The 72,089-nt window shown below is 38.8% G+C and overlaps 2 long non-coding RNA genes across 2 annotated transcripts; both read left to right on the forward strand.

Annotated features, from left to right (window-relative positions):
• The first annotated feature begins 801 nt into the window (after window positions 1–801).
• On the forward strand, window positions 802–21,397 carry LOC119870639. The gene is made up of 5 exons (XR_005353036.1): window positions 802–927; window positions 3,645–3,758; window positions 16,967–17,086; window positions 17,882–18,106; window positions 20,116–21,397. It is a non-coding gene; the product is annotated as an uncharacterized LOC119870639 (long non-coding RNA).
• Window positions 21,398–33,278: 11,881 nt separating this feature from the next.
• Window positions 33,279–42,411, forward strand: LOC111090615. Its single transcript, XR_005353037.1, has 5 exons — window positions 33,279–33,340; window positions 34,680–34,833; window positions 39,009–39,198; window positions 39,279–39,392; window positions 42,020–42,411. It is a non-coding gene; the product is annotated as an uncharacterized LOC111090615 (long non-coding RNA).
• Window positions 42,412–72,089: the final 29,678 nt, after the last annotated feature.

Consider the following 72,089-nt stretch of genomic DNA (forward strand, 5'->3'; position numbering starts at 1 on the left):
CTCCAATCTCTGAGATGCTTGATGGGGACTTAAAAGTCTTGTTATTCCAAGACCAGCAACACCTTATCACTCTGGAAGAATATTGCTGCAAAGCCTTGTTTTGAATGGTTGTGTTCCGTCAGATTGATTGGAAGTTTCTGGCTGGAATGTTTAATTATCACCTAATGAAGACAGACTTGCGTTAGACTCTTTTTTGCATGCCATGAGGTTTGCCAGCAGCGGGGTAAGTATGGCTTGATTGACAGCTGTCAGTGGCCCAGATGGAAATGACAAATAATATGACAGGAAGCGATCAAAGTTTTCACCTCAATGCTGACCTATGCCAGTATTCCTCTCTCTACTCCAGCATTTTAGGGCACATGCCATGGCCACGGGGTGCACTGACATGGTCATTAGAAGGCTGTGTTCTGGGCAACCCCTGTAGAGACCTGTCAAGCTATTCATCCTAATTTACGTGTTGCACCGTCTGGGTTGCATGGACCACTCCACTGAATGATCCACTGGTTGGAAACTGCAGATTCTACTCAGAAGGCCTGCGTCGCTGCCCACGTAAGCCACACCTAGTGTACTGAAAATAATGTTGCATCTTTATGAGATCAACACAGAAGAAGTTAGAAGTAATAGCTCTGTAGGCTTTTATTTTAAAATCTGGTGTGCAAGGTTTGCTGGTGTTTTCACAGGCCCTGGGAGGGACAAGGAGTTGCTAATTCTGATTTTTGTTCTATTCCATTCATCCTGATTGGTACCCTAAACAAAATTTTTTTTTTGAAACATCACAGCTTTTGTCACATTAATCACCTACTCAGAGGACCCTGGAAGACTGCCCATTGCTGACCATGGTAGTCCAAACTCAACTTGGATTCAAGGCTGTGTAGGCAACATTATCAATCTGCCTGTCCGGTCACATCACCTCCTGTTCCCTGAAAGGTATTCCACTTTGACAAACTGTCTCCTCCCTATCCTCCGGAAGGCATCTTTCTTCACTTTATTTCCAACCTTGACTTGGCCTTTCTTCCATTTCCTGCCTTGGTGAGTGGAAGTCTTCTAAGTATACTCACTAGACTTCTTGCGTTAATTGGAGTTTGGCATTCTCTGGGGCTACAGATTTTTCTGGAACTCAAAAGAACAAAGGTTTATTCCCTGTACCTCAAGCAACCCAGATGAGGAGAGAGGAAGGATGTAGCATGCTTCTTGATCCCCATGGCCGCTCTCACTCTTCTACCCTTGCAGAAAATTTCCATCTGTTTGGATACTTACAGCATCCATCCAGACTACCTTCTACACCATAGCCTATTGTCTCTCTCATCTGTTCAGTCCTCACTTCCCTGTCCCCTAAACCACAATTGTGTTCTCTGATCTGTGATTTTAATTTCTGCTATGATTAATGTCATAAGAGACATCGTCAATGTATGTTCAGGGAATCCATGTAATCTCCCTTCTACTCTCTTTATTTCCCTTGGAATTGTTAGCTCCAATGACCTTTATAGCATTTCTGGTGCAGTATCATATGTTTCTGTCCACCCTCAGCATTATTGCATCTTTGAAACCTCTGATTATCTCTGTCCTCCCAACTGCCTTCTACCACCATTAGATTTGTTCATTGGCCTCAGTGAGTCCTCCAGACTTGAGACCCTTTAATTTTTACTTGTGTATCCAGCTCCGATCTCAATGATACATCATTTTGATTGTTCACTGGCTGATCACCCCTACTCCCTTTGCTCTTCCATCTTTCAGTACATCTACCCTCTAAGACACAGCTTCCTGACAGTCCAACCATGTGTTTCCTCTGTTTTTAGAGATGAACTTCTGAGCTGCTGAAGGAAAAGAAAATGTGGTCAAATAATGCTTCATAACTTGAAACAGGAACATTGTGGTCATGTCCTAAGAATGTTTCCTTCTAGAATCTTTAACAGGAAGTTCCAATGTGGTGTAAAAAAATGAACACAACTAAGAACCTGGAGGTTCTGTCTTTAATATTAAAGTAACCTTACTCGATATTTCAGAGACCTTCCTTCCTCTTTTCTCCCTTTCCTCCTTCCTTATTTCTTTCCTTCCTTCCTTTTTTCATCCATACTCCCCTTTTCCCTTTGTCTTTTCTTTTTCTTTCATGAACATTGATAAGGCATCTACATTATTTGTGTTTCTGGGGACACAAACAAGTGGGACATAGGTCCTTCCTCAGGGAGTTCATAGGACAGCAGTCAAGGAAATCATCTACTCTGGTGTGATGCAGTAGGTACAGCTGTAGTGCTCTCAACAGTGGAGTGGTAAAAGAGAGGAAGATGAGAGAGGGAAGAAGATGATTCTGATCCACATCCAATTCATCTTCTCAGATTTAGGGAATTGATCTGTACAGATAGACTAACCACATCTCAAGGTCAAGCCACCAAATGAATTTTCATATTCTGAGTTATTTATAGTAAAAAAAAAGTATAAACTTACATCTTTTCTTTGTGTCGTGCAGGCCTCACTGAAGGATCCCACCTCTGACTCTTCATTCAGTCACCCTCCCTAGAGCTAGGCCCTCACAGCAGTTCATCAATGTACAGATCCCTCTGGAACATGCTGTCTGGTATGGTAGCCACCCGGCACATGTAGCTATTTAATTTTGAATCTAAATTAATTAAACAATATTAAGATTTAATTCCATGACTGCACAAGCCACATGCCAAGTGCTCAATAGCCCCATGAGCCTAGAGGCTACCATATTGGACATAGTTATACAGATCACTGTCATCATTGCAGAAAGTTCTATTGGACTACACTAATCTGAAGGATGCTTCTTTCATGATTCTTTTTTCTTTCCATCAGATCTAACTGTGCAAGCCAGGCTAGACTCAGCCCATGAGTCAGGGCCTGCCCTGCCTTATGCTTAGCCTTTTGCCCACCTCCATGTCAGAGAGCAATATGGATGGAGGAGAATGTCCTGGAGATACCTTATGTCATTCAGTTTCATAACTGTGGCATTAGGCAGGTCCATCTTACGGGAAATAATGCCAATAGCAGTTATTTACTGTATTTTTATTCTATGCCAGACACTGTACTATTTTTTATATATTATCTCATTTAATCCTCATAACAATTGTTGAAGTCAGGCACAATCGGTCCTTCATATAGACGAGGAAACCAAAGTCTAGAAGAGTTAATTAACTTGCCAAAGATCACACAGCTAATAAGTGGCAGAACTTAACTCACTTACATCTAACTCCAAAGCTCCTGTATCTGTGGTGCTAACACACAGTACCTGCAAGCAGGTTATAACAGAACTGGCTGAGGAGATCCCAAACTGGCAGTTCCTGGGCTTTATCACAGACTCACAGACAACCTGGGAAAGTCTAATGAGTGCTTTGTATAGAGAGTATAGACAACCCCAGGCATGCCCCCTCCTCTCCAGAAAGACCCTGCATTTGGTCCGTTTTTCTGTTCTTTGCTGTCCATACCACTTGCAAATGCCCAGAGCCAGGCAGAGTCATCACCTACTGCCTGAGGCACTGGGATGAGACTGAAATACTACCCTCAACTCTCCATCACTGGAGTAACTGCTTTGGTTTTCTCAGGTGATACTTAGCACTGGACTACCTCTTTTCCTTGTTCTTTCTACTCATTTATTATTTGGGTGGCATATCTTTCTGTTCTATCACCAGGTCCTGAGCTTCTAGTGAGGACAGACACCATGACTCAGTCCTCTTGGCACCAGCCCTCCCTGACCCTCTCCCATCTACATACTTATTAATGTCCAGTGTAGTCTTCTGCATAAGGTGAGAGCTCAAAATAATTTTGTTAAATGGAGATAAAGGGGAACAACTAAGCATTGTTTTAGGTGCTATTGATCCAAAGTAAGGGCAATAGCATCTAAGAGAAGAAAAAGAGCAATATGATTAATAAGCCATGAAAGTTTCTGAGGAGGAAGAGAAAATTTGGTACCAAGTAGTGCAGTTTTAGAACCCATTGCATGGAAACAATAACTTCAATGGATGTGTTCTTTATTGTTGTATGAACTAAAAGGACTTTACTACACTATTATTTAACATTTAGCATTTTTTTCCTGTTGTAATTTGAATTAACAGTGGCAGATTTTGAGACTCTTCTATTTCATCCTATTTATATAATAGATTCATGTCACAAAATGTACTGCATCCCATTTCCACTTTAATCTGTGAGAGGTAATTTAAGACCATATAGTCCAATGGCTACAAATATAATTGCAGTTTCAAAATCTGCTGAGGTCATTAGTGGAGGACATATTCCATATTAAAATGATGCTTTAAACTTATTTTGCTATTCATTACTAGCATGGTAGCTAGTTCATTTCTATGAACCTATGTAATAAAAAGAAAGTCTGCAGTTTGAGCTGGTACTTAAAGGTGAAAGTGAATCAGCTTTTTAACTCAAATCTTAACTGGACTTTTAATTTATAAAATGAAAGGCAAAGTGGATACATCAAGCATTATAGTTAGAAACTCCATTAAATGTCTCTCAAAACTAAGTTCAAGGAAGGGGAAAAGCATAAGGAAATAAATAATAAAATGAATAAACTTGATTACATATAGATTTATATATGTATATCAATATATCTCCAAGAAATTGAGAAAGTATATATTTTTTCTGAGTACACATGGAACATTTACAAAAACAGGCTATAATTCAGGCCTCCAAAGAAGTCTAAATTTAGGATTGGTGACATTAGCAACATGGTGGCATAAGATATTTCTCCCTTTAATCCCCTTTTAAGTCAATGAATTAGACACCTCTATGTGAACAAAGTGCCTTGGTGGGTCTTTGGGGTCTTAGAACTTCACTCCAGCAGACACAAGAGAAGTCTCATTCACCAGTGTAGCTGGTAAAGAGGTCTTGGTTTGAAACATTATGTGGGGGATACCTGGGTATCTCAGTGGTTGAGCATCTACCTTTGGCTCAGTTCATGATCCCAGAGTCCAGGGATCGAGTCCTGCTTTGGGCTCCCTGCAGGAAGCCTGCTTCTCCCTCTGCCAATGTCTCTGCCTCTCTCTGTGTGTCTCTCATGAATAAATAAATAAAAATCTTAAAAAAAAAACATGTAGAGGGAAATTTTTATGTATATAAATTTATATCTTTAAATCAATAGCACCCAGTGTAAAAATTCAGGTCTGCGCACAGCATTGATCTCCATGATCCTGCCCCCCATTTTCCACCATAAGCCTACTATCTCCTAACATACTGATAATTCACCTATTTATTATGTCTATTAATTATGATATGTCTTCCCCAATTAGGATATAAGTTGCAGAAGGGCAGTGCTTTCTGTTTTTTTATTCATTGATGTACTGCCAACTATTAAAATGGTACCTGGCACATAGGAAGCACTCATTAAAATATGTTGAATGAATGGATGAATGAAGAAAGGTTTTTTTTTTTTAAATATAAAAAATATAAGTAAGGGTGATTGCATTGATATTAAAGACATCTGTTCAACCCTATGGAAAAGTCAACAGACTGATGATAAGTTGGGAAATTATATGTGTAACATTTAAACCAGACAAAGAACAAATATTTAGATTATACAGAGAGTTGCTGAAAAACAATGAGAATAAGCCAGGAATCCAAATAGAATAATGTGTAGTCTGAAAAATGCAACTAACACAAAAAAATAAAATGGAAAAAAAATGGATAACACTAAGTGTCAGTGGGATACAAACACCTTTATTCAGTGCTGATGGAATATAGACTAATCTGCTATTCTGGACAGCAAAGTAGTAGTATTTTTCATTATGAATTCATTATGAATGCACATATCAATTTCACTCCTGGCTCTCAATCTCAAAGAAATTCCTATATAAGGGCCCATGAATGAAAGTGTTCATCAAAACATTCTTTGTCATGCTGAGGCCCCTGAGTGGTGCATCGTTAAGACTTTGACTCTTAGTTTGGGCTCAGGTCCTGATCTCATGGTAGTAAGATTGAGCCCTGAGACTGGATCAGCACTCAGCATGAAGTCTGCTTAGGACTCTTTCTCCCTCCCATGCTGAACCTGCCCCTTGTGCATGCTGTCTCTTTCTCTCACTCTAATAAAAAATCTTGTGAAAAAAAAAGAAAGAAACATCCTTAGTCATGCCATGATAGGGAAAATGTCTGATGACCACCACACAGGGAGTGACTGGGGAATATATGGCACATGCATACCAAGAGCTAGATATATACGTGGCAACATGGATAGATTTTTAAAATGTAGTGCTGAGTGTGGGGGAAAAAAGTAAGAAAGAGAATAAGATCTAGAACAATATAACTTTTTTTGTAAGTTCAAAATACAAGGACAAAATAATAATATATGTTATACATAAAGATATATAAAGGAAAGAATGCCATTTGGCAGGGGTTTAGATGATAGGAATATATAAAAGGGCTATAAGGAAATAAATAAATAAATAAGACAAAATAAATGCTTTGTACAATGATTCTATGCTATGAACTGAAAAATAGAATAAACCGAACCTTCCAAAACTAAGACTCAACTGAAAATTTAAAAAAATTCAAAATAAATGAATAAATAAAAAAAATAAAATAAAACAGTTGTCCAGGATAATTTTTAGGTTTCTTTACATAACCCAGAATTTTTAGTAAATGATTATTCTCCTTAAATGCTAACCTTATAGAATTCACCTTAGAATTTCATATAGAATTAGCCTTAAATGATTTGTAAATAGTTTATAAATGTTTTACAAATTCATTTTAGTGTGCATAGTGTACTTTCAGTCAACATATACTTTACATTCTAACCATTTTGTTTAATGTCTGCCTTTGATCATCATCTTTCCTATAAAGCTTTCTCTAGTTGTCCTGAGTGAAATGTTCCTTCCCTTTTTACCCTCTGCAAAACTTTCTTTCTAATAAAACTTATAGTTGACAATGAAAATATAGTCTTCAGGGAAGCCGAACCCCTATGTTGCATCAGAGAGGTTTGTAGGGTATAGAATAGAAACATCAAGTCCTTCACAGTATTGAGTTTGTCAGGGACAAAGATGTTTGGGGCTTGGATGCTAAAATGGTACCCATCAACCAATTCCTACTTTTCACAGAGTATATTTCTAAGGGAAACTGAAAAGGAGCATCCATGAATATTAATATTCCAATGAGAGAAGACTATTAGAATGAGAGAAGAATATTAGAATGCTCTAAAATGAAAAGCTAAATTATAAGCAAAATTCATGAAGAAAGGTGCAAACTTACTTACTCATATGAATTTTAAAAATTACAATGGTTTCTCCCTAATACACCATGATTAAATAGTCACACTTTGTTGAAAGTGAAATACTTGCATTTCAAATAATTTAATTTAATACTTGCAGTATGAATATATGTTAGTATATGCAAGATTTTTTTTAAGCCTAAATGGGATCATAGAATATGATCACTACTTGTTTTGCTCACTACCCAGTGAAGTAGGACTTTTTTTGTAATTTTGCCCAAAGGAAGAAAAAAATGGATATTTGATGATTTTCCAGATTACCTTTTCATGTTAAATTTCTGAGATAAAGGGTTAGTAAGTAAACTAGATGCAAAGGTCGCATTCATAATTACCCTTTTGAACAGATGTTCTCTGTCTGTTGAGGCTGGCAAAGATCTGAGCTTGTGGTTTTCTGCATGAGTTCTCTGAGCTCCAGAGAGGCGGAAGGTGGGGTTTTGAGAGGGTGAAAGGAAAAGCAAAAGCAGAAGTCAAACTGTTTTCTTGCCTCCACTCCTCTGTAGGAAACTCTTTTCTCTTCAGGCCAACTCCTATGGTAGGGACAGCTTTTCATTTTGTACTTATTTGTATTTATGGTTATGTGGTCCTCTACACTTTATAATGCTCTTAAAGCTCTTTCAAATTCAATATCTCATTTGATCCTGACAACCACCCTGTGAGATAAGTAGAACTCTATTTTCACTTTACTGATGAAGTAACCAAGGCTTAGAGAAGATAAAACTAGAACTCAAACAGTTTTGTTAACTTTGAATATAGCGTTCTTTCTTTGAACCAAGATAAGTATTAGGTTCCCTTCACCCCATAGCTTTCTCATCCCATGATTCTCTCATCCAATGCCAACATCACCATGATCAAAAATGGGTTTAACATTTACTTTAAAATTCAACATCACCGTGCATCTCATACAAAGTTATTATTTTAAAAAAGAGAGAGAAAAAAATAAAAAAATAAAACAGAGAGAGAGAGAGAATAACAAAAACAACAAAAAAAGCAGTGGGACAGTTAGAAACCCTAAAATTTGTAATTTGAGAAGACATTCCCTAAATAAAGGAAGACTCAAAACTGCATATTGAAAGAAGACATCATATTTCTGGGATATCCAGCACCAAGATATATGCTATTCAAATTAGTGGATATTAAATTTAAAAAAAATCATTTGGACATCTAGGAACCACTGTTTACACAAATAAAGTAAAACCAAATATGAATTAAAAGTTATTTACAAAGGAAAGAAATCACATTTTCATTAGATAATTTTGATGGTTGTTGGTAGAAGAGCATGGAGTAACATATTTTCCTTTAGAGACTAAAGTTTAAAAAGGAGCTAAGGATTTTATACCCAGCTAAAACAACTTCCAAATATTACAAACTTATGAATATGCAAGGAAGAATTAAAGGAATATTCTTCCCATGAATACTTCTTAACAATTCATTTGTAAACATGCAAGGAATATTCTTCCCATGAACACTTTATTTATAAACGTGCTTTACTTAAGCAAAATGACCAGAAAGACACCAACCAAAAAAATAAAAAATGAATCACCCCTATGCTGTGTAGTTAAATATACTATTTAAAGCCAAGAGATTTAGAAAGGCTAAAAATAAAAAGGTAAACAAAGATATATCAGACAATGAAAACATAAATGAGGCAGAGGTTATAATCTTGTTTCTTGATAAGGCAGAGATCAGGTCAAGCATTATGAGTGACAAGTTTAAAAGATAAAGGCTAAATTGTAGTGAAGATAAAAGTTATTAATATAGTATCAACCAATGACTCATTGACAACTTTCATACATCAAAACTTTTGGAGATTCAAGGAGAAATACATAAAGCTACACAAAGATTACTCCCAAAATGTAAACTATAGGGCAGCCCGGGTGGCTCAGCGGTTTAGAGAACACTTCAGCCCAGGTGTGATCCTGGAGTCCCAGGATCGAGTCCCATGTCAGACTCCCTGCTTGGAGCCTGCTTCTCCCTCTGCCTGTGTCTCTGCCTCTCTCTCTTTCTCTGTGTGTGTCTCTCATGAATAAATAAAATCTTAAAAAAGAAAAAGAAAAAGAAATTGATTATTAGGGGTTCCTGGCTGGTTCAGTTGGTAGAGCATATGACTCTTGATCTCTGGGTCATGAGTTTAAGCCCCACAGTTGGTGTAGAGATTACTTTAAAAAGTTAAAAAAATGAAAAAAAGAATTTATTATAATCCATTTTTATAGAGTTAGGAAAAAGATTCATGTTTTAGAGCTAGGAAGAAAATTCCTATCTCCACAAATATATAAAAACATTGAAAAATTTATCACCTATTCACAATGAAAGTACTCAATAAGGTAGGAATGGGTGACTATTTCCTTAAAGACAGGTGATAGGTAGCTTCTTAATAGATAGCTTCTTAATTAATGGATAGTTAGCTTCTTAATTAGTGGAGAAACACCAAAAGCTTTTCTATTAAATCCAAGAACAAGTAAAGGATGTCCATTATAATAATTATTATTTAATAATGTATTAGAATTACATGCAATTATATAAAAGAACACTAAAGGCAAAAGAATTGGTAAATAAGAAGTAATTACTATCTTTTTATTTTTTTATTTTTATTTATTTATTTTTTTGCAAATGGTTACAAATCTGGAGAAACCAAAGGTCAATAGGAAAATAAGCATTATAAACATGTTATAAAACAAACCTTAAAAAGAATAGCTATTATGAATATTTTCTGGATACTACCAAAAGAAACTATAAGAGTTTTTTTGGTTTTGCTTTTGTTTTTTTTTAGAGAGAGAGAGTGGGCAGAGGAGGGGGCAGGAGAGGAGCAAAGGGAGAAGGAGAAAGAGAATCCTAAGCAGACTCCCTACTCAAAACAGAGTAAACACAGGCCTCAGTCTCACAATCCTGAGTTTATTACCTGAGCTAAAATCAAGAGTTGGATACTTAACCAACTGAGCTACCCAGGCACCTAAAACCACCTTTTTTCTTATATCAAAAGATTCAGTATTGCAAAGATAAATTTAATTTAATATCAAGAAAAATACCATAATTTCCTTTTCTTCAGCAAGACAAGTTGGTTTTTAGGTTTATTTGAAAGGAAAAAAGAAGCAAAAATAGCCAGTATAATTTTGAAAAAGAACAATGAGGTAGCACATGATATTTGCCCACTCAGTAGAAGAATATATTAAAACTCTCTATAAGTAAAATAATATGATGTTAGCACAAGAATAGACAGACCAATGGGACAGACAGAAAGCCCAGAAATCAATTATCTTTGGATATTCGAATGCTTTGAGATAACTAGATGGCTGGATGGTGAAAGATAAAATTGAAACTTGCTCTTACACTCTCACCAAGATAAATCCCAAATGGATCCCATATTTAGATAGTAAAAAGTGAAAATATACAACTACTAGAATAAAACAGGAATTATGGTTTCTATAATATAGGAGAGAGAAAACTTTCCTAATTATGCCTAAAAATCCAGAATAATTGTATTGCTTTAAAACCCCCCACACTTTCTAATAAAAAGTTGTATCGGGGTATAATTAACATACACCATTGTATTGGTGTCAGGTGTACAACATAAGGATTTGATATTTTCTTTTTTTTTTTTGGATTTTATATTTTCATACACTGCAAAACCATCACTATAATAAGCCTAGTAAACATCCATCACCACGCATAGTTCATAGTTATGCATAGTTCATATTTATGGAATTTTTTTCTTGTGATGAGAATTTAAAGATCTCTCTTAGCAACTTTCAAATATATAATAGAATATTATTAACTTTAGTTGTACATTACATCCTCATTACTGACTTATTTTATAACTAGAAGGTCTGTAGGTTTCGACGATCTTTACCTATTTTGCCCAGCCCTACACTTCCCATCCCCAGCTTCCCTTCCTCTGGCAACCTGTAGTCTGTTCTCTCTCTATGAGCTTGGAAAAACCCACATTTTCACAGCAAAATTATCATAACTAAAATAAAGAGACAACAAACAAATGGAGAAAACCATTTGCAACTGACATCACAAAGGGATAATGTCCCTTACATTTATACAGTTTCTTAAATTAGAGAAGAAAAAAACCAAGAACCCTAGCAAAATGAACTAAAGAAATGAAGAGACTGTTCAAAGAAAAAGGTGCAGTGACTCTTGAACTTGTGAAAAGGTAGCCAATCTCCCTTCCTCATAATAAGGGAAATGCAAAATAAAATTACATCAAAATATTATTTCTCATATCTCAAATTGACAAAATTCCAAAAGTTTGACAACACACTCTATTGGGAAGGCAATTGGGGGGACGGGATTAAAAAAATGGTACTAGCTCTGAAAAGGAATTGGCAATGTCTTGCAAAATTGCACACATATAACTTCGACCTCCAAACCTCACGTTTAGAAATCTATCCCAGAGGTACATTAGCAAAAATTGAAGAGATGTATGCTATAGACTACGAATTCCAGAATTATTTGCAGTAATAAAAGACAGAAATCAACACAAATGTCCATCAGTAGGGACCAGGTTGAGTAAAACATGACGCATCCTTGCAGTAGGGTACCATGCGGACCAAAAAAGGAATGAGGAATATTTGTAAATATTGATATATTGTGAATTATTTGAAAAATGGAAGAATGAGTAATTTTTCAAAAAGTTACCAAAAAAGAGGAGTCATAGAAACTTGACTTATCTGAATATACATTTTTTTTTTCTGTAGTTTTAACTTTAGAAACTTGTAAATATTTTCTCTAAGTATAAAACAAAATTTAGGGGCAGCTCGGGTAGCTCAGTGGTTTAGCGCCGTCTTCAGTTCAGGGTGTGATCCTGGAGACCTCTGCCTGTGTTTCTGCCTCTCTCTCTGTGTGTCTCTCATGAATAAATAAATAAAATCTTTAAAAAAAATTTAAAAATTTTTAAAGATTTTATTTAAGGACACCAGAGTGGCCTAGTGGTTGAGCATCTGCCTTTGGCTCAGGTGATGATCCCGGGGTCCTGGGATTGAGTCCACGTCGGGCTCCCCCATGAACCTGCTTCTCTCTCTGCCTGTGTCTCTGCCTCTCTTTCTGTATCTCTCATGAATAAATAAATTAAAAATCTTAAAAAAAAACATTTTATTTATTCATGAGAGAGAGAGAGCACAGAAGCAAGGGGAGGGGAAGAGGAAGAGGGAAAAGCAGGCTCCCCATGGAACAGGGATCCTGAAGACAACAACACAGGGCTTGATTCCATCCAGTACCCTGGGATCATGACCGGATCGGAAGGCAGATGCTTAACCAACTGAGCCACCTAGGTGCCCCAAAACAAAATTTAAATTTTTTTTAAGATGTGGTATATCTACACAATGAAATATTACTCAGCCATCAGAAAGGATGAATCCCTATCATTTACAAGATTTAAATTTTAAAAGCAGTCACTAAAACATCAGAAGGAAGGTGAACCAAATGAACCGTATTTTATTCCGGAAGCAATGTGCCCTGATAGAAGCAATTCTTTCTCAGCTTTGTTCGTAGATAGCAATAGCTAATGAGGTGTATTTGCAAGTCATTCAGTGAGGCTTCTGAAATATCTCTTTAAAAGATCCAGTTTAGCTCTGAGAATTTTTTTTTTCCCTTGCCCTTTGCCTTCTTCCCTCCTAGAGTGTCAGCATGATGGCTGGATCTCTAATAGCCATATTGCAACTTTAGAATGAAGTTATTCTTCATTCTTCCACAAGTTATTGATGGAGGGAAAGTAAGAAGGAGTTTGGATGCTTTGTAAATTTCTGGTTTCACTATCCTAACCCTGGATTACCAAGCTTTGGAATGATTTTATATGAGAAAACAAACTTTTGATTCCTTAAGCCACTGTAATTAGGTCTCTATTGCCAGCCTTTGAAGGCAATTCCTAATCAATACAGTGTTCTACCCATTTTTTAGCAGTCTGGAGGGATGGCGAGGGTAGGAGTTTTTAGGTGATGCAAAAGTTGTCCTTGTTAAAATAGCTGAGCTGTGCTTTCTCAGAGATATTGTTTTTTATTAGGGTTTTTGCTACATGGTTGGCAGGTGTGGACCATGACCATTAGGGTGTAGCTTGCTCTTCCGATTCCTTGGGTAGCCCTGAGCCTTACTTCCACCAGAGAGTCAAACCCATCTCATCTTTTCCTATTTCTTCCCAAAGACCATTTCCACAGGTCAGAAGAATGAAAGATGCAGATACTGATTCAAGTTGCTTCTCTCCAGAATGGGGGGATATTAGAGATTTGTGGACTCACCTGTACATTCTCTAGAGGGTGAGAGCAGAGCCAGGAGCTGACCATGCCTGGTCTCTGTTTCACTCCAGATGCTTCTGCTTTCTACTGTGGCAACTGGTCTTTGACACTTATTTCATTACACCTTTTACTTCTATGAATAATCATGTCCTCATATATTGAAGAGAGAGGTTTTCCAATACCGTTTTAATTATTTAATGTAATATTTTTTTTTAAAGATCAATATTGCCTTTATTTTGATTTAGTGTAGAGACACAGGTTAATCTGTAGTACTGGAAAAGTCTAATTTTTAGTGTCTTTTCCACTAGTGTGTCCCCCAAGTCAGAAATCCCATGGAGTTCTTAAACAGGAATGATCAGATGTGGTGCTACAGCTATCATGGCTGTTTATAGCCGGTGTCTCTCTTGAGTGGACATTTCCCTGCTATCCTGATCCTTAGATATTTAGAATATCACACCTGTTGTTTTATAAAGAAGGATACCCATAGAGATTGTCAAAGTATGTGTGAGAAAGGATAATTATTTAGGGGAATCAAGGGATAAAGTCAAGCAAATTCATGTCTTTGCTGCAGGATTTTTTATCGACTTTAATATGCTAATGTTTTTTCTGGAAGCTCCAAGTGAATGGCTTAGTGCGTGACAAGAACTTCACAAATTTATTCAAACTCTGAGCTTCTTTAACTGGAGCATCTCTTGGGACTAGTATTCTGAAATAAACTCTGGGAAACACTTCCTTAAACATTTAAATTTTTCAATGAATTTTGAAGAATGAAGAAAATATGGCAATTATTGTTCAGCAGTACAAATGCTAGGCACAATATTTAGCTGTGATTTTCCTTCTTTTGTGTATCTTCAATTTTTTTCTCCTAGAAGGAACTTTTATTTATATGCAGATTTAGTTTTCAAAATATTCTTTAATATTCAGGAAGACATTGTTTAGTAGGAGAATCTATGCTTTTTTTCCTGACCCTCAAGTTTGAAGAGAGCCTTTGTATTTGAACTAGGGCTAAATGTATTTTATAAATAAACACAGGCACAAATCAAAGACCTTTCCATCATCTCTGTATATGTCAATCATAAAGATATTGTGAGCTTTGTGTAGAAAGTGAGCATTATATTGATGAAATAATGTTCCTTTTGGAAAATCTGTAAAAATATAATATCAAGAAGGCAGAAGGGAGGATCCGAGCCCTCTTTAAATGTGGTTGGATTTGTCCCAGTACCAAATATCTAAATAAGTGCCCCAAAGTTTAATTTATCGTCAACATTTTCATGACTAGAATTTTTACTTTCATTTCTTTGTGTTAAAATAATCACAACTGTGGACACTTTTCAAAGCCTTCTAATTTCAGATACTTTGAAGTTTATATTCTGATTTTTATCCCCTTAGAGGTTTTTTTATTTTTTATTTTTTAAGATTTATTTATTTATTTGAGAGAGGGAGAGAGTGCAGGACGTGAGGGGAGAGGGTGTAGAGGGAGAGAGTTTTAAGCAGACTCTGCACCGGAGGCAGAGCCCAGTGTAGGGCCCAATTCCATGACCCTGAGATCAGGACCTGAGCTTTCACCAAGAGTCAGACCCTTAACCAACTGCACCACCCAGGAGCCCCTACCCTTAGGTTTTAAATCCTTTCCCTCAACCTGAAATTCATGTATAAACTAACATCCCATTTTCTGTGTTTTGCTTTCATCCTATTTTTTTGGTTGGCCATTCCCATCGTGTCAGGGGCAAGACTTTAATTGTTTGGATTTGAATATTCTCTTATTCATTTCAGTTTTAGCAACAGCAGTTTTTGCTGTTTTGTTTGTTTCCCAGGGCTTGCCTTCAGTTTCAGGCTCATGGTGACCCAACAATGTAAGCTACAAAGACACAAATGGGATAAACATCCCTGACTGGCCCCCTCCTGGGCAGAGGCCAGGTTCACCAACTCTGCATGGGCCTTCCCATGAAGCAAATGGGCATTTTACAAGTTGGAGATTTATAATAATTAGATTTATAAATTAAATAAACACCAGATTATAAACAATGACAATTTCTTGGTGGGTGTACTGATAAGCCTTTTGTTATCATGGTTTTTACATTTTATCCCCAGAACTTATTTTATAGCTGGAAGTTTTTATCTTTTGACCACCTTCAACCATTATTCCCACTCCCCTCCATTTTTTTTTTTTTAAAGTTTGTGCTTTTCCATGTTTTGTAAAATTTTGTAAATATTCTTTCATCAGAAAAAAGTCAGTAAATGTCTTCGGCCTTTATGAGGATGGCACAGCAAGCTTTCTTACCTTTGGAAGGCAGAGGACATGTCTTTTTCCTCTCTCTCAACACCTTCCTTGCTGTGTTTCCTGCAGTCTTCCTGTGTTGGCAACATCTCATTTAAATTACATGCAGTTATTTCTTTTTTAAAAAAATATTTTTAATTAATTTATTTATTCACGAGAGACACAGAGAGAGAGGAAGAGACATAAGCAGAGGGAGAAGCAGGCTCCATGCAAGGAGCCCAATGTGGGACTCGATCTCAGGATCCCAGGATCTCAACCTGAGCCAAAGGCAGGCACTCAACCACTGAGCCACCCAGGTGCCCTCACATCCAGTTATTTCTTATCAAGAACCAACAAGATATTATTGGTTCTTTAGGTGGATTGGATGGTGTAGTAGTGCCCAAAATATTCTCCACATCCAAGGTATTTATAACACCCTAGGGGAGACATACATGAAATCACTATAGAATATTACACAACAATATAAACATGGACAGGAATGTGTGGTCAATGCTGTAATTGCCTAGGCATTCAGAGAACATGATCAATCCCCTCTCCCAGTGTGTTTTTAGAACTTTCTTGATAATAGAAATTGGGTTGCTCCTTAAACATACAGAATCCTGGGCCCCTGCTCTAAATGTATTCATTCAGAATCTCTAGAGAAGAAGCCTGGGAGCCTGTCCCTTCCCGATGATTCCTATTATCACAGATGTTTGGGGAAACATGAGCTAGAATGACTGGGGAAGGTTTCAGAGTTGCCGGAACACGAGAAAAACATTAAGGGATGGGCCAAAATTAGGCAGAAAAGTCAGAGGGCGAGAGTTCCAGGGAAGGCTTCTTGTAAGAAACAGAATGTGAATTTAAGTACATATATCAGCAGGAAAAGGGAAATTTGTATAACCGAATGAGTCCCTGGGCCACTTGGTCAATGGATTTTATAGAGATACAGATTTTAGGGGGGAATAAAAGTAATGTGGCCTTAAGTGAAATTCTCTCTCTCTCTCTCTCAGGCTTGCTCTCTCTCTCCCTCCCTCTGTCTTTCAGAGTAGAGTAGAGCGTGCATGCCATGGTCTAACCTGAAGACCTTTTGAAGATTTATATTTAAACTTGCTACCCAGACTTTGAAATGAATACTGGAGCCAGGAGGGTATCATGTTAAATTCATTTGCAGAACCATGAGAAGCTATCACATACTTTTATCCATTTACATTAAATCCGAACCATCCATCCTCATACAATTTTTCTCTGCCTTCCCTATAGGATTAATATAAATTACGGGAGATAATTTGCAAAGAAGGCTATTTAAAATTGCGGCAGAGCAGTTCATTTGTTGCGATAATTCACTTTGGTGTAAAATTCAATTATTACTGACAAATAAAGGTTAGTAACTTAATCATTATAAAGAACAGACGTCTGGGTGAGGAACGAGTAAATTAGGGGATTCCCAAGCCTTTTAATCTCCAACTCCCCCCCGCCCCATGATTCTAGAGGATTTTTAAACCTCGTAAAAGCTTTTCTTTTTTTTCTTTTTTAATTCTCTTCCTTATCCTTGGACAGAATCTCTCCCATCCGTTTATATTCAAAGTAATAAATGTGTAAATACATGCCATTCATTTGTATACTTGCAGAACTCTGAAGCATTTTTTAATCCAGCCTAACTATTCAGAAAATTTGGTCTTGATTTTTCCCCTTCTGTCTCAGACCAAAGAGAACCCAGCCCGTTTGTTGGAGGCCCTGACATCTGCTGATTTGTCAGTTTTGTTTAGTTAAAGTGGATTCACGTTTGTGAGGAAGGGGGCCGTTCAGAGGAGCCAGTGTTGAAGCAAATGAGTTCGACTTTTTCCAGTATGAACTCCCTGGTTTTGCATTAATTGCAATAGGCTTTGTGAGTGCAGGAGCCACTGTGCGCCGGGATTTGGTGCACCGGGGAGATTTCATAAACCCAGATGAATCCCAACAGGGAGGGTGGGTGTTAACAGAGGCTGCCGGCCAGGATGGTGCAGGCTTGGGCCCAACGAGGCAGCCCTCTCCTGCCCATTTGTCCTGCACTGGGGTCCAGTTCTGATGAGCCAGCGGAAATTCTAAAGAGCTGGAATTTGTCCTCCTCATTATACTTTCCCACTTTGGGTAGTTAGTATGCATTTAATTCATTCATATTTGTATTGGAATCCACAGCTCTATCCAGACCCCAAAGGAGTGCTACTAAACAGTTTTCACAGCTCAGCACTTTTTTCCACTAAGGAAGAAAGCTGGACAACCAGTTTATAAATGCTGACAGAAATACACAGTAATTTAGAGAGCTTCCACACACAGTCTCCAAGATTAACTGCCCTACATCTCCTATTATTGTTTCAACTCATCCTTCTGAAATGGTTTTCCACGTAAAGAAAAGCTATAAAGGTATGGTGAGCAATGAATTATTTGCAAGCAGAATAAGGATGGTGATAAACCTTTTAAAACTTGTATCTATAGAGCGGGCACTTCAGAAAGTAAATAGGTATAATAACACATCTATGGGGTTCCCCTTCTCTTCCCATCTTTACGTGTATTTCTTTTCAAAGCGAAGAAAGCCTGACTAGGTAGCTGGCCTTTAAGCCGTCAATTAATTGAACAAAGATTTTAAAATTGTTCAATTGGTTTCATAAGGAAGTGTACAATGAAATAATAAAGTAAAACAAATGATATAAAGCAGAGCCACTAATTAGCTCTACATGATTGATATAGCTTTGGACCAGGCATTTGATCTCAAACAAAATGCAGTTCCTTGTTAAGAGGATTTTTAATTGATGTGCAGAGAGGTATTAGATGATGTTGGAAAATAATTACTCCAAAGCTATTCATGCATTTGGCTGAACATAACAAATGAAGTTTGGGCACTGGATCTGGCGAAGTGGACACGTGCTAATTAATAATGAGGAGAACAAGCATCTTCCAGGCATTTTAACCCAGTATTTGCTAGGAGATTGCTGAGCAATTATATGCCATAATGAGGTTGTCATATAAACAAGATTAACATTACTCAGATGTCAGATGAGATTTCAAATTCATGCAACCCATATGTATTTTCCGGTTGTTATAGATTGTAACGGGGAGCTAACCAATCAAGGTTGTTGCTCAAAGTTCAGGTATGATTAAGGAAACATCATAATGAGATAGCAAATCTTTTCTCTCTTCTGATGGACAAATTAAGACTGTCCTCTCAGAATAAATAAGCAGATTCACTTGAGCTCTTGTCAAAGCATCAATACATTAAAAAAAAAAAAGAACTTTTCTCAAAGATATGAATATTGACTAGGGTAAATATGCTCTTCATCTCTAAAAACTTGATGAGCATATGCACCGAGTTACACATAATTTGTTAAATCTTACAAGAACATTAAATTAGCATTTGGTTGGGCTCGGCCAAATTCTTTGCTCAGAAAAATGTGTGCATGTTGACATGAAATTAGAGGGACTTATGGGTGAATATCTGAAGCCAGAATTTGTCTTTCTTTGTTTTATAGAATGCTATTTTCCACCCCCTAACCCCCCCCCCCCCGCACACAAATGGTAGAAGATAAAGCTAACTTAGGATATGTCTTCATAGTCAAAATGTAGCACTGATTCCAGGACTTTGATAACAGATACAATCCATTTACAATGGCAAGAAGGAAACCTTGAGTGTAGTATGAGCTAAAAGTACTGAATAATAGCTTCACAGCTCAACTCACTTTTGTAGTATGTTAAGCTTGGTTCAAGGGACCAATTTAATATCTGCCTTTTATTTTAATTAGTTAATTAATTAATTTATGTTTGAATATAGCTGACACACAATGTCGCATTAATTTCAGGTGCGTTACTTTGATGATTTGACAAATTTATACCTTATGAGTAGCTGCCTTTTTAAAAGGTTCATTTTACTCAGTGATTCTCCACAAACTCTTAAAGTACTGAAAGTTTGAAGTGTTCCCCTTCAATAGTGGTATCCATGAATTAGAAACTTTCTAAGGTCTGGCCAGACATTGTGTGTGAGTTTATATGTAGACTGAGCATGTTTGTGTGAGTTGTGCGCTGGGGATGCGTGTATAGAGTGGGAGAGGGATCAGAGGAGGAGCAGGGAGGAATTCCAGACTACTAATTACTCTCTTAGTTTCTTCCTGAAGCTTCACTGCTCACCCTAGTTCCTACACAATTGTCTTTACCTCTTCATAAATATGTGTGTGTGTGCACATGTGTGTTTCTTTGCAAAGGCTCCTTGTCTGAAAAAAAAAAAAAGATTTTAAGCCACTCTCCTCTGTGCTTATCCTTTCTTAAGATTATCCTTGATTATCTTGATTATTGACACGTGTTTCTTTGCTAATCAATATTTGATTTTTAACCCCTAATAAATTAATTTTTAACACCTAGAAAATTAATACATTTTCTAACAGGAAGCCTTACACGACCGAGCAGTGGTTCCTGCAGGATGCTCAGGACCCTGATCATGTGTCACTGCAATCTTGATCCCTGTTTTTGTGAGTAAATGCCGCCCAAATGCAGAGACCAGAAGACAAAAGCCCTTAGCCCAGCGGTCTCTGTGCTCCTGGGACCATAGAGCCGATATCAACAGGGTACATTAACACCTGATGGGAAGTTGCACTCTTGTCTGAATGGGCTCTGATGTAGACCACATCACTGTGGCTGGCAGGATTGGTAGGACTTGGATGGATGGATGGGAAGGTGAAGGAATTCTGGTGGGGAAAAGGGGTGCTTCTTCCCTGAAATAAATGAAGGAAACTTTTATAATGAAGAAATTAATTAAGAACTGCCTTGTTGCCCAGTTCTGCGGAGACAGCAATAGGAGTGAAGGAGTGGAATGTGAAACCCGAGGGGTAAGCAAGCTGGACTCCAACCAAAGGAGAGTCATTGGTTTTGATCTGTGGACTTGGATATATCTAAGTAGAGCTTGAGAAGTCCCCCTTTTCTTGGGGTAAGCACTGAACCATCTGAATAAATGCTGCAGAGCAAAAATGGACAAAGAAAAAAGCCCCTGGAATCTAAATGAAAGTCTAAGTGAAAGTGGGTCTATCTTAAATATGACCGTGGATTGTATCATAGAACCGACTAGAAGAAATGCTGTGGACATTTAAAGACTCTTCTGTATCTGAAGTCTGAGTAATTACACAGATTATTATCCTGTATAATGTTAAGTGAAGGAAGAGTTATTGACAATGTAATTACAAATTACGACCATGTTAAATAATATGAATAGAAATGAGACTAGAAAGCAATAAACCACAATGCCAATATCGGTTTTGTTAGAGTGGTGAGATTATGGGTCATTTACCCCTTCTTTTCCAAATTGCCTATAAATTTTTTAAAATTATTTTTATAATGAACACATTTTTTTTAAAAAAAGAATTCACTACACTAACTCATGCCAGAGCAAAAGTGAGCGGGCTTCTAGCAGAGTGGCTGGTAACTCTCATTGTTCTGCTAACTGCAAGCTGACTGATTGTGTTCTATGGTCTCAAAGAATGTCAAGAGTTATCATCCTCACCTTTGAGAGCAGTTCCTTTCACTGCAGTTGTTGGACGAGAAGTGCACTGATGCGTTTCTACATCTCCACACAGAGCACGGGAGCTTAACTGGCAACCAATACCTTTGGAAGACCTGGTCTTGACAGCACTGGGCAGCCCTTTGAAATGTGCCGAAGATTTAAAGAAAATTGTTAGCAGGTGAGTATCTTTCCTTTGTTCAGGGAACATCACAAGGCTAAGCATCCTTCCTTTGTATGAGAAAGCACTACGAAAATGAAGTTTCTCTCTATAGTTTATTTTACATCAGATTTTAAACTGCGACAGAGTCAGTGGCTTTCAAAGTCCCATCCTGAACCACCAGCAGCAGCATCCCCTTGGAACTTGTTAGAAATGCAGAATCTCAGACTCAATGAATCTGAAATTCTGGGAGTGGGACTCAACAATCTGCTTTGATAAGACATCCAAGGGATTCTGGATTCTGGATTCTGCTTGCTAAAATTTGACAACCATTGACATAACTAGAATGGCAAAGAGGGTGACTTTTGAATCAGCTGTAGATTTAAATCCTGGCTCTATCACTAGTTGGGTGTACTTGAGTGAAAGATGGAAGTAAATGGGAGGAAGATATGGAATTTCAAGAATATCCATGGGCCTCATCTTTGAATAGGAAAAGCCCAAGTAAAGAATTTGAATTATTTTGAATTTTATTTCTTGTTAATAGAGTATACGTCTTTGATCACCCTTAGGCTAGACTATTTGAGAGATAGCTTTTCTAAGTTCCATATTTACAAAAAAGCTTAAAAATGAAGAGTTGTGGTATATATATATATATATATATATATATATATATATATAATGGTTTTCCACAAGTAATTGTGTTTCAACCACATAGGAACCCTAGAAAGAAAAAACTTCACATGTAAAATAATTCTTAAAAGGTGGAGAAGAAGAAGGAAAGAAGATCTAGCCTTGGGATCTAAAAGAAATGTAAATAATCATCTGAGATATGGAAAGAAATGGAAAGATTCTGTGTCTTTACAACTATTTAACGATCAACTGAGAAGTGAAAATTTTAAACCGTGATTTTTTTTTAAAGCTTTTTATCCATAGCTTTCACCCGGGTCATGATAGAGGAAACCCAGGGTAAAATAAAATGTAAGTACCCCTGTTCAAAAAAGTAGAAAAAAAAAGGTCCATTAAGAGTACTAATAAAGTGTTTTCATTTCTTCTGTCCTTTGTCTCTCAACTTATCAAGGAATTTTTATTTGTCAATTAATGGTATTCTAAGTCAAGAAAAATTAAAATTTATTATATTAACATGAGTTTTCTTGTTCATCTTTGTATTGTACAGTGTCAGTTTTAAATGCAAATATTAGAACATTTAACTCGCACATAAATTCACTGAATGTTAGATGCAGGACTGTTGGAAGGAGAGAGAGAGTCCCCCAAGACACAGAACTAGCCTGAGGAAGTGCTCTCTTTTGCAGATACTCTTGGGGGGATTGTGGCCTTTATAGGCACCTGGGGCATCCTTGCCTTGAAAGTCAGAGAAACTGAGTACACTCAGGCCAGACAACTGTAGACTCTCCTTTTCTTCCACAGACAGGGTTTATATGCTGGGCCCCACCAGAGTGGGAAGATAAACCAGACATCTCCCTTCCCCATAGACTCACTGCCCTAATCCATGGCAGATGGTGCCCTCCTAGCCCAGGGGTGCACTAAGTACCAGAATGGGCATGAGCGTTTTGCTCATCCCTGTTGAGCTGCCCACAGCATGTGCTATGCCCAACCCTCACCCTTCTAGGCTCCTGGAGTTGAGATGATCAGAAGTAGGTAGAAGACAGCAGCCTCACCTTCCAGAAGATGAAGGCGGGGAGAATGAAACCCAGTGGGCTGGAGGCAGCAGGAGGGGGGGCCAATGCCAGAGACTGGAGGATGCCAGACTTCGGGGGGTGTGTGCAGGTAGGCTACCACTCCACTTCCCCCTCCATGCTTCCTCCTGCCCCTCCTCCACACTCCGCTGGCCTGTGAGACTTCACTTACAAAGCATATTCCAAACATAAAATTAAGAATTTTAAGGCAGTAACTACTACAGAGCATTAAATCACAAGCACAGAGCTCTTCTGAACACAGGGTCCTGGGTGACTGCACTGTCGCTGGCCCTGGGTAAGCAATGTGGTGAGGTCTCAGGTGAGCCAGGTGGCAGGATGCCTTGGAGAAGATGACTCCGACTTTGTCATTTGTATTTGGAATCTCTTCTCTATTTGGGAAGGCTTAGAGACTTATAAAATGAGTTTTTATTTAATTAAATTAAATACAGTCTAACAATTTGTTGAAGGATCTTATTAAAACAATTTATTGCACTGTCCCATCAGATCAAGGACATTGTTTAGAACCAAGGGCTCTGAATTATGGAAATTTTCACATCCTCTGTGGTGCATAAGAATGCAGTTTCTAACTGATAAAGAAAAACATTTGAATAGACTAAACTTGAAATGTTAGGGGAAAAAAAAGCACAGATTCTTATGATTTAAGAAAATATAGATAATTCCATTAGGAGTATGGCAACTGATTTTTACGCTTTGCACTCGTTCCTCCATGCCCATCTTCCTTAGAATGGATGGAATCACCAATTGTGTGTGTGTGTATGTGTGTGTGTAACTTTGTTTAAAGTAGATTTGTTTTGAAGATATTCACAAACGGTCACCATATGAAATTTGTTTTAAGCTTTTCTATCTGCCTTTGGAGAACCACCTGCAGGGCTTGGGGTGGTCACAGCATCTGGTAAGTGTCCACCTAATATTGCCGAATGAAGTTTGGTGAGGTCATTCTATTGGCACAGTTTGGTCTATCGGAGCTCCCCAAGGAGACACAGCGGGGATCCCAGACCATCTTGACATTTCTGGCTCTGTAGGCAAACTTGGGCCAACATTTGGGCTGTAATCTTTTTAATGAAGCAGCTAAAATCAAAGCCAGGTGCTTCCTTCAGTGATTGAAACCTGGAGTCAGAAGTAAGATGTACAAAGATCAAAGCCTGGACTGTCATAGTGGATGTTAAGCTGGGAGCAGGACCCGGGAGCCTTCCATTTTGATTTAAATTATTGTTAACATTCCCTCCACACCCCCCCATCCTTTTTTTTTTTTTTTTCTTTTTTGCAGGTGCTTCATCTGTGCAGTGAATTCAGTATTTCCAAACTTCTCAAATTCCTCACTGGCAGCAGTATCATTTTGGTGTAAAGTCTATTCAATAGCTAAAAAAAGTCACAAACTCTTTCCCCAGGACTTTTGATGATAGAGATGAATTCATGTTGCCAAACACTGTACTTTTAATTGACTTGCTCCCTAAACTGACTCCTACCTAGCAATTATATTTGTTAAATATAATAACACTTTTGTATAAGTTTGATTAAACTACTTCCGAAATACTGAAGCACATTTTAAATAAGAGGCTAAATGTCATCAACGGTTATCAATGAAAAATTCATGCATAAATACCAATTTCTTTTTCTGTGGATCTTTCCTAAAAAAAAAAAAAATTGAGTGCCTGCTAGGTGCCAGGAACATTGCAAATGATCTCTCCTGTATCCCTCGCCCCAGCCTCCTCAGAGATATTTTATTACCATTCCCAAGAAGTGCAAGTTGACCTAGTCACCTGGGGTCACATGGGTAATGGGAAGCAGAGGGAAGATGTCAATGGTCGTCCCTTAGACTCCCAAACCCTGGCTGTTGTCACTGAGCTCTCCCTTCGAGTCTAACTTTCCCCGAAAGAACAGCTCTCTGCTTCCTTTTTCACCAAGTGAAGGATTCCTTTCCCCTCCACCCCACGCGCCCTGGGGCAATATTCTCCCTTTAGGAGATTTTTCAAATTCCTCCAGATTCCCTGGGCCATCTCTCTTCTTCACATTTTTTGGTGACTTCACCTTCCTGTGACAATATCTCTTAGGAAGAAAGGTTGGGAGAGGGCCGGGGAAGGTTATATTCACTGCCAACTAATCTTCTCTCTCCTCCAGGCTCTTTTTTCCTTTCTCTTCAGTGAGTCATTACTTTGAATAAATATCTTCTTTGCTGAGCAAGATTTCAGCAGCAATTTTTACAGCCCTATTTTTTTTTTTTAAACACAACGAGGCTCTTTTCTTTCTGGATGTGTTTAGGCTTATTGTGAACAGCATGAAACAAGGCTAGACTCCTGGACTCTAGGATTTTGTGTGGATAAAATAGCTAGTGTCTAAAGAATGAGCCTTCCTGAAGGCCTGAAAAGTAAACCTCCCATTAGGTACCTCTACTTGGTTGTTTAGAGTGTGTTCTCACCTGTGGCCTCCTTTTGTCCTCCAACAATTGTGTGAAATCACCAGAGTGGGTCATTATCACTTCTGTTTCCCAGATTAAAGGCACTGAAACCCAAGTTTCAGAAAATTGGTGGCGGAGGAGGTGTAGAACTTAGTTCTTCCCTGGCAAGGGCCCTTGGAGCTATTGACTCTGTAACTTCTTTCCAGGAGGGACCTGCAGTGGCCCTTGCCCCAGGCCCCAGGCCCTGGGCCCCTGCTCTCTCCAGCCAGCCTTTGATCTATTCTCTGTACTTTCTCAGCCACATGCCTCTTTGATATAAAAGAAAAGTGAGAAAAATACATGTGCAGCAAAAACAAATTGTACAAGTCCAAGGAAGTGTTTCTATCAATATTTGGGTCTCTTGTTTATTTTTTTTAATGTTTGTGCAGTTGTCTATGTATCTTTTTATTGTGAGCCTATATCAATATTTTTTGTTTGATAGAGCAAATTCCTAGAGAGAGAGAGAGAGAATTGTGTCTATTTTTCTTTTCCAGCTTTCCACAAAACTCCCAAACTATGTGAATTTTTTTTTGATGTCAAATTTTCTTGCCCGACCACCCCCTCCCTATTTTGTCCTAATTATTTTCGAAAAAAAAAATAAATTCTTTGATTCTAGAAAATATTTATTTAAGCTTTGTTTTTTTGTTTTTAAACTTTCAGCTGGTTCTGGTCTTGGACGCGAGCAACACTGACTCATCAGCATTTGATTCTGCTCTTCATATCGAGAGAAATCGAGAATTATGAACTTAAAGCTAGACCTAAGGAGTGAGCATTGGCTTAAAAATGTGAGTTTACCTGTAACATATTTGAATGTGGGTCTTTTTTCCCTGGATATATCAGACCTTCAACTATGAAGGATGACAGAGCAGAGAGGATACACTCTGTAGGGAGCCCCTTGAAAGCGCAAATAAATGATATATTTACAATATAAAATGCATTCTATTAAGCTTGACAGTTTTCACCAAGTAGGACAGAGAGATTCCCTTCATTCCAGACCTTCCAGGGGCAGCCATCTATCCCTGTTTCCTCTGACTTTTAGAAAAGACAATATCCTGTGACCTGCCGATAGGACATCAATCAAAAAGGAGAGAAATACTTGGTGGTCCAAATACTTGGTCTCCAGGAAGCCAAATAACTGGATGCCTGTGGTCTAAACAGACTGGAAATGGCTTCTTTGCAGCCATAGTCTAAGCCTAGCTTTGGTTGTATTTGGAGTGTCCATGTGTTTATGCAGCCCTGTGAGTTAGAGCACAGATTCCAACCCAATTTTTTCTAAACTCCCAGAAATCCCTGGAGTGGGTGTGCATCCCATCTGCTGTGAGACTCTGGGCTCACCAGGGTGGGCCTTGCTTGGAAAAATGACTGATCCCTAAGAGCTCCATGCCCATCCAGTGCCTCTGATAAAAGGCCCTGGGACAAATATCTTGCCAAGCCTTCTCAAACTGAGGGTGCACTACACTTGAAAAGTCACAAGCTTGCCAGATTAGCCCAAGGCTTAATTTGGAGCTAGCAACTTCTCAGGGGCCCAGGACAGAGAGACATTGTGTGGTAAAGGAGTGAGAGACCTTGCTGTCTATGAAGACTCACGTGCATCACTTCCATGTCTGAGAAGCAACTGAGCTTCCAAGAGGGGAGAAGAACCTCAAAAGTGGCCAGTCCCTGATGAGCCTTGTCCTGATGAAACTGTGGTTTCTGCAGAAGAAGCCAGCCAGATTAAGAGGAAACCCCCCACTGCTTCCCACCAACATCTCTGCTGTTGATCAAAGTGGGAGTGACCAGGAAAAGCCAATTGTCTTCTACTTTGCCCCCTTCTTTCCCTCTTCTCCTTTCCCTCTCTTCCTATAGCCTTGCATTCTTGCATCATTCAAACCTTTATTGAGTAAAATTATGTGCCAGGCATGGTGCAAGGGGCTGAGTGACAGACTAACACATAATGCAAAAAACAGAGGTGTGCATGTAGTGGGACAGAGGCTTAGAGCGGGCAACCAATTCTGAGCAAGTTAATTAGGCCTTATTGGAAAAATTTCCACCTAGAAAGGGGTAGTGGCATCCTGAGCAGTGGGAGCACATGCTCCAAGGTTCAGATAATTAAACAGGCCTGAACTGATCTGTAGTCCAGATTCCCTTGGTAGCAAATAACAGAATTCCACCTAAACCATCTGGATAAAAAAGTGCAGATTTATTATGGGGACATGGTAGGGAGGGCATGAGTATTCCTCACCTCAGAAATATCTCTTGGACCTGCCTCGACCTTCATTGCCCCCACCTTAGTCCAATGGGCAGGATATCCCATAGGACCTTTGCAGAGGCCTCTTCCTTCTTTGTTCTTGCCCCATTCTAATGCCCCCTCCATCTGGCAGCCTCTAGGGTTCTTTTAAATTGCAAATTAGATCTCAAGGTCTCACTCAGATCACTGATTTACCATGGCACAGAGAACATAAGCTAAATCCAACATGGCCAACAAAACCACTGTCTGCTCTCTACTGGACCAAACCCTTCTTAATCTCAGAGTCTCCAACCACACTCCTCTTCACCTCACTGTACACACTCATCCTTCAAGTCTAACTCAAGTCATCCTTCTCCCCTTCCCTAATAGCGCACAGAGCTTTTCCTTCCTAGAACACGTCATACTTTACCATCACATATATTTATGTGTAAGTCTGTGTAACGTCCATCTTTACTGCTTGACTGTAAGCTCCCTGAGGGTATTCAGTGGAAATCTATGGCAAAGAATCCAGGAGGTGTTTCTTTTGTCAGCATTTCTCAGTCCATTTACAGAGCGATTTTCCTCCCATCTTCACATGGTTTCCCATGTGTGTTGCCATGTATAACTTTCCATGGAGAAAGGATCAGATCGTGAACAACTTCACTGTTTTGTTACATATATTTATTAAAACTATCAATCTGGGGCCTGCCAAACAGTCCACATCTATAATAACAAGACATGAGAGTTAATTTGAAGCAAATGAGTCAATTACTTGTTAGTTCAGTTTTCTCTAGATGTTTCTGGAATGTGTATCTCTGGGAAGCAAAGGCAGTTTTTGACTTCAGTATGCATTTGCTTCACAATCCACAAACATTTTAAAAGCAAAGAAATAGGGGTACCTGGGTAGTGCAGTGGATTAAGCATCTGACACTTGGTTTTGGCTCAGGTCTTGACCTCAGGGTCATGAGACTGAGCGCCATGTTGGGCTCAGCACTCAGCGGGGAGTCTGGTTAAGACTCTCTCTCTTTCTCTCTCTCTCTTCCTTTGCCCCTCCCCCTGTGTGCTCTCTCTCAAATAAATAAATCTTTTTTTAAGTGAAGAAATACATCTCACAATCCTGTGATCATCAAGGTCTTGACTTTAATCTCAATCAAGTCTACACTGCTTTTCCCTCCAGGCCAGTTTGTTGTAGTTTCTCCTATGGACATTTCCCCCTGATGGTCATTCCATTGATTAGTATCTGCAACTGAATTGATAGGAAGCATAACATTAATAAAAACCTTTTGGAAATTCCATCTCCCAAGCCTCATAGTTAAACAGATATGGTAGATTATTAAATAGAATACTCAGGTGTGTTAAGGAGCAAGAGCATGGGCTCTGGAATTGGAGAACAGGTGTTCAACTGTTACCAACCTGGGGACAGTCCTAGCACCTGGTAAACTGGGGACAATAATAAGATCTACCACACAGGGTAACAGAATTATGCGAGCTTAAAAATGCAATGTGCTTTCAACAGTGCCTGGCACATCACTTATCATTCAGTAGAAGATTCTCTCTTCTTTTTTCTGTATTTCTTAACTTTCAAACTCTACCAGAGTCTACGGTTCTTTCCCAACTCAGCTAAATGAAAACAAGCAAGTAAATATTTTCAGACTATAGAAACACCTACTCAATCAAGATATAATTTCCTTGAAATTTGTTATTAATGTTGCCAAGCAGTATTTTGACAAAAGACTTTTCATAAATGTACCTTTGAAAGCACACTTTTGTTTTATATTCACTTTAGTTGTATATTATGGAAGAACTTCATGTGTATTATTAAAAATAACTGCAGAATACATACAATGGAATATTATTCTGGCTTAAAAAGGAAGGAAATTTTGACTCATGCTACACATGGAGGGACATTGAAGATGTTAGGTTCAGTGAAATAAGCCAGTTACAAAAGGACAAATAGCATCTATTTACACAACACTGTAGAAGAGGAAAAATATTTTCCCCCTCTACTCTTCCAAATTCCCAGCCAAGGGCCCTATAACAAAAGTCAAATTGACAATACAAAAGCATATCAATTTATTTAATATAAGTTTTGTGTGACACAGGAGCCATCATAAAGAAACAAGGACCCAAAGAAGCAGTCAAACCTGAGTGTTTTTTACACTAGCTTTGATAAGAATGGAGAGTCATGGAAAAATGTGATAGGACAATGGGGTAGGTACGAGCTAATTGCAGGGAACCGGGGAAGCAGCAATGCCTGTTTGTCCAGATCCCTTTTGGTGTCCCTCCGTCTTGGAGGTCAGGATGCTCCTTTCCTCTGGGTACAGAGAGGACACCTCTCACATGAGGGTCTATGACCTACTTCAGGGGAAGGTCAGAGAGTCCTTCCTGCACCTGCTGTTTCTCAAATTCCTTTGGCTTAAAATATTCAATATGCCAAGAGGCTTTATTTTGCAGTAGTGTGTCCTGAATTCCATCAAGGTACTAAGAGTAGCCAAATTCATAGACACAGAAAGTAGAATGGTGGTTTCCAGAGGCTATGAAGAGAGAGAAATCATAGTTTAATTTTTTGTTTTGTTTTTTAGAGAGAGAGAGAATACACATACCTGAGCTGAGGGGAGGGAAAGAAGAAAAAGGAGAGAGAATCTTAAGCAGGCTCCATGACCAGTGCAGAGCCCAATGAGGGGTTTGATCTTGCAATCCTGAGATCACAACCCGAGCTGAAATCCAGAGTTGGACACTTAACAGACTGAGCCACCCACATGCCCCATAGAATATATTTTTTAAGAATTTATTATGGTAAAGTAAACAAAGTAAAAATCAAAGTCTCCTTGACTTTGTTACCTCCATTCCTTATTTTCTTTGATCTTATTCTCCTTTTAAGGAATAATTCCTGTAATAATTTGCTTTACTTTATTTAGTTAATATATCTTGGAGCTTTTCAAAATGGTTTTAAATAACCTGTATTCTATATAAAGCATAATATTTTAAATTAAGGGTTTTTAAATTCCAGTATAATTAACATACACTGTTGGGTGGGTGATTCAAAACTTCCATGGATCACCCAAGGCTCATTAAGATAAATGTACTTTTAATCTCCATCACCCCCCACTCTCCTCCCCTCTGGTAACCATCATTTTTTTCTCTGTAGTGGAGTCTGTTTCTCAATTTGTCTTTCTTTCTTTCTTTCTCTCTCTCTTTTCTTCCTTTGCTTGTTTTGTTTCTTAAATTCCACAAATGAGTGACATCGTATGGTATTTGTCTTTCTCTGACCGGCTTACTTTGCGTAGCATAATACACTCCAGCTCCATCCATGTCATTGCAAATGGTAAGATTTCATTCTTTTTTTTTTTTTATAATCAAGTCATATCCCATTGTATATATAAACCACGTCTTCCTTATCCAGTCATTTGTCGATGGACCCTTGGACTGCTTCCATTATTTGCCTATTATAAATAATACTGCAATAAACAGAGGGGTGCATGTATCTCCTATAGAAAGCATCATTTCTTTCATCATTCATTTCACTTTTGATGGGCATTGAGATTATTTCTAATTTTTCATCATTGCAAAATACCACAGTGAATATCTTTGTGATGAATCTCTGAGCAAGTCTGTCATTTTTCTGTAGTATAGATTCCTAGCAGGTGAATTGCTGGATCAAAAGCCAAACACATTTCAACGTATGAAAGATGATCAAAAAGTGTCCTTAAAAATGCTATCCATCTGTATAAACACTATATGAGGGAGCCCATGTCTGACAACACTTGGTGTTTGTAATCTTTAACGTTTTTGTTGATCTGATGGGCGGACTAGTATAATGTTCTTCTAATTATCAAGTCACTAAATACTAGTGTAATGATCATATTTTCAAATATTTATTAGGTTTACCTTTTTCCTGTACATTCTTTTGTCTGGTTTTTGTTTTTCCTCTGTTGCCTGCCTCTTCCTTATTGATTTATAGGAATTCTTTATATGTTAAGGATGCAAAGCATTTGTCTGTTATAGGATTTGCATACATTTTCCATCTGATCTGTTACTATGTTAACTTTGCTTATCAAGTTTTCTGTGTACAAATTCATACTGAGGTGGAGTCAAATCCGTCAGTGATCTGGGTACTGTATTCTTAAAGGACTTCTTTATCATCCCTTTATAACTTATATAGTTTGTTTTAATGATCCTTAAATATTTTATTAATTTGTATTTTTTGTATATACATATATATATCTATATACATATAAATGACTATACAATATTTATGGGACTATATATGAGATAGTCCCCAATAGCTGTGTAATTCCTTCAATTTCTCTCCTTATTATGATGCTTTAAATTTGGTCTTACCATGTGCTCAGAAAAGGATCACTCAGAATAGTCTTCAGTTAGGACTTTTCTCCATCTAGGATCTGTGTCTGCATTTCCCCCTTGAGCGTCTATTTAACTAAGTACCTATTGAAATAACCTTGTGTAGCGTGTTCATTTCTCCTCTTGCTACTTGAGGGTGTGTTTGTGCTTTTTGTGTTTGTTTTTATTTTTAGAAATCATTCAGGGGGGAAGAAAAGGTGCTGCATTATCCTAGCAGATATCAGAAGAACAAAGTGTTTCTAAAAACAGCCTTTGCGCTGGTGACTGCTTTGTGAAGAAATTTCATAACCAAAGGCCCGTTAACGGGACTGATTATTTAAGACAACTGTGGTTCCTGTGTAGATTCTCGTGCAATGTGTGAACCACACTACTAATTTACTCTTTGACCAAATGCTCCTCTTCCGTAATATGCTGTACTCCCCTAAAGCTTGGGAAAACAGCTTTAAGCTTCTCACTTCTTTAGTAAAGAACTTCTCAGTTGATTTCAAGTGAAATGCCAACAGTCTCACTTTTTTTCAAACACACTTCACAGCCATGGCTGTATATCCACTTTACAAGTGTATGTTTTGTGGGTGGGGGTGCGGTGTGCTTTGAGCAGTTGTCAGATGTTTTATTTTTGGAAAACTCCAAATAACATTTTGGAAGATAATTAAGGGTTGCTGAAGTTTCCTTCAGAATTAAAAAAAAAGGTATATTTTACCTCCTTTGTGCATTTCTGCACTCAATCCTTCATTTGTCACCTCCTCCTCTATTTTATAAATCTTTTAATTAATGGTGTTTATTCTCCTCTCAGTCTGGTCTGAGTCGTGTTTTTATGATCATATTATTAGGAAGTGATAACATGTGTGGATTTTTTTCTGTATCTGGGCTTGCCAATCACTATGGAAACAAGCAAATATTTACATAGCTCAGATACTGATTAATACCTACTGGTTATTTTGACATTATAAAGTTACTGTTTGAATGTAAAGAATTTTCTCCTGAATAGTAACTTGGTCTATTATAATTTATTTATATTTGTAATTTTACCATCAGAAATTAATCCAGTAACGATTGCTTCATCAAGTTAAAACCATTTCTGAAAGAGTCAGGCTTGTTTTTTTTTTTTTTTTTTTTGCCAAAGAATGACTCAAAATCAAGTGCTAGATGTTTGAAAGTGGTTGTTTTACATTTTTTACGGGGGCAAGTTCTGGAAAATAAAGAAACTCACCTGACATGTGTCATACAGATATGTCACCTAAGGTAATATCAGCATTACACTATATGCAAGATGATGAAGGTGAAAAGGCAGTTTTAAGGAGACATTTTATTAGAACCCTAAAAGGAACATTTATCTAGAAATGGAAGCCCTGGAATTGGGCTCCTTGAAGGCACTTGGAAATTCCCTCTGAGGGACAAAAATTACCTCACTCTTTTGCTCTTTCTTCATTTAGGTTGCCTTCTTTTCCTAGGGGAGATCTCTTTGAGTTACTTTATTTTTAATTTTTTTTTCCAGCTCAGGATCCAAAAAGTTGTAGTCCATATTGCAGAGGAGTGGCTCTTCACACCTGAGCGGCCATCAGTGTCCCCCAAGAGGACTTGTTAAAACAGATTTCTGGGCTCCACTTCTAATTTCTGAATCAGCAGGTCTGGGTGTGGCCACAGAATCTGTATTTCTAACAAGTGCCCAGGTAGTACCGTGGGCCCAGCAGGCATCACACTTTAAGAAACCCTATCTGCAGCCTCGTGGTTTTTTTCCTTTTTGTTAACCAAGTTGGGAAGATTTTATAGACATTGCAGAATGTTTTGAAACAGTCTTGAAAATGACCATGCAGCATATTTAAGCAGTAGAGTTGAAGCTTCAGAGCTGAGTTTGAAATTCAAACAAAATGAGTTTATTATTCCCATAAAGCTGGGAAGTGGTACCGTAGTGGTCCAAGCTGCAGACTGGTCCAGAGAGGGTGAGTCAGGAGCCCAGTAATAATAGTAGAGTCATAATCTCATAAAGGAAAATGTTTCCCAAAACTATGGAAGTATCTCCTTATTAATCAAGCTGATTGAATTCTGAAATCACACAAACACATAATTAAAAGGGGTGTGGACCGGACAAGTGGAGATTGGATCTGTCGAGATTGGCTATTCTTCACATATTTCATTAATATTGCCTCATAGTCTTCAAAAAGGCTATTTAGAATTTACTATATTACTCATTTCTTCAGAATTAAACGTGACTCCTAGCATCTCATCCTAGCCAGCCAAATCGTCAGGGTGGCAAATCTTGGAGCAGCATATTCAAGTAAGACTAAGATTTGGAATCAGAAGATCTGGGTGATTCTTAGGATATTATCACATCCTAGATGCATTTCTTATTTTCTTCACCTATAAAGTGAGGCTAGTAATACTTATTCCACCGAGGCATCGAATGTTCATTGAATGCTCATCAGGCATTGTACTGTGCTGTGGTGATGTTTCAGAGAGTAAGGCATGCTTCTTACTTTTAAGGCACTCATAGAATTATTTTAATGAATTGATGACAGCATGGCCATTAAGGGTTTCAGCAACTATAGAGTTCTAATGTAAAATATTACTGTTCTTTGCATAGCACTGGCCATAAACATGGATGGAATGAACCTCATCGTTTCATGGAAAGAAGCAAGACAGAGGGCAACTCCATGCTAAATGGAATCCTCTCTGGAGAAACATTGCTACCATTGGTTTTGGCATCCAACTAGTCGGTTGCAATTACATTACAACAGGTATTTTTCCTCAAAATACTTTTGACCTCGGAAGAACTCAAATTATATTTTCATTTCAAGAAAATATTGATTTAGTTGCAAACCAGAGAATCTAAAAAAGAATGATTGGAATATTTGCTCAATGAACAGCACTCAGGTATGTGATATAAAAAATAAATTTAATGAAATATAACATATAAAAAAAAAGCACTGAAAAGACACTTTTCAGTGTCTTTTAAAGCTTAACATCAAATGATTTGGAGTCTTATCACACATAGTTGTTTTTGCTTTTGTTCATTTTGCTTTGCTTTTTGACAACTCTTTAAACTCCAGCTCAGAATAGGAGGTAGATTTCTTCATATCCGGGGAAGTTGGGCACCATGGTAGCGTTGGAGGCATTGGGCTTCAAATCTTACTGAATTTTGTTCTGGTAAAGCAATTTCGTTCTCAAATTGAACATGTCATTTCTTCTTTATTAAATTTCCCAGTTATTCTTTCACCTCAGGTTTTTATGTTGCCTCCTATTTATTTCTGTACTGTTCACTCAAAATGTGGGATGGCACAGGGTTTATATCAAGTCCGATGTACCCTGTAGCTGTCAGTTAGAAGCTAACATCTTTTAGACAGATCTTCATTTCAGTGTGTTTTATGGAAGGGATGATGCAAACATGGCATCACTCCACCATTTCCTGCAAAATGCCTGATGTCTTCCTGGAAAACACCAAACAACAACTTAAAACCTATAAGAGAAAATCAGTTGAACTACTTGTTTAATGTGCTCTAAGTTTTGAGACAGTTTAGCTATCCTACCATTTTTCTTCAATCTAGACTTTCCTTAAGATTTAGTTTAAGGAGTTAAATATCTATTCTACTCCTTTCTTCTTTGCCCCTGCTACTCATAACATGCCATCATATTCAAATTTTCCCTGAATTTATTGGTGATTTTCCTATGTATAGTCAATTCTTAACGCTTCTAAAGAAGTAATGTTTGACACTATTATTTTATTCCTCAAAACACTTCACCAAGCTCACGATCTTCCCTATGGGCTGCAGGACCAGCTATTTCTTCTTTCATACAACTTTGCCTTATTTTACCATTGGTCCTTGTTCAGTACCTCTCACATATGTTTCGCTAGTTTGCTTCCTAGAATTGCTTTCAATTGGCTAATTTTAATCTTATTCATGCTACCCATTTCCAGTAAGTTAAATCACTTTCAGCCTTCTAAATCCAACATGTCAACTGCTTCTTCTAGAAAGACATCAGGAGGTAGGTGGACATTCAGATAATCTTCTGTGGGTAGTGTGTAATGCACACACTATCAATGCAGGGAAATCCTGATGAATAGTTTAGTTATCCAATTACACAGAGTCACCTTGACCTTATTGTATTTTTGCTTCTCTTTCCTCTCTCCCTCCTTCCCTTCTTCTTTCTTCCTTCCTCCTTCCTTCCATCATTCTTTCTTTCCCTCCTTCCTCCATTCTCCTTTCCCCCTTTTCTGTTTCTGTCTGTCTCTCTCTTGTATCTACTTTTCTTATACTCAAACTCCCCAAAATATGGATAGGGGAAGAAAAAAGGAATCAAGATTCATTCATCTGTTGTTTTGATGATTTTATTAGCATTATGACCTAAAGATTAGGTATTTTGTTTAATGGCTAAGTGAGCCATGTTATTCTAAATACGTGGACTTGTTGTAGACTGGGAGGGTTTGATCATCTATTTTAGTATCTCTCCATGTAGAAAAAAGACTGTTATTTTGGCCTTATTATGCAATTATTAAATGCTAGTTAAATCATATCTTCAAATACAAAACTACACAACAAAACTTTAACCACAAAATTTTGTGTTTAGCTGTGGCACTGACTTCTTTAAGAGAAGACAGCCATAAATAGCACTCGATCAGAACTATTCCACCTGTACTTAGATAAATAATTCCAAAGGCATTTCTGCTCAGGGTCATCATTGCACATAGATGCCTATACCTCGATGCTCTCCAGGCAATTCTAGGCAATTTCTTCTTAGTTTCACAGTCATAAGGCATTTTTCATTCATTAAATGAAATTTTGTTGGTGTCTACTAGAGCCCGGCACTATGCTAAATTAAACATCGAGGACATAGAAATAAAAGATACTTAGACTCCTTGGTTTAGTGGTAGGCAAATTGCAGGGATGGGTAGAGAGGGAAAGAAGAAAAAAAATGCAGAATTACAACACAAGTTGATGAGTGCCATCATAATACAAGCTCAGAGAATGACATTAGAAGAGTGAAAATTTCCTTACTGTAAGCATAAAGTGTGAGCAACATTTAAAAATACATAAAAGCACAATAAAAATTAAATTGAACCAGGGATCCCTGGGTGGCGCAGTGGTTTGGCGCCTGCCTTTGGCCCAGGGCGAGATCCTGGAGACCAGGGATCGAATCCCACATCGGGCTCCCGGTGCATGGAGCCTGCTTCTCCCTCTGCCTATGTCTCTGCCTCTCTCTCTCTCTGTGACTATCATAAATAAAAAAATAAATAAATAAAAATTAGATCGAACCATATGAAATTATTATTATTATTTTTTTTTTTTGTAGGGCAAAATGGTAGGCTCTCAGCGATCTCATATAGCCTAACTTTCTCATAGTCATAGTGTCTTTACTCAGGGAAAACATCTAATAATATATTGGAATATGATTCTCTACAATGTTTTCAATGATATTACATATTCCCAGAATATAGGCACATATATTCACATTTAAAGTGTGTCTTTTAAAGTAAAAATATATATTATGGTTTGGTTTTGGACTTTCTTTCACTAAATATATCATAAACATCCAATCAAATATAGGCCTACGTATTTTTAATGACTGAATACTATTCCACAGTATGAATGAGCTATTATATCCTCATCACCAGATATTGATGCTGTTTTCCAATTTTCACCATATATACAATAGTTGTATACATACTGCCAAAATGAACATGATGACATGGCTCTGAATCATTCTTCCTCAATGATTTTAAAAAGATCACCACAAATTAAAATGACAATTGAGTAAGTCAGGTAAGATTTAGCCACCAAATCCCATATTTTAATCCCTATGATTTGCATAGTGTATGGAATATCTTGGAATGTTTAATAAAACCTCTCTACCTGACTGCAGTTATTTTCAAACTTCATAATTTTTTTCAGGAAAAAAATAGGCATAGAAAGCAGGTTACCCAAAGACAGGCCTGGGATGGATAACAATTCTAAGGAGCCAGATAAAGCCACTTCCCAGTAAACAAATAGCATCATGTTCCTGTAACAATTGCCCTGGTCTTTCCCCTGAGAAGAACCAGGCACTTGCAATTGTTTGGCCCTCTTTCTGCTCCCTAGTTATTGACTTAGAGCATGACACGTCTGTATGATTGTCACTAAGTCACCAAATGGGAAATGTCCAAATCAAGTTGCAATTAATGTGTCATAAAGTGCTGGGTAATAAGCCACACATTACCTCCAGGAGTGACTAATTTTTAGAACTAAACCTCAGTGTACGTCTGAAGCAGCAGCAGAAGACTGGAAAGAAAAAAAAATAAAAGCCAATCCTTGCTAGGTTATTGTGGAGTGTGAAAGCCACACTGTTGTGGAAAGGCAGTGTGAATCCATATTATGCAGAAATCAATGGCGACCCAATCTTTGCAGACTGCACGAGGCACCGTGTGACAAGGGCACAGCGATTCTCCTAATCAAGCAGGTTGTGTGAAAGCAAAGAGTCCAGCTGAGCTTGATATATCCAGCTGGACTTTGTTTGCTACTTAATGGAGCAGGTCATAGTTATAACACCCCAAAGAAATGAACCAGCCTCTGCTTGAGGAGCCCACGGAAAGTGTGGGAACTCCAGCAGGTCTAAGTTAAATCACTTCTATAGGTCATCTGCAGAGAAAGAACTCGGCGAAATAATAAAGGAGCGTCGTTCTGCTGTGTTTATGATTCTTCCCCAGGGAAGGGATTTGGGTGGGGAGGAAAAGCAATGTGGCTGGAGAAACATTTTGTCTTTTTTATTCCATGCATTATAAAGCTCTTGGCAGGGCATCAGGCACTGAACCTCGCTCCCCCTTCTTGAAAGCCACACGTTACAGGGGTTTATAAGCCAGAGTGACAGTGATAAAAGGCCAATTCAGGGCTTGGGGACAATTTTTCCTAACAACATGCTTTTGCCTCTTTGCCTCCTTAAGCACCTGCTGCTTCCCACAGCCTTCTCCAGCTTAGCCTTCAAGGCAGCTCTGACTCTGAGCGGGGCTGGGGAAGTTCAAAGTTAATGTCCTTCTCTACTGTCACTGTCAGGGGTGTGCAGAAGATTAGTGCCACCGCCCTCACCCTGGCATGAAAAATGCCACCCTCAGAATGCATATGGAATTCAGGAGGGTAAGTGGGGCTCTTTAACCTTCTTGGGCCTGGGACTGCTTTTGCTGGAGACATTGAGATCCATCTCCCATTCTCAACAGAGTCCTTAAAAAGCATTCCAGCCACACAAGCTCTTGGGACTAACGGAGTACAAAAGGCACCTGGTAAATAGATAAATGAATCAGATCAAGGATTGACAAGGGTTCAACATACAGGTATGTTGGAGGTGCACCAGGGCGGAGGAAATGAGCACTCTATCAATTTGAACACTGACCGCCTTATCCCTTCTCACTCCTCATTCACTGTGAAGAGCTAGACGTTGGCACCCTGCAGGGTTTTAGCCACTGAAATTTGGTGAAGATTCACTAGGAAAAGCAGGGAGCCCTGACCGCACCCCCCCACCCCGATTCCCATGCACATGCTGTGGAAAGGGCTGAGTTTGAGGTGGAGAGCTGCTGACACCTAAATGGCGTGGGAAATTTGAAACTTTCCTCTTTTCCTAATTGATGGCAAACAGAAGAACCTTGAGTTGCTGGGTCTGGGCTGACCAAAGTATGGAAGGTGCCGTGGTGTGGTGGAGTCTCAAAAACATGGTGCCTCAAGGCAGAGCTAGGTTCAGATCTTGGCTCTGCCACCATCTTGCTAAGAGCCCCAGAGTGAGTCTCCTCACTTCTCCAGGACTGGGCTTCCTCATCAGCAGAGGGGAGAAACCTGGAGCCTATGATTTTCAAAGTCCTACCTAATATGCTGTGATTTTCCTTGGTGTAGTCATCTTGTGCCTTTGTGGAATTGGGAGGATAGCTTGCAAGAGTGGGTCTGTCCGTTCTGATGCTCTTCCCAGACAAGCCAAGCAAGTCCTGCTTTCTGGGCCTCAAGTGTTCCTTCTTGCTGTGGGATGGCACTAGTCTGTCTTCTGCCTTAGACCACTTTTTTTGACAGAGTCCTGGCCATTGGAACTGCACATTGGATGACTAACACCCCCATTAGAACACCCCATTAGAGCATAGCCTTGTCATTTTGCATTTTTAATAGTGTACAGTGAAAATTCACTGTTGACAGTAATGGCCTGCACACTGAGATTCCATATTTTTAGCACAGCACATAACTTATGAGGCAGGAGGGTAGACTTATTTAATAAGAAACCTTTAGGAATAGCAATGGCTGAAAAAGGGAAGAGTTGAGTTGTGTCATAGGTTGAATAACGACCCCAAAGATGTCCACTTATGAATCCCCAAAACCTGTAAATGTTATCTCCCATGGCAAGGGGATTTGTCAGATGTGATTAAGGGTCTTGAGATGAGATTATCCTGGATTATTTGGATGGGCTTGATGTAATCTCTGTGTAAAAGGGACATAGAGGAGCCAGAGTCAGGTGACAAGTAATATAATGACCGAAGCAGAGGTAGGTGTGATATGGAAATGAACCAAGGAATATCAACAGCCTCTAGAAGCCAGAAGGGACAAGGAACAGGCTAATTCTCTTCTGGAGTTTCCAGAAGAAACCAGTCCTGCCTATACCTTGATTTTTATCCCTGTACAAGTCATTACTCTTAACCTCTGGGCTGTAAGAGAATAAATCTGTGTTGTTTTAAGCCACTACATTTGTGGTAATTTGTTACATAAGCAATGGGAAACTAATACAATTTATAAAAATACAGTTAACAAGAAAGTTGAATTTTTTAAATGCACATTCACTGAAGAGTTTGGCTAATTTAGATTTGATTTGAAAGCAGTTCTAATGAATTCTTTTCTAAATGTGTCTTTCTTCAGGAAGACCTAGGAATTCACGATTCACATCCCTTTTGTTTCAAATTCTTCTCGATCTTTAGAGTTCGTTTGCCATAAACATCCCACCATGTCATGGTGGGCCGCTGCCATCCAAGGAGTGGGATGACCCCACATGGGGCCTTTTTTTTTTTTCCCCATTCAGAGCAGTCAGTAGTTCCTGTCCTCAGTCCATCAGTAACTTGGGAGAAACAGCCTCTCAAGAAGTCTCTAAGTCCTTAATCTTCAAGCTGCAGGTAGGAAAATTTGGCCTCTTCAAACTCCCAGAACCCCCTGAGAAATATAGGCATGAAGCATTCTTAGTTCTCTGTTAAAAAGAGAAACTGTAGAGGAATGGCAGCCCAGCAAAGAGGACCACAATGCTCAGATGTCTGCTTTTTCTGCCTCCACTATGTTACCCCCAGGCCTTTTTTTGTAAGCTTTTTCTGCCAACCCTTCCTTGCTACTTAATTCATCTCGATGTAATTAAATTGAAAGAGTGCACCATGTGATTTAGGCTTGAATGTCCAAGGACGATGGAAAGATTGATTTTAAAGTAACTGAAGAGAAACAAATTTAAAAACTATCCTTCCTTAAAACTTCAGAAAGGTCAGTATTCTTAATTGGAGAGGCAGGTGTTAGATAACAATTCTGCTCATTCTTTGCAGATGTCAGCTTATAATTCCCCCAGAGCAATTTTCAGTTAATATGGGCCTTGAGATGAAATTGTTGCTTCTGAAAGCCTTGCCATAGATGCTAAATTTGATGCTCTTCCTCAAACGTGCACGCAGATTTTCACAGTTGATCATCTGCATGAGTGAATTTTCCACTGGGAGGCTGCTTTTGGAATTTGCTGTCTGTGAAGACATACAAGGGACGGTGACAATATAATTAATTTTAAAAGTTATATGTAAATCGAGGACATGGTTAAGATCCAAACAGCTCTTAAGTTTTGTTAATTTGTTTACTTGCTGTAAACTTTTAGATGTATAGAACTAATTTTTCTCTCTTTTCTTATTTCTCTTTTCTTCTTTTTTCCATTTTCTTTTTCTTTCTTTCTTTTTTTACATTTATTCAGAATTCCTTGATATGTCAGGTATCAGGTGCTGTTTAACAGATTACTCCAAAACATGCTGCCTTAAGAAAACAAACTTCCTCGTGACTCTAGGATGGCTGGGGCTCAGCCAGGTGGTTCTTCTGTTGATCTCACACAAGATCTCCCAGATAGGTGCTGTCAAATGACATCAGGAGACTGGAATAACCTCGACAGCTCTACTCATATGTCTGGAACATTGATGGGGATGGCTTGAAGGTTAGAAACTCTCTGTCTCTGTTTTTGTCTCCCTCTCTCACCCCACATGGCTAGTTTGGACATTTTTACATGGCAGCTGGGTTCAAAGAATGAGCCCCAATGAACAAGGGGATCATTTTTTTAAAAGGTTTTTTTATTTATTCATTTGACGGAGAGAGAGCCAGCAAGATCACAAGCAGGAGGGAGAGTCAGAGGGTGAGGAAGAAGCAGACTTCACGCTGAGCAGGGAGCCTGATGTGAGGTGGGACTCGATCCCAGGACCCTGGATCATGACCTGAGCCAAAAGCAGATGCCTAACCGACTGAGCCACCCAGGTGCCCCTGAACAAAAGATTTTTTTAACCTCCTGTATACATTGTGTTTATTAATATCCCACTGGCCAAGCCCAGAGTCAGTGTGGGAGGGACCACACAATCACTACTTCTAAGAGGTTTGAGCCTAACATACTGGGATCCATGGTGCCATACCAGAAGAGAACCCTGTTTTTATCCCCATATCAAACATGTATTTACAGAATTTATATTAAAAATGAGGATAAATATAAAATTTAGTCATTGTTCAGCCATGAAAACAGATACATCAGCTAATGAATTCATTATTTTGTTGCATTATTTTATATTTGGTTGTAATATTTCAAAGATTGTGACATTTTGATGCTGAAGAGAGCAGAAAGTAGGTGCTAGGCATCCCATGTTCACCCCTAAAGGGCCACAAGATTTCTCCCTCACTCAGCTGTCAGAATTCACTGTAAGGTTCAATTGGGTGGTGACAATCACAAATTGTTAAGACAGGAGTCCTGGTCAAATGCATTAAAGTTCCATTGCTTCTACCTACTTACCATGAGAAAGAATTTGCCTTTTAGTGTCTTGATTATGCCCATCTTTATGTCTACAGACACAAATCTTGGACATTATCTATCCATCATTTCAGGGGATGCCTTTGATGTACCTTTGCCTTTAGGTATGCCTTAGGGTTGGGCTAACTCACTGACAGCTCATTCTAACTGTAGCAGCTAAGGTAGCCTGGCACATAATATGTGCTCAATAAAAAATTCTTGCCTGAAAAAATGCTAGGCATAATAGCTCAGTATATGCTGGATTTTCTCACTCCTCCAAATTAGGGAGGTTTTTCTTTCTTTAACCCATCAAATCTATTGTGACAATGTTGTATATTAGGTAAAAACTAGGATAGGTCTTTTTGTATGATGGAATGAGGCAGAACTTTGGAAAACTTCCAACCACACAATATTTCTTCCCACACAAAAATTTTCTCTTTGTCATCAGTTAAAATAATCAAGTAAAAGAATTCACTAAAATAAAAAAAAAAAGTCACCCAGATTCAGAACCTGAAGAAAACATGGTAACTTGGTCACTGCTATTAACAGCCTCCTACATAAGGTCTTTGTAAGTGGTCACTGTACAAAGAAATTGCTAACAACCATGGTTTTTACCTGTGACTCTGAAACATGCTGATAAAATGCTCTCTCATTTCCCTCTCTTTCTTGGACCATTAGCGTTATTCTGCTATATTTGGAGCTGAGCTCGAATCAAATCAATAAAGTCATTTATTTTAAAGGAAACAGATTTAAGAAACAACAGACTTGACTACTCTGATAAAACATAGCAAGCTCAAAGTATGAATGCAGTGTTGAGTGAAGGATTTGATTTATATGCCATGCAGAAAAATCCAGTAAGCAGAAATGGAAGTTTTTATTGTCTTGTCTATAAATGACTGTCCATAAATATAAAATTATTATTTATTAAAATAAATTTAGCATTTTATTGTAAATATGGCCATTGTAAATAACAATCCTTTATTATCTTCTACTCACAATGCTGCCTTTTAAATTTTAATCACCTCTGTAAAGTAGCTGCCTCAGTTTGCCAAGATTTACATAAAAATAAATATCCATTTATGAGTCCAATTTATGCTTTACAAATTACTCACTATGTAAAAAGCTTTTGTTTGCAAGAGAGAAGAGTGGTAAAGGAGGAAGGGGAGGAAATCTCATGTCTCAAATACCATCTGGTGTCAGGATGATCAACCTGGTCTGAGATATCAATATCTACACCACAGAGTGTCTTCTCAATGAAGAGTTATTAGGGGACACCTGGGTGGCTCAGTCAGTTGAGCATCTGATTCTTGATTTTGGCTCTGGTCATGATCTCAGGGTTATGAGATTCAGCCCTACAACGGGCTCCATGCTCATCTTGAGATTCTTTCTCTCCTTCTCCCTCTGCCTCTTCCCTCACTCTCTCTCTTTAAAAATAAAATAAAATAAAATCTAAAAAAAAATAAGTGCAGAGTTATTAACATTTGTAAGGTGGAAAGAGTTGGGTTCTTTTATGGAAGGTTGGGCTGTTTCCTATGAAAGGCAACTAGGGATGATGAAAACTCCTTGCTGCAAAATAACTCCCTTACCCAGGTACCGAAGTATTTGGAATTTTCTTTTTTTTCCTTCCTTACTTCCTGGAAACAAAGAAAGCATGTAAATCATCCTGGGAGAGGAGGCATCAAATCAAATTAACAGTAAAGCCCTGATGAGACTTTCCCACCCAAGTGGAGAATCTCAAAGCCATGGCAGTAGATAGAAGCCCACAAAAGGAGGAAAGAAAGGAAAGCTCTGGAGAAATCTGAATGAGGCCACAGTAGAGAGGCCAAGAGTACTGATGGCAAGCTGGGCCTTCCACATGGTTTTGCCAAAGCTGACCTTGCAAACCTGTGATCACTGGGGATACAACTTTGCTCAGGGGTGAGAGCCAAAAGAATGTGACACAGAAGAGTCAATGTAAGGTGACATTCCTCAGACATTGACTTGTTTTGCTGATACACTGAGAGAAGGACTTGAGACTTGTAAGTCCTGAGTTTTGATCTCAGAGTAACTCTCAGCAACTACAGCTGCAGCATCCATCCTTGTAGGCACAGGTGATGGGAAAGGTATCATTGGTGCTGTTTTGACCTGGAAAATCCTCATCAGCCACCATGTAGGACCTACTTGTGTTCAGAGCATCAGCGAATTGCTTTCTTCATAAATCATAATTGTTAACCTTTATAAAATCACTATTAGGAATTATCTCTGAGTTATTAAAAGTTAAATAAGCAATTATTCCTGCATTGGACCATTACCATCCTCTTCCCTTTTTTCCTCAAGGATGTATATACCTATATCTCTATAGCTAGATATGAACATGGGTATAGACATAGATATTATATATCTATCAGGATAAACTAACTTTGTAGATAAATAGTATATAGATATTATATACCTATCAATACAAATTAATGAGCTGACTTACATTGTTTATAACTGTAACTAATGAATTAATGAATAATATGAATGGAAAATTTCTTTGTTTCCTCTCTTAGCATTTGTACTTTGTATCACTTAGGCTTCAACCAGGAAAACAAACCAATCTCAGTATATCAAGCCAGTGGATTTTATTTCATTTTATTTATTTTAAAATATTTTATTTATTTATTCTTGACAGACACACACAGAGAGAGGCAGAGACATAGGCAGAGGGAGAAGCAGGCTCCTTGTGGGGAACCTGATGCGGGACTCCATCCTGGGACCCCGGGACCACAACCTGAGCCAAAGGCAGATGCTCAGCCACTGAGCCACCCAGGTGTCCCAGGCCAGTGGATTTTAATATAGATAATTGGTTAACTGGTTCCAAGAGTTGATAAAAGAGCTATGAAGAGCAGGGAGGAATGCAGAAATTAGCAGCAGCAGGAAGTCCCTACAATTCCTATGCTGCAGGGCAGGTAGTATTACTAGAGCGTAGGGGTTGGGATCATCCAACTGAAGTTTGACCCTGTAGGTCTGGCTATCAAGCTGGAATCTAGAAGGAGATGAAGCGGTGGTTGGAGATGTGGCCCGAAGTTGGGGGATAAAAGGATACCTTGACTTCTCCCTTCCTCTCATCTTATAATTTCCCACCAGTGCTTCCCACTGTGAGGAAGCTGGGAACCATCTGACATGGGAGCTTGGAAACAGTGTCAAAGGTCAGCAATCCCATCCCAACCTAGCAGATGGAGAAGAATGGACCAGAAGGCAGATAGACCCAAGCATGCCATAATGAATAGTATTTTGTGCAGTTTATTCAGAAGTAGGATCCATAATACGCAGGCCATATGACTGAATGGTAGGTGAGTATGCTGGACACCTGCAGGATGTCAAGTCCTCCAGTTTCAATGTTCAGTGCCCCTGCCTACCACTCTGGGCAACTTCAGAACTCCACCCATGACTTGGAAGGCATGCTTAATGTCCCATAGTCACCTCTGGGTCCCAACACTCAATTTTCATCTCTAAAAGTGTTCCTCTCTCTATGCACATATTTGTCCCCTCTGCTACCTGCCCCCAGGGGTACTACCCATCATTTACTCCTCAACTATAGTGAGTTGAATAGCTTCCTTTCAAAATGTATAACCACTTGGAATCTCAGGCCATGATTGTATTTGGAAATAGGATCTATGCAGATGTAATTAAGGTGAGGGTGGAGATAAGATAATGCTGGATTTAGGTGGGCCCTAAGTCCACTAAGAATGTCCTTACAGGAGATAGAAAAGGACACAGAGACAAAGAGAAGAAGGAGATGTAAAGGCAGAGGGAGAGACTGAGTGATGTATCTAAAAGCCAAGGATGCCAATGACAGCTGGAGCTGCCACAAGATGGAGAGGGCAAGAGAGATTTCTTCCCTAGAGCTTCAGAGGGAGCACAGACCTGCTAACACCTTGGTTTCAGACTTTGTCTTCAGAACTGTGAAAGAATAAATTTCTGTCTTTTTAAGATCCCTAGTCTGTGGTAATTCATTAGGGCAGCCCTAGGAGACTAACACAACAAAAGAGTGCTCCCATAAAGTTGTGTGCCAAATGGCCCTCTGATAGAAGGTATGCAGAGAACCAGAGGTGGATTTCTGGTGAAGCTAAAGCTTCAGGGAATCTCACTTGCATATACCTCTTTGAAGACTCTAGTGTGTTCACATCATCATATTTTTAAAAATTAAGTAACATTAATAAGTTTGAATTATTTAAAAGTATTAAAAGTCAGCTATCTTATTGGCAATTAGGACTATTGATCCTTTCCTCCAAGCACACTTCCCTGTAAATCAAGAGGTATCAAAGTGCCTGTGAGTGTTGTTGAGATTCAGCTAAGGTGGGATTTAGGTGGGGATCTTAGTTTGTGTTTAGAGAAATTTACAGGGACTTCTGGGTTGAGTTTGGTGATTGCTGGGGGTTCCCATGTTGGACTGGCTTCCAGTGGGGAGGGTTGAGGTTGTACAGTGAGATGCATTTATCCTACAGCACCAACACCTTGGCGATGTGGCTGATGAAGGAAAAACAGTAAAGAGAGTGAAGCCAGAAGCTTAGACTGAGCAAAATCTCCTAACCATCAGATGTTTATAATTGGGAGTAGAGGATTCAGTTCTCACCGATGGCTGATCAAAACAGAAGTGATCTCCTGTCAGGAGTATATTCAATTTTTCAGCATATACAAATACAAATGCAATTCTTTCTTGGTGGGAATTGTATAGAATAGACAATATTATAATAGCTTGATTGTAGAATATAAGCATATAGCAGTCCTACAGAGAATAAGTATTATTTATAACAGCTCATATAAGAAACTTCATAGAAGTTTTCCTGAATTTGACAAAAGTCCTGAAAATTTACATGACATTGTCAACAGGTTGTGAATCTGAAAGAACATTTAAGAAATAAGTCAATTGGAGAAAGGTAATTATCATATAGTTTCACTCATATGTGGAATATAAGAAATAGTGAAAGAAACCATAAAGGAAAGGAGGGAAATTGAGTGGGGAAAAATTAGAAAGGAAAACAAACCATGAGAGATTCCTAACTCTGGGAAATGAGCAAAGGATTGCCAAAAGGGAGGTGGGTAGGGGATGGGGTAACTTAGTGACAGGCATTAAGGACGGCAAATGATGAGATGAGTACTGGGTGTTATTGTTGGCAAATTGGATTTAAATAACATATAAAAAATAAATAAAAATAAAAAATCGTTAATAATAAAAATATATTTTAATGAACTATCCTAAAGGAATTGTTTTATTATCTTTTAATTCTATGAAACATTGTATTAATAAGAACCTTGTTAAAAAAAGTGGCAATCAAAGCAGATGCAGCCAAAAGATACAGAAACAAGTATTATAGAAGTGATTCAGGCCATTAATTAATAAAAATGCTGTGTCGTTTTTCTGAATTTCATGATGTCTGTGGTATTTGTTGCTTTTAAAATGTATAATTTGTTGTGGTTCTTTTGCTCCTTCTGAATAAATATTCACTTTTGTTAACCAAATTTTGTATTTGTCATTTTTGTGGTCTTTTTCTTAGAGAGGGCTTACCAAATTGTATAAGCATGAGGTGTCTCAAAGCCTATGTCTGTCCTGGGAGGGCAGAGGAGTACTGTGTCAGTCAGTGCAATTACTGCAAGTCAATACCCGAAAGTTCCAGACCATCTTCTCTACATGAAAGCTCTCACTGGCCATTATTTTCAGTAGACGCCTCCATCTGCCCTGCTGTGGAGTTATCATCCTTTCCTTCTCAGTGGGTAGAAGCTGCTTTCCTTTGACTTTGTTTTGCCAACTAATTGATTCAAACTTCAGCCCATAACAGGTTCAAGGCCTTTTATAACCAAGAATCCCATAGAAGAATTTTCTTATCTGAAAAACCACCTGTTTCTCATCTGCACTCTTCAAAACACACAGAATGAGCATCTTTGAGGTAGAGTTGAAGCAGATACCCAGCTATTCTTTCAATGGTTCTACTCCTGCGTCCATGCCCTGGACTTGACTCTTGGATGTGGTTGCCCACCCAAGGTTTATATTTTCTAGTATCCCACTTCCCAGTGTTAGGGTTTCACTCTCACTTCGGCTGCTCCAGCCTGGACCTACTACTCTCTGAACTCTAGACACTTACATCTAACTGCCTATTTAAAATCTCCCCTGGGGCATATGGGTAGCTCAGTTGGTTAAGTGTCAGATTCTTGATTTTGGCTCAGATCATGATCTCAGGGTCATGGGATAGAGGCCCAGATTGGGCTCTGTGCTCAGTGGGGAGTCTGCTTGAGATTTTCTCTCTCTCTCTCCCCCTCTGCTCTTCCCCACAGCTCTGTCTCTCTAAAATAAATAAATAAGTCTTATCAATCAATCAACCAATCACTTAATCTCCCTTTGGTTGAGATATGTATCCCAACTGAGTTATACCCAATGGAAAGGAAATGAAAATGTTGTTTCATTTCTAGCCCTGATCCATATGAGCCCTCTCCCCCCAGTACACACACACCTCCATACTTACTTCCCTTTCTGGAATGGAGATGACCTCCAGGATGACCTTGAAATCCACACGTTGCATGTGGCATCAGTCTGAGTCATTGAACAACTATGTGGAGGAGGGTTGTCCTGCCAACTGTTCACAGGCCCAGTCCTACTCCACAATCAAGAAATCATCACAAGTGTGCCAAGCCACTGAAATCTAGGGCTTTACTTCTCAGAACAGCTAGAATTACCCCAATATGCTGGTTTTCTATTTGGTTACACCTAGATAGGGCTCTTCCCTTCTCAAACACCATCTATGTAAGCAGACATAGGTGGTTAGAGTATTTATCCTCTCTCTTGAGAGAATGAGCCAGAAAGGGATTAATTAATTAGTTAATTATTTATATATGTATATTATTAATTATTCTTTATTATTATTATTATACTTAAATTATATAAAACAATTTAAACTAATGTCACTACTGAGTGCTTACTCTGTGCCAGGCCCTATTCTTTTTTTTTAATTTTTATTTATTTATGATAGTCACAGAGAGAGAGAGAGAGAGAGAGAGAGAGAGAGAGAGGCAGAGACACAGGCAGAGGGAGAAGCAGGCTCCATACACCGGGAGCCCCATGTGGGATTCGATCCCGGGTCTCCAGGATCGCGCCCCGGGCCAAAGGCAGTCGCCAAGCCCCTGCGCCACCCAAGGATCCCCAGGCCCTATTCTAATGTAAAGGACTTAGCGTGTACTATGTCACTGAATCCTCAGGTGATTCCATTATAGTACACATTTTCCAATTGAAGAAATTGAAGCACAGAGAAATTAAATCAGCATCCTGAGTAGAGTCAGAATGGAAAACTAGGGGCCGACCCTCACACAACCCAATACTGAGCCCCATATACAGAGCTCGGGTCAGTATTGATTCACAGACTTGTACTTAGATTGCATGGTGACATGCTCCTGTCTTGTCTCCCGCATTCAAATATATACTCTAATATGGCCTCTTAGCCCTGGGGAGTTCCTCGGCCACATTGTTACGCCGAATCACCCAGGGCCCAGAGATCGTCATGGATCCTTGGTTTCTTGCATTATTTTATTCATGTGTAACACAGAGCCCAAGGAACCTGACTCCCTACCTCAGCAAGGAGAAGGAACGAGTTCACGTCATTAAGGTCATAAGGTCATGTCAAAAGGTCTTACTCCAATGTTATAAGGAGCTCCTTAGTTAGGCCGCTTGATCAGTCGCTCCATCTTCACATTCCACCCAAACTTGCGTGAATAGACTAGTCTCCCCCTGCTCATCTCTCCCACAGGCAGCCTGCCCATTTTAACTTGGACTGAACTTCTGGAACATCAGCAGAGGGGCTGAAGTGGCTGGAGGATGGAGCTGGGAACAGGATGTAACAGAGCCACTGATTTTGCAAAGATGAGTTCCACTTGTTGAGCATATTAGTAGGGTTCAGCAGCACAGGCTGAGCTCATTTCTTGCTGCTAGAGGAGCTTGAGGGACTTGAATTCCCTGCACTAGACTGCTCAGTGCGGGCCCTTTGGGGAGGAAAAGAAAAAGGTTTCTCCATGTTATTTTGCCCTTCAAATGGGCTCCTTTTACTAGGCCATAGAGTAAAGGCTTAAAAATATCTGTATCAAAATACACTTGCTCCTAAAGCGTTTCTCTTCCACCCCTCTCTCTGTTGAATCATGTTAAGGCACCACAGACACTTACCTCACCAGGCACCAATGGCTCCCACGTCCCAGGCCAATGGCCAAATCTGCCTCCTCCCACTCCACTGACCAGCTGCATTCCATAGACTCTCCTCCTGGAAACACTTCCTTCATGTCAAGATTCGGCTCATTCTCCTCTTTTCCCAATGACCACTTTGTCTCCTTTTTCTGGATTCTTCTCAGATCCATGACCTCTAAATATTAGAGGGCTCTAAGGATTAGTGCCCACTCTTATTTTCCCTTTGGTCTAGAATCCCACCCTAGGTGATCTCATCCAGTACAATGGCTTTAAATGTCATACGTCATCTCTATGCCAATGACTCTCATATTTGCAGCTCCATTACTGACTTACTCTCTGAACTCCAGACTCTTCTATCCAGTCACCTATTTAACATCTCTCCTTGGTTGAGATATGCATCTCAAATCTGTCCAAAACTGAACTCTAACCCCCATCTTCAAACTGCTCCACCCACTGTCTTCCTCGTCTCTACATTATGCAAGTTGTTCAGGTCCCAAACCTTAGAAGTATTTTGACTCTTTCTCTCACTCTTTTAATGTTCCATATACAAATCCTAACTGGCTCTATCCTCAAAATATCTTCAGAATGCCATAATTTCTCCCCACCTCTGCAATTAGTTCCTAGGTATGAGTCACTCTCACCTGGATTATTCCATTAGCCTCCTGGCTTGTCTCAGCCTTCACACTGACCCCCAAGAGTCCATTCCCAACACAGCAGCCAGAGGGATTCTCTGAAAATCTAAATTAGATCACATCATTCTTCTGCTAGAAATCCTTCAAAGCCTTCTCAAATCATGCAGAATAAAACTCAAATTTGTGATCTAAGCTTACAATTTGTCCTGCCACCATCTCCCTGACCTCATCTCCTTCTCATTCTTTCCCTCTTGCTACAGTGGCCTCCTTAATAATCCTTAAACATGCCCAGCATGCTCTTGCCTCAGGGCCCTTGACTTATTATTTCCTCTGCCTCAAATGATCTTTCACCAGATGTCCACAGTGCTTATTCTTTCTCTTTATTCTGGTCCTTGCTAGAAAATCATCTTTTAAGAGGGGACTTCCTTGGTCACCATATCCAATAACACATTCTTTCCATCAATCTATCAATCTCTGTGCTCTTTCCTTGTTTTATTTTTTCTTAGCATTTTCTAATAACCATGCATATTAAGTACTTATTTATTTAATTTATTTCCTTTCTTGAAATAGAAAATATAACTTCATTTAAAAAGGAGCTTTTTCTGCTTTCTATACCACTGTACCTACATGTGAATCACAGCAAATACATGTTGAATTGATAAATGAATTTCTTCTGATTAGTAGAAGTTAAAATGTGTGTGTGAATGGTGGGTGTGTGCGTTGACAACTGAACCATCAAAAGCTGTGTGCATGGAAGTTTAGACTTTATTCCCTTAATATTTTATTATTTCTCAGAGAGTCAATGTCTTTTTCATTGTATTCTTTCTGCCATCATGGCCCCAAGGAAAGGAGCAGAATAAATGTGTTTCTGGAAAAAGGATACAATGGGGGCGGGGTTGGGGGGGGGGCTATTGTGGCACAGAAAAAGGAAGAAAAAGCCCATCTATCTTGGCCTAAAATGATTCTAGGGAAGGGAAGGTAGACAAAAAGATCAAAAGATCTTTTGTCATTTTTTTTTAGAAAAAAGATCAAACAGAAACATGTCAGGCTTACCCCTCAGATCCTCTTCCCACCTCAGAAGAAATCACAAAATTTCTGAATACAAGAAGTTTCCCCTGTTTCTTATTAAATATTCTGAAAGACCATTTCATAGAATCATCTCCTACCTTCTCTATACCATCTATGAACCAATAAAATTGCTGCTATGGCCTGATTAGGAGGGGGAGGTTGAAATCAGTGCCCTAGAACCAACCCGCCTACTCTACTTAGTTTCTTATGCCTTCAAAAATATCCACAAGTTTCAGTTTGTTCTGTGAGGAGTCAGAGAAGGAAGGCGATGATGCTTCTTGCTGATGAGATTATTGTTGAAGTGGCTCTGTTGCCACAACCTGCTAAGGAGGTTACCCAGTCTAAATATCAAATGCAAATCATTTTCAGATGTCAGAGACAAATAGTATGAACAAAAATTGATCTGGGACTAGTCACCTGTGAAGGCCACCAGGTCCTTGGTGAATCAAGAAGAAATCGATCATAAATCTACTATTTGCAGATTTCAGTGGGAGATGTCAGTGGGGCAAACCATGGCCAATAGAACAATTAAGCTATCACAACAGAGGCCAGCTATGACCCACATGATCCTTTCTCCTGCTAGTAAAAGGCTAAGGTGAACTCACACACCCAGAGGTGATATTTGAGACATTTAATAATCATATGACCCATGTAGTGACTCTGTTCATAAGAGGAGTTAATTACTTTTTCCCTGTCTTGAGGTCACACGGATATTTTCCTACATTAGTTTTGTATAATATAAACTTTATAGTTATTCCTTTCACCTGGTATCTTTCATCAAGATACCTGGAATTGATTTTTGTGTATGGTGTGAGGTAGGGATCCAATTTAATGTTTTCCCCATTATTGACCCATAAAACTTCCAAAGGTTCTTAGGTTTTTTACCATGTGAAGGGTGAGGTTTCTTCTAATAAAAAAGGTCAGAGGGATGTTAGTGGCAATTTGTAAAAATGGATTATTTGTAGGTCAGGTGTTTGCCAGCTGGATGCCTATCCCTCTTATTGTCCATCAATGCTCCATGCTTAACCCTTTAATCTCCAGTATCAAGTTTTAATAAGTTGACAGACAAGAGACTAGGTCAAGTACATTGGCTGATGTTGCAACACCAAGGCATATAATTTGTCCAAATTCCTTGATGGAACCAAACTCAAAAATAACTTTGCCTCAGTATATGACACATTTTGCTTTCCATATTACTTCAAGCCCAAGGCAGAAAAATTATGTATCAGCAAGAGTGAAAATGAAATCTCTAAAAGCCTGACACTCTTAGGAATTTCTTTATACTGAGGCCATAGATTTTGCCACTAAACAATAAGCATTTATGCAGCATCTATGAAATGAATTTTAAGTTTACAAAGCTTAAAAAAAATGGCAAAATCCCTAGTTCTCTGCAATAGGCAAACCAGAAATTCACTTAATTTGTTACTCATCGTTTTGGCCTATAAACTCAAATACTTATTAACGCTATAAATATGCCTTTTTACTGGCTGTCTGACAGCTCCCATGCTTTCTGTGCTGTCTCCTTAAACATTTATGAGTGTTCATGAATATGCAAATATACAATCTAATGTCTGCAAATGGTTGCAAGTACAAATGCTATGTTAATATTTCATACAGTGATGGGAGCAAATCAACAATCATAAATTTTGAACAAATATGTTGCCTCATTAATAACTAATGAAGCAGTGCATAGAGCTGAGGATTTGGCATTTAATACTAGGAGTGGTGTTTAAATAGAGCCTATCAGGCAAGGCTACCGCTTCCAAAATTTTCACCAGGATCTGATTCTTCCAGGATGTTTTCTGCTTGAAGATAGGGGAGGTATCTAAGAAGAGAGGGCTTCATAATACTTGTTTTAAAACTGAAATATCTTTATATGGTAAGATTAAAAATAATTCTTCTGACTAATGAATTGTCCCAAAAGTGGACCTTCCTTCGTGCACAAGAAGGGTGTTTGATTTGATGCTTCCACTTTCCTGAGAGCTGAAGATATGCAGTATCAGCTGAGGAGAGCTTAAATACTCAAAAGATTTGTAGAAATGGAGACATCAAAGGCATTTGATGGGTTACCCCCTTGAGCTACTCAGGGGCCTGAAAGGAGTGAAGTGATTTGCCTTTAGTTGCAGGGCCTATTCCAGTATCCATAGCTTTTTGTTCATGATTCCTATCCTTCCAAATTTCCCCATGCTGCCACCATTCTGGGGGCACCAATTTCTTAAGGAATCCCATGTCCCAGTTAATCAATTACTAAAGTACAAAATTGCAATCACTATATGTCTGAAAGATTATGTCAAAACTTTAGAACAGAGTAAAATATCAACAACACATTCAAAAGTCACTTTATATTTTTGGATGTCAACATATTCATTTACCAACTGGATTAAGATCCTTTCCATCTCCTAAAATTTGAAAACCCTCAGTGGGCTCTTCCCTGGATGAGATACAAGATGTTTCAGGATTTTTCAGCTTCTCTGAATTAGCATAAAGAGCATCGTGACAGTTTTATGGGCCTACAGGAGCAGGATGTGTAGTAGATTGAATAAACTAGTACTGGCTGCATGGTATATCCTGGAAGATCTCTTCAAAAATAAATTCTTGATGTCAGCCTAATTATCATTTGTGTTCTCTTCATGGAAATCATCACAAGACTTTTAGGAGCAGTAGTACTTTACCATTTCTTGAGTGCTTTTTTATATATTATTTTATGCCATCTTCACAAGTTGCTCCATAAATAGGTATAATTATCCACATTTTACAGATGAAAAACTCCATCTGAGAGAAGTTAAGTCATTTGCTAAAAGAGAGGGAAAAAAATCTGGTTATCTGAATGTGTGAAAGTTGGGTTTTATTATTATATACGGCTTTATAAAATAGTCTTTTAAAAATATTCTTGACTTTTAAAAATGGGTTCCTTTGCCATTTATGTACCTGCACCCATTTACTTGCATTTCTTTGATTCAGATTCCATTTTCAGTTAGCCTAATTCTCCTCCTTGCTCAAGTCCCTATCCAGGTAGAAAAGAAAGTATTCATGGGTTGGCAGTAAATTTTTTAGTTATATATTTAATGCTTAGTGATAGTAATATATTAAAACACTCCTTTGTAAGGATCTCTGTGGTGATGGAACTCTTATGTGTCTTGGCTATGGTGGTGATTGCAGGAATCTACACGTGTGATAGAAGGTATGGAATGAAACGCACACACACGTACATGGAAGACCAGGGATATCCAAATAAGACTGTTGCATTGTATCAATGGCCATTTCCTGGTTGTGGTAGTCTAATACCATTATACAAGGTGTTACCATGGAGGGAAAATGAGTAAAAGGTACATGGGATCTCTCTGTACTGTTTCTTACAACTGTGTGTTAATCTACAGTCATTTCAAAATTAAACTACAATTTATGAAACCTCAATTAAAATATAATTGAACTATTTTTTAAAAAGCTCTTTCTGGTTAATTGACATTGAATTGTTCACACAATTCTTTTGGACACTTTTGGACCCAGAAGAACATGAAGAGTATTTCAATATTTTTTACTCTGAACTATTGCAGCCATGGAGTGTGGCTGGGTATGGTGGAGAGGATGCTGGGTGTAGGTACCTGGACACTAGCTGAGCCCTTTTATTCTCTAGCAATGTAATTTCGAGAAAGTCACTTTCTACTTTGAGCCAGTTTTCTCATGTATAAAATTTATGAGATTAGCATAGAGCTAACTCTTGATACACAGTCGGGCACCTCCTTCCCCTCTCCACCAGCCTTCCAACTTGACTTCACTCACCATGTCCATGGTAGATATGTCTTTCAGCTTCCTTCAAAGACATTTTTGATTTACCTTTTTCAAAAACCAAATTTTTATCATGGAAAAATTGAAGCATATGCAAAAAAGAATATTTTAATGATTCCTCAACAATTATCAACTCAGGGCCAATCTGGTTTTCTGTATACCTACACCTGTTTCCTTTTCTAGCACCATATCCTACCCAGCCCCTAATCACTTTGAAGCAAATCTCCAACATCATAGCATTTCATCTGTAAATATTTTAGAATGCGTTGCTGAAAGAAACAAGCACGAAAAACATCATCGCAACACTATTACCATATCTAAAACATTAACAATTCCTTAATATCATCAAATATTCAGTGTTCAAATTTCCCTGATGTCTCATGATTTTTAAAAACAGATTATTCAAATCACTATCTGAATGAGATCACCAGATATTTCTAATGTGTATTTTTTCCTGCTGGTCCAGCAATGGCTCTAGAATCTATCTCAACCCAGCACTTCAAACCAGACTCACTCTATAGGTCAAAGTTGCAATGTAGGGGAACGAAAACCAATTTGCTTTCCCAGACTAGAGTTCTGATAAGTCCACTTAAACCAATGGTTTCTAACTGATTTTTAAATCATCATTGAGTATCTGATAAAAAGCTAAGCTAAGTGGGGCACCTGGGTGGCTCAGTCAGTTAAGAGGTTAAGTGTCTGCCTCCAGCTCAGGTCATGATCCCAGGGTCCTGAGACAGAGCCTGAAGAGCCCCTCTCCCTCCACCTCTACCTACTGCTCCTCATGCGCTCTTGCTTGCTCTCTAAAAAAATATATATATATTTTTAAATGCTAAGCTACGTGTTTTTTTCTCCCGTAATTAATCTTTATTTTTTCAAAAATATTAAAATTTCATAAAAATATAAAATATACATTTTATGTGATTCTATATATTTTATTTAAAATACATTTTGAAACTAAAAGTCATATTTAAATTCAGGCTTCTATGCAAGTGGTTATGATGAGGGTAGTTGGGGTCCAGCTGACCTGGTTTAAATCAAAGCATCGTTACTTACCAGCTACATGACTTAAAATATGTCTTGATCCACTTGAGCATTAGCTACTTCATCTATTACATGGAGATGAAAGAATATGTATCTTAAAGGACTGCATGAAGATCAAATGAACTAATTTAAGTAATTGATAATAATTATAAGCAATTAATAATAATGAAAAATAATTGGCCTAATAACCAACAAGGAGTTAGTATTTATAATTATATTTACTATTTTATTTACTGTTACTTTAGAATGTTGCCATAACATCATTTTTGGAATCCAGAATGCTGGGAATCTCCACTCGTGTGAAGATCTGACTTCTGGAAACCTCTATCATTCTGAACACAGCCATCGTCCTGAAAATTATGAGGGGGGGGGGGGAGGTAAAAAAAAATTGACTTGCAAGAACACTTGCAAATTTTCCAAGATTAAAAACGGAGCTCCCCTTCATTGCTGATAGGAGAGAGGCCACAGGAGCTTTAAGAAAAAAAAAAATGGTATTGCAGGGTCGTTCAGTGTGGGGGGCAAATGGGGCTCCTACCTCCTCCGAGGGCATCCTGGTGGTAGAGAAGAAGCAGGAAATGACGTTCCTAGGCTAACCCAAGGAAATATTAAAAAATGTTCAAAAACACTGCAAAAGAAGTGAATTGTCTGTTACTCTTAGAACTAGAGAGTTACCTGTAAGTTATTTCTTCACTTAGGATACACACACACACACACACACACACACACAAGAAGCCACACGTCTCATGTAGATGAATCTGTTTCAGAGTGCTTCAAAGACCTTTCTACATTCCTGCCCCCCTGCACTTTCTGGCACCGTGTCAGTGGCAGGAGCCCCACCACACAGAATCTGTGCCCTCGCAGGCCTTGCAAAGGTAAGGCTGTGGCCCACACTGTGAGCTTCCCTCTTCATGGCCTATTAAGAGCACTGTCTTCTTTAAATGTGGCCATTTAGCATCTTCTGTAGTGTTGCACTTCCAAAATCCTCCGGGGTAGGATCGAGTCACGCCTGGCCCACTGGCAGAGCAAGGTTATGAAAGAAAGAAAACAACGCTGAGCCATGAGAGGGCAGGAAATCCTTCCAGCGCCAAGAACACGGCTTAGTCACGTCAGCCGAAAACTGAGTCTGGGCGAATGGGTCTCCCCATGCCTGGGTGGAGGGGAACAGAGAAGAGACGGAGTTTGGTGAACTTGAGACCAACCCCCCCCCCACCCCTTTTTGGACCTGAAATTGCCCAAGAATCTTGAAAACAGATTGTGTTTGGAAAGCAGGGTGTCTAAGCCAAGAGCTGCTTGAACCAGCCCAGGCCAGGGAGCCAGCCCATCTGTACAGGATTTTTTCCCTCCCCTCTAATGATGTTGTTTGGGACTCTGGACTGACATAAGGCCTGGTGGGTGGCAATGAGAGAGGGAGGACGGGCGAGCTTTGGGATTTTTCACATCAGAGTGAAAAAAGAACAAACTGTGGCCACCAAAGGGAGTGAGTGAAGAGAGGACAGTAATACTTCCAGAAGGCGCAGACTGACCATTTCCCCAGATGTTGGAGTTGGGCAGGGCGTGTCCAGCATTACCAGGGACCCTTATGAAACCACAGGCCTGAATACAACTGCTGAAGACCTTCCCCATCTCTGCCCTTCAACATGATGAATCCTTATTTTGAAATCATAGAAGGCTGACCCCACCTCCCCCACTTTCCCCCAAAGTCTTCTCAGCCTTCCTTTCCGATCATGCCTAAAACTTCAACTGCCTGAGAAGAAAAAAATAAGAGTAGGCAACGACCACCAAAAAGAGCATCTCCTTTCCCTTTGATTCTTCCTTCTGTTTCAAACCTCTTCACTTCCACAATGAGTCTCCAATTAATCCGCTCTCAATTATTCTCCGAGTTGCTCAAATCTTTCCTTCACTGTAGAACATCGACTTGTCCCAGCCCTGGAAATCCGAGAAAGTTTTCTTATTGCTAGACTAAACCAGTGTATATTTTACAAGAGGTAATTTTTTTTTTTTGCCTTCATAAACTAAACAAAATAAACCAAACAACCACGCACAAAAGGATTAGAAGAGTAAGTCTGAATATTATCCCTAAGTTACTAGCCCGGCAGTAGATAAAGAGGAATTTCCTACAGGAAGACAATCCAGAGGGCACACACTGTTGTTTAATAAACCAGATGGTGCTTTTTGGGGCCAAGAAGGCCCAATTTACTCTGCAGTCCTGAACTTACTATGAAGTAGATCAGTGACCTAAAAAAAAAAAAAAAAAAAAGGAAAAAAATAGATGCAACTTCCAGGATGCTTATGATGATGATGATGATGAACGTAGTGGGGACAACTGAGATTGAAAGAATCCGGAGCAACATGAAGATTCATCTGCCTGCCTAACATGCCACCTGATGTCCCTCAACTCTTCCTTCCAGCTGGGAATGAATGCCCTCCCCTTCACTTTTCCCTGCAGCTTCTCCCACTCACCATCCCATGAAAGATGACATGGTCTTCTAAAGGTGGAATCTGACCAGGGCTGGAGAAGTGGCTCCTCTGCTGCCTAGGCTCTTGCCCTGGCTCGAGTTTCTAATCCTCCCTGTGCCTGTTGCCACATTTGTAAAATGGGATTAAAAAGGACTTCCTGAATGGGCAATTATAATTGTTAAATTGGAAAATAGTAAGTGATTAACTAATAGTAGCCATTATTATTTGTAGCAATGATCACATTAAGAGATTATTTAGAGCCTAATATCAACTTAGGGATGATATTCAAATATTTAATATAAATCAGGGCATGGACCCATTGCATCAGAGCAAATAGTAACCCCAGTCCCTGAGCAGAGGTCCCTGGTGTGCCCAGAATTAGCTCCTCCATTGCTAGATTGTGGTGCCAGTGACTGAAGTTCCTCAGGGAAGATCTGAAGGGGTCTGAGTAGCAAGTGGAGATCTCAGTGGAGTTCTTATACCACCCAGAGAAGAAATATTGAAATGTTTTTATTGCAAGTACCCCTGTAGCAGAGAAAATAGATAAAATATTAATCCTGCATATAATGCCTTGTACTACTACTTTTTATGTTAACTGCACATGATTTATATTCTCAAAGAGATTACAAGCTAATAATCAAATGTAAAATTGATCTTGTGCTTCTCACTCTCCATATAATAGAACCAACTCTCAGAGGTGCTCAGGAAACATTCACCTATTGATTATTGGATAGAAGACACTATTATACATTATTTCTATGAACCACTCATATTTTGACTATATTGTTTAATGATTTTATTTATTTATTCATGAGAGACACACAGAGAGAGAAGCAGAGACATAGGCAGAGGGAGAAGCAGGCTTCATTCAGGGAGCCCGATGCGAGACTCGATCCTGGGACTCCAGGATCACGCCCTGGGCCAAAGGCAGGCGCTAAACCACTGGGCCACCCAGGAATCCTTGACTTTTTTTAAAAGAGATTTATGGTGGTTTAATTCACAAGACAATAGATGCCTTAGAGTCACATTAGGTCAAGGGTAAGAGCACAAGATAATAAGATGTGGTGCACCAAGCCTGGTCGGTCTACAACAGAGCCCAGAGGTTTGTGAAAACAAAATCCAAAAGGGAAGCTAATCTGGTGAACAGATTCAACTATTTAATAAAAGGAAGCACTCAAATGTGCAAGTATTTCCCTCTGAGAGGATATCGTTGTCCTGGTGATTCTGTGTGCATTGTCTTCGGGATTTGGCCTTCCTCTCACTTTCCATTTTTGCTCCTGAGCTCCTGACCCTCACCACCCACATATTCTATGTCACAGCTGCTCCAGAAGTCTCGATATGGTCTTACCACTCTGTGGCCTTTCACCCATTGGAGTTTTTGCAGAGCTGGTCCTTCTGCCTGGAACTCTTGTTCCTCATTTTTTTTTCTATCATATAGCTCAAATTCACCCCCTCTTTGACACCTCTCCCCACCTCTCATCACATCCACAAACTAGGCCACCCATACCCATTATACTCATTGTAGGTCAACAGTCAATTCAGGAAATTCATTCCTTTTGCTTTCTATTCCCAACTTCGAAACTTTGTATTTTTATCTGGTTTCAATTTCAGGGCCTGGTACCTGGATTCTTCTTCTCTTTTAGATGGAAATTCATGTAAAGAGCCTGCTGGCATTTGATTTTGTTCCTCCCCAAGAAGAAGACAACCTTTTGGATTTTTTCTCTTTGTAACACATACTGCTTCTCCAGGAAGGCATCAGCTTACCCTTATGGAAAATAGAAAAAGCTCCCCAGAAGGAATATCCAACTTAGAGACCGTAGTGTTGCATGGTTCCATGTCTTCCTTGCTTTCAAGCAGATAGAACTCCCTATCAGGGCCAAGGAAGTATAATGAAGCAGGAGTCTGTATGTGTTGCAAAAACTTCACATCCCTAGATAAAGCTCCAAGTCCCAGGCTCCTGGGGCAGTTCCTCAGCCTAGGCTCACAATGGGAAGTGATACTTATACAAAGCCATCCTAGTTCCTCCAGGAGAAATTTCTCATTCCTTTGAGCTTAGATAACATTCAATTAGACATGCAACTCCATAATGTGAATCTTCTCTTTCTTGTCTGACTCCCAGGATAATGAGACCTGAGTCATCCGTATATTTCTAGAACCTTTCACTTACCTAGTACTGCTCTGAAATTTCTTTTAGATGAATTGGTGAATGAATATACAGCAGAAAGTTTTCATGGATCCCCACCATTTTCTTGATGAGCTCCATTTCACTGACAATAGTCAACAGAATTGCAGTTAAGGCTAAACTGTTTCTGTTCACCAGGCAAAATATTAATTTGGGAGGCTCTGGACAGACTTTTTTGGGGGATTGAAGCTGGAGTCAAGTCTAGAGAAAGTATCAGTTGATGCATCAAATTTTATTAAAAGAGAGAGAATATCTCTTTATTAACAAGTTAATAATAAATCAATCATCACACAAGGTTAGAGTATCTCTCTTAGGGAAGGATTTAGACAACTCCTGGTTAACTTTTCTTCAACTTCCTGTGACTTCCATGCCTCCAATGCTCTCCAAAATGAAGGGGCTATAAGGCCAGAGAAGTTGCTCACATAGGGTGAAACTTTGAACAGAAGTGATGCCCAAGTCTGCAGATACTCTGTGCCCCACTAGCTGGATCAAGGTCCATTCCCCCTGTATATCTGAATGTATATCTGTTAAAAAGTATTGCTTCCTTTGAAAGGAAGTTCTTTTGATAACTTTAGACTTTATCAACCAAAGGAAAATGGAAAGTCAGTCTTGCACATTGCCTAGATGAGGTACATTTCAACTTATTTTCTGTCTAAAAGCTTCTCCCAGAAGGTAGCCAGACTTGAGTGTTCTGAACCACAGAGGCCAGTATATTTTTAGAGGGATCTTCCTTCTTTTAATCCTCCGGATCTACCAGTTTCTCCATCCCAGTTTTTTAAACAGTTTGACTAAGAGAATGCAAATTTAGTGGGAAATATTATCATTTATAATTCTCATTTCTTCATCCTCGGGATTAGTAAAGATAGAAGAGATAATAATTAAATAGAAATAAGCAGTTGCCCCTATAGCAAAATTTTCATTTGAAGTAGAAGTAAAGTTGGTCCTAAACATTTCTCAATGACCAAAATGGTGTCTGGTGCATAGAGTAAAATATATACGTGAAAGAATAAACCTGATGGGCTACAACTGAACAGTATTGAACTGTGATGATAAGGAGACCCAATGGCTAGCTTTAAAAAGTAGTCTATAAAAATTAAATTCTCCCTTTTAGGTCTTATGATGACTATGCATCAGTAAATCCTTACCTTACATTTCTGAGCCATATGATTTTTGGGTATCTGAGATTCCAAATCCAAATTAGCATTCCGATGAATTTTAGGGTTTTTATTGGTAGAATTATACAAAAGGAGAAATAATAATGATAATGAAACCTACACTTGAGTTCTTATTGTGCATTTGTCCCTGTATAACCCTGAAATGCAGGTTTGAGTATCCACTCTTTTACATGAGGCTAATTCAAAGTTAGGGGCTGAATTTTAATTTAATCTCTATTTTTTTGGTACATAAAATCTGTGCTCCTTTCTCTATATTTGCACCAACGAGACAAATGTCTTCTTTGAATGAGTCAAATTAAGATTGAAAGTCATAAGCTTAGAGTTTGCAATCCATGTGTCTCAGACACTTTCCTACTGATATTAACTAAAATCACTGTCATCAGCCCACTCTTACAGCTACCAAAGGAACACTGTCCAGTCATTGACAACAAAAAGAATACAACCATCACAACAACAACAAAAATTCTGACACCTTAAAATGCTCAATAAGAGGAAATTAGGGGTTTTTTTATGAACAAATATTGTTAGAGCGCATAAGGAAGATGATCAAATTAGAATATTTTTTATCCTGCCTCATCCAAGAAAAAACTTCTTTATGGAGTTTCTTCCAGAGTCCTCGGGATCAAAACAAAATGCAATTATCTTCTTTGAAATTTAAAATTGAATGATTCTGTGGCTGCTGATTACCCAATACCACTTGAGCAGAACAGGTCTAGACGGTCATGACTCACCAATTTTCTCATGAAGGCAAAAGCTGATAAAGAACCTGCTGACTGTAAAGCGAATTGGCTTCTACAACTAGTGAGCATAGGATCCAACGTGGCTAGATCAGCAGATGGGGGATTTTGATGGCATCACACTGTAGGCCCCGGAGACAGAATTATTAAACCAGGAGGGTGTCAACTGGAAGAATTTATAGATGATATATGGTGCTCAGTGGATTACTCACATTCAGATGTTGCTAAATGAAGAAGTTTGATGAAAAAAATTATAAGACTTAGTAAATTCATTTTAGGCAAGAATGCGTCCACATTGCCTACCATGGACATTTGGATAGGTAGTGCCACTAATCCTAGATGATAGAATATTCATTAATGGTGAAATGAATAAAATAAAAAATAAAATAAATTGAAAGCTTATTCTTTAGAACAAATAGAAACAAAATTAGGCATATACAATAAAAACATATCATTAAGGTCTTTATCTAAATCAGAAATAACTAAAATAATCGAACCATGAGTAAATGATTAACATGAGTTTTAATGCCAGAGATATTTCTTTAGGATAATAGGGGGGGAAAAACCTTTCCTTCAGCAGATGCCATGCTGAGCCATGTGCAATTTTTATGATCTCTTGTACAAAGCAGACCGATCTGCATGCCTTCAACAAATGGCTAATACTACTCCTAGGAAACCACATTTATAACTCTTAAAAGTTCCCCTAACATCACCTTAGGTTGCAATTTAAAGATAAAACCTTTCAAAATCCCTTTATACCCTTTGGCATTCCCTTGTTAGGTTGTTTGTTTGCTGGGTAGATATCTTAGGATTTTGTTAAGGAAAGTATCTATGACCTTAATCAGTCAAAATCCCAAGTACCATAAGTATTGGGGTTAGAAGAAGCTAAGTGTTCTTTGAACTTCTGTGTGTCTAGTACTGAAGGACATTAATCTTTGTAACCCTCAAAATATTTATTTTCGGTACCACATATTTTCATATTGATCATTTGCTCTTCTTGTGGTATTAGTCATTGGGTTTCTCCTGGTGAAACTCTAAACTTCATCAGCATCCCCTTTCTGTCTGTCATATCCCTTAGAGCAAAGAATGAGACAAGCAAGTTGTGGGACTGGTAACATCTACAGCCTAACACTATTTAGAGGAATTGGAAAGATTTTCAGCAGGGTGTTTCAGAAAACATCATCAAAGGAAGAAGAAGAGAAAAGAGAGAAGAAAGCATAAAGGTACAACAAGTTGCCAGTTGAAGCATGATTACTGAAGAGCAGGGAGAAAACGTTTTCAAATGCTCACATATCATAATATTAAGAAGGAAAAGTGTAACTTTGAAAGGAGTTTAGTAAAAAGGAGCTTTTCAAAAGGACTGCAGACTCCTGGTGAAAAGGAATTTGGAAGAAAGTCTTGGTACCAATTGTTTCTTCTAAAATAAGAGACAGAGCTTGTATATTTGTATTGCAAAAATATTTATGGTAAAAAGTGTCCCCAGGAAACTTCATAAAATGAAAATGGGTAAAGTATGACTTGTGTGCTTTTATGCTTTTAAAATGTGTAGATTTAAAGCAATATTGGTTTTAAACAAGACAGTTGCCCTAGGCAATTCTTGAGACTGTGCCTCTATTGCAAATATCAAGTGGTAGATAAAAGCAATTATCGGGGAAATCATGCATCTTATATTAATAGAGCATAAACCTTTAGGGCAAGTCTTTGTAAAGTCGGAGTATGTAGTCATTGCTTTGTCCCAGTGTGGTTTAGAGGGAGTCAAAAGACTTCATCTACCTCAAAACTACTCCCTTACTGAATTGGAATCAACACCCTTGAGGACCACTCTTTTTAATCAAAATATATTTAGAGAGCTCCTGCTAGAATGCACATCTGCTAACCAGGAGGAAAATACAACAATACAAGATTACCTGCTAGTGAATTAACTTGATTTGATAAAAACTGTAGGTAGCCTGGAAATCTGGGTGCAGAATCCAGAGAGTCTAGGACCAGGATAAAACCTTTTTACAGAGAAAGGGTATTTACAAAGTTACAGACCTGAGGGAACCACTCAGAGAGGAAAAGCTTGGATTCATAAGATGGGGCTTCATTAGGACATAGAACATCTGAGGAAAAGAGCCCAGTGGAAGAATGCAGGGTGATAAGTACAAATTTTGTCTTTTCAATCATCTTCTCTAGGAGTGTCCCTACTAGACTTTCTGGAAGCCTTATTCACTATAAAGTTTTGGAATAGTTTGTCTGCCTTGGTTCTCATCCAAATGTACCCTACTACTGTAGTGTCATGAAGACTTTGAGGTAGTTCTACTAATTAGGCACTTCCTTATAGTTAGGCAATTTGAACCTTCTCTAGGATTTGATATTCAGGTGGACCTAAGTTCACCTCCATCATCACTCTTCCCCTCCCCACACATTCACACCAAAAGGAATGACAAAAGACCAATACCCAAAAAGAGATGGTCATCCAGTGGCCAAAAGACTAACTGGTCTCATTGGACCCACAGAAGAACAGCATTATAATGGAAAACCAGGATGCCTATGTTCCAAATTAGAAATAATATTGGGAAACAAAATATGGGATTTTCTATGCTGATGACTTCGGTGAGGGTGGCTAGTCCATGAGTCCACTTCTTCAGGAAGTCAAGGAACTGTTTTTCCCCTTGAGTTTGCCTTGAATAGCCTTATCGCTTTCCTCTCCACAGTGAAAAAAAAGTAACATCTTCTTAGTATGTGCCTTGGAGCACTGTATTTGGGGAAGAGTGGTATAATTTTCCAAAGACAAACTTGGGCAATGGGAATGTGTGTTGGTAACACAGACTGACCAGGAGTTTTATGGGCTCTCCAGTTCTCCCAGACTCTCATTTCCAGCAGATAAGAGCGACTATAGCAACTCAAGGCTTGTGATAAACCCTTCATTGAAATATTTAAGCAAGAATGAAACTGATAAAGCCTGAATTTTGACCATTATTCAATTCTTTAGTGTGATTTAGTAGAGACTCTTCTAGTATAATAACTGCGAACTCACACATCCTTGGTTTGATTTGGCATTTTCTTTTTAGGGACTGTTAACTCCGACATTATTCATTAGTAACCAGCTAAGTCCACTGGTAGCATCATGGTCACCTGTACAATCCCTGGAGGAAGAGGACAAGATAATCATAAATGTGTCTCAGGTCATCACTTCCTTGGCTAAGTCTTGACTGGGGAGGAATTTATATTATTTTATTACTTATATAATATATAAATTATATATGCGTATTATATATTATTATATTATTTCATCTATATGGAAGTGAACATAGATGCAAATCTATCCTCAACTCTATCCTTAACATGTAACACTTTTTATTCATCCCAGTGGATTATTTACAAAAATAGAGACATGTAGTTTCATTTCAGGTAGCTTCCCAAAAAGAAAAAAATGGTGTGTCTTTGGAGGGCCTGCTATGGAATGAAACTTGTTCGAAGTCAATCTATTTATTTTATTTAACTTTGTTGGAAGCTCTATAATCCCATTGTGAGAGCTCCTAACTCAGGAGAGATACTAAGCAGGAAAGAAGGCTGCAGGTTTTTAATCGTATTTATTCCCCTCCCTTCCCTTCTGTTGTTGAATTCTATTTGTATTTCGAGATTGAGTTCTCAGTTCAAGTACGTTCTTGTTAATAAAATAGACGTGGGTGAGTCTTCTAAATCCCTGCACATATTCCTCGCAGTTAAAAAAAAAACAGTCTGCTTACTAAATACCCATTTTTCTTTCTTGTTGGCACTCCCTCAGCAAAGGACGGTTCACAGCAGGGTGAACTGCTGCAGTAAATGTCAGAGGAAATGGAGAGAGGTCAAGGGGATAGCTCCTTTGAACTTATTGGTTAGTTTAAATTGACCAAAGCTGCAGCAAACAATTCCATCATGAATCTTAAGGGGAAAAAAAGATGGTGACAAACAGCAAGAGTTACTTAAAAAAATACCAACATCTGTCAAAATGTCTCCTTTTTATGGCTGAAGAGTGAAGGTTTGGAGGAGGTATGTGAACCTTCTCCAATTTAACAGACTTGAACAATTTTTGTTTGCATTTTTTTTTAAAAAGAAACTTGCCCCAGCCTACCCTGATAGAATGATGGGATTGCTAGTGTCCACTGTGTTCACCCCTTGACATGTGTGTCACATAACGAACTGGACGTTCCTCCCAGTCATGTCTAAATTTCTCCTTTTGCATTTTCACTGGCTTTTGGCACTGGCATGTAAGCATAGTTAAAAAAAGAAGTAAAAAAAAAAAAAAAAAAAAAGATCATTCTTTTTCCTACCTTGGTATAAAGATGAACCAGCCAATCATTCATGGAATACCCTGCTCACATCTGATGGTACAATTTCAGAGGTTGATAATTTACTTTTGATGCTAATTAATTACAAGTAATCATAAAAACAAATTAAAACCACTATACTTATTGCAGGTTTTCTTATGCTCCTGAAATAATGCATTTTTATGCATCTGTTTACTTGCTTTGTAAAAAAATGTAATAATCTATATTCATAGAAAAACAACTTTAGTGCTTTGCGTCAAAGCTGTAAACTGTTATTGGTTATTTGGGTGGTTTTTTTTTTTCCTGAGATATTAAAATGGAAGAATGATAGTAAGCTACATCAAGTGAAAGAGATTAATGCATTTCAGGACTAACCTAAAAACAGGAATTTGGGATTTTTAAAAAACTTTCTGATTATTGTTTGTACATTTTTCTTTTTAAGGGATGAAAGTATTATATTGCTCCTGGAAATTAGGAGGGGGATGGAGCACCAGCTTTGGCTTCCAGGCCTAGAAGAGACATAAATCTCTGGAGACCCCTCTATTTTTTTCCCTGTTAGGAAAAGGGTGGGGATTACTCCCTGGGTTCTGTTCTCTCCAACAAAGAAATCTTTTCACCCCATTTGAGAAATGTAGTGGGTGGGACCACAGTGCATCCTCTGCAGATCACTGTTTGTACTCTGATTTCTCATTTCATGCCTCCTCCTTCTTCCCATCTCCTTACAAAGTCCCCTGGGAGGCAGCAGAGGGTAAGGGAAAAATGATGGGTGGGCGTCAAGAGACCTGGCTTTCTGGTGTGGGCTCCTGCCATCTCTGTCACAGGGAGCAACCCAAGTGCAATGGAAATGCTACCTGAAAGTGCTTTGTAAGGCACCATGCCCATATTGCTATCAAGACCACCATCATACGAGCATCATCACAACCATCATCACTTTAATGGCTAATAGGTATTGAGGGTTACAGACAGATACCTTTACCTATAGCATCTCCTTTAATCACCCCCACCCCTCTGCAAAGGTGGATTCTCTTTTCTGTAACCTTACAAGAGTTTGTCCTATCTATCAAGGGTAAACAACAACAACAAAGATCTCAGGAAAGAGACATTCAGGGCCTGGTTTGCAGGTTTCAGCACTGCATCTCCTCCAGCCTTCTATAGAATTTCTTTTTTAAAAAAAGATTTATTTATTTATGAGAGAGGGAGAGGAAGAATGAATGGGTGGAGGGAAAGAGGGAGAGTATGTCAGTCAGACTCCAGCCCATCGTGGGGCTCCATCCCACGACCCTGAGATCATGACCTGAGCTGAAACTAAGAGTCAAATGCTCAACTGACTGACCACCTAGGCCCCCCTCCACGGAGTTTCTTTACACAACACAGCCAATTTGTAAGGCATTACATACCCCTTAGGGAAGAGCTGGTGGCAGCATGTCTTGTTCCATGGGAGGATATGGGGTAGACTTCAAAGATTTTCACTCTTTCCTAACTCAGCATTTATCCCCTACTTCTCTTTCCAAATACCCTTTAAATACCACCTTCTCATTTTTTTGACTATCTGCTCCCTTTGGGAGGCCCAGGTTACACTTGGAGATGATATTAGCTGGGAAGACAGTTAAATTTCTTCTGAATACATCAAGGCAGTTTAACCCAATCACCAACCACCTCCAGGGTAAACCCAGGATGAAATACAATTTCTGCAAACACACATTACCCAGCCCCCACCCCAAACCAGACCCAACTCAAGACATGTGTTATGTGTTAAGTGCTGGGGATAAGTCTAGTTTGACCCTGAAGACATCTCTGAAACCCGGTCACTTGATTTGTAAATCTTGAGACTATCATGAACCTGTTAGAAATCAGCCACACTTGTGGGGTTTAATTTATGTGATCAATTTATTAGGTAACTGGAGCCTCAGTTGTTAGTCTCAAATCATTGTTTAGAAAATTATTGCTATTTAGAATTTTAATTGATTTTCACAAAATGGATTTAGTTTGTCTACACAAATAATTTGCATTTATGAATGTTTGGTTTGCCCTTTTTTAGTCCCTAAAAATCCTAAAAAACAACATGTCAAAGCATATGTTGCTAACCCTATTTCTAGACCTATAGAAATACCAAGGAAGTCACAGACATTGAGATGCAAGGTGGCAGAGTGCTCTGCAGGCAGGCACACCTGGTCCAACCTGGCTGTTTCATGTGGGACCTTAGGTAATTTAACCACTATGGACTTTGGCTTCTTCATACGGAATGAAAGAGATTTAAAAAGCCTACTCCCAATTCCCATGAAGTTGAAACGAGGTAAAGTTAAAAGTGCGAGCAGAATGTCTGGCACAGAATTGGCACACAATAAATGTTCCTTCCCTCTTCTTCCGCCCCCTGACTTTTAAAACATGTAGCAAAAAGAAGGAAGTATTCTCTGTTCCTACAAGTCATCTTTGTCCCCAATATTCTCTAATCCATCCATGAATTGATTTTCTCCTTTCTCTTTCTTGTTCCTCTTTGCCTTATGTTTCCCAAAGGGAAGGAGCACGTCAGACTCCTAAGGTCCCTTCTGATGGGGGAATCTCCTCCAGTGCGTACCCTCAAATGTCTACCAGACCCTACTCTCTCCTCCTTGTGCCATTTTTGTTCTCTCATTCTCACCCTGTTTGGCTTGTACACTAACCACCTGCAAGTCCAATTACCTCCTTCCTGCTTCTAGCAGAGCCAAAGAGAAATGAAGGAGCAGAAGTTGGGGGGATGGAGTCATACCTCCACTTAAGATCTGTATCTCTGGCTGGACTACTGGAGGGTTTCATATGCAGCAGGGACATGTTGCTTTGACAACAGGATAAGATGGCTTCTAGCTGGATTCAGTGTCCTGGTTTGACATTTTGGAGGTTCCTCCTATCTCCATCTTTAGGGTAGGAGGTGTGCTTAAAGGCAGTTTGCAGCCACTCTAATGATAAAGCCGTATCTCATTTCAAGCCAGAAATGGAGGGGTTTGGAGCAGGGTGGATGCATTGGGTGCCTCTCTCAAGCAATGTTTCACACATTTTAGATTTAATAATACCCTAAAGGCAATCCACCCAGTGCTTTATTCCCATAATCATCAAACGTGTATTGAAAGGGAATTTAATCAACATAGGACTCATTCATTGGCTGTTAACCCATTAAACTGTAATTTTAAGAATCCACTGCTATTAATTTTAAAAAATCACATAGTGCAACTAAACATGTCTACCTGTCTCAGTGTCTAAAAAATGGACCCATGCCTAATGTCAGGCAAAGAAACCCCTTGGCCCCACAGCAGAGCAGAGCAGAATAATTCATTCAATTCCACTGTCTACACCCTACAAACCTATCACCACCAGCATACACATCCCAACACATTACCCAGATAGAATCATGCCCTGGTTTGGAATCACCCTCACATGAGCCTGACCAATGAAGGGAAAATCCTCAGGGCATTG

This window comes from Canis lupus, chromosome 1, assembly GCF_011100685.1.
Source record: "Canis lupus familiaris isolate Mischka breed German Shepherd chromosome 1, alternate assembly UU_Cfam_GSD_1.0, whole genome shotgun sequence".
Taxonomy (NCBI): Eukaryota; Metazoa; Chordata; class Mammalia; order Carnivora; family Canidae; genus Canis; species Canis lupus.